Source organism: Mesoplodon bidens (genome assembly GCF_964165515.1).
Source record: "Mesoplodon bidens genome assembly, chromosome: 3".
NCBI classification, from domain to species: domain Eukaryota; kingdom Metazoa; phylum Chordata; class Mammalia; order Artiodactyla; family Ziphiidae; genus Mesoplodon; species Mesoplodon bidens.
The window spans coordinates 168,846,275-168,918,363 of NC_138178.1; the positions used below are offsets into that span (position 1 = coordinate 168,846,275).

Sequence of the window (72,089 nt, forward strand, 5' to 3'; positions counted from 1 at the left end):
AATTATAGGGGTTCCAGAAGAAGAAGAGAAAAAGAAAGGGACTGAGAAAATATTTGAAGAGATTATAGTTGAAAACTTCCCTAATATGGGAAAGGAAATAGTTAATCAAGTCCAGGAGGCACAGAGAGTCCCATACAGAATAAATCCAAGGAGAAATACGCCAAGACACATATTAATCAAACTGTCAAAAATTAAACACAAAGAAATCATATTAAAAGCAGCAAGGCAAAAACAACAAATAACACACAAGGGAATCCCCATCAGGATAACAGCTGATCTCTCAGCAGAAACTCTACAAGCCAGAAGGGAGTGGCAGGACATAATTAAAGTGATGAAGGAGAGAAACCTGCAACCAAGATTACTCTACCCAGCAAGGATCTCATTCAGATTTGATGGAGAAATTAAAACGTTTACAGACAAGCAAAAGCTGAGAGAGTTCAGCACCACCAAACCAGCTTTACAACAAATGCTAAAGGAACTTCTCTAGGCAAGAAACACAACAGAAGGAAAAGACCTACAATAACGAACCCAAAACAATTAAGAAAATGGGAATAGGAACATACATATCGATAATTACCTTAAATGTAAATGGACTAAATGCTCCCACCAAAAGACACAGATTGGCTGAATGGATACAAAAACAAGACCCATATATATGCTGTCTACAAGAGACCCACTTCAGACCTAGAGACACATACAGACTGAAAGTAAGGGGATGGAAAAAGATATTCCATGCAAATGGAAACCAAAAGAAAGCTGGAGTAGCAATTCTCATATCAGACAAAATAGACTTTAAAATAAAGACTACTAGAAGAGACAAAGAAGGACACTACATAATGATCAAGGGATCGATCCAAGAAGAAGATATAACAATTGTAAATATTTATGCACCAAATATAGGAGCACCTCAATACATAAGGCAAATACTAACAGCCATAAAAGGAGAAATCGACAGTAACACAATCATAGTAGGGGACTTTAACACCCCACTTTCACCAATGGACAGATCTTCCAAAATGAAAATAAATAAAGAAACACAAGCTTTAAATGATACATTAAACAAGATGGACTTAATTGATATTTATAGGACATTCCATCCAAAAACAACAGAATACACATTTTTCTCAAGTGCTCATGGAACATTCTCCAGGATAGATCATATCTTGGGTCACAAATCAAGCCTTGGTAAATTTAAGAAAATTGAAATTGTATCAAGTGTCTTTTCTGACCACAATGCTATGAGACTAGATATCAATTACAGGAAAAGATCTGTAAAAAATACAAACACATGGAGGCTAAACAATACACTACTTAATAACGAAGTGATCACTGAAGAAATCAAAGAGGAAATTAAAAAATACCTAGAAACAAATGACAATGGAGACACGACGACCCAAAACCTATGGGATGCAGCAAAAGCAGTTCTAAGAGGGAAGTTTATAGCAATACAATCCCACCTTAAGAAACAGGAAACATCTCGAATAAACAACCTAACCTTGCACCTAAAGCAATTAGAGAAAGAAGAACAAAAACACCCCAAAGTTAGCAGAAGGAAAGAAATCATAAAAATCAGATCAGAAATAAATGAAAAAGAAATGAAGGAAACGATAGCAAAGATCAATAAAACTAAAAGCTGGTTCTTTGAGAAGATAAACAAAATTGATCAACCATTAGCCAGACTCATCAAGAAAAGAAGGGAGAAGACTCAAATCAATAGAATTAGAAATGAAAAAGGAGAAGTAACAACTGACACTGCAGAAATACAAAAGATCATGAGAGATTACTACAAGCAACTCTATGCCCATAAAATGGACAACCTGGAAGAGATGGACAAATTCTTAGAAATGCACAACCTGCCAAGACTGACTCAGGAAGAAATAGAAAATATGAATAGACCAATCACAAGCACTGAAATTGAAACTGTGATTAAAAATCTTCCATCAAACAAAAGCCCAGGACCAGATGGCTTCACAGGCGAATTCTATCAAACATTTAGAGAAGAGCTAACACCCATCCTTCTCAAACTCTTCCAAACAATATCAGAGGAAGGAACACTCCCAAACTCATTCTACGAGGCCACCATCACCTTGATACCAAAACCAGGCAAGGATGTCACAAAGAAAGAAAACTACAGGCCAATATCACTGATGAACATAGATGCAAAAATCCTCAACAAAATACTAGCAAACAGAATCCAACAGCACATTAAAAGGATCATACACCATGATCAAGTGGGGTTTATTCCAGGAATGCAAGGATTCTTCAATATACGCAAATCAATCAATGTGATACACCATATTAACAAGTTGAAGGAGAAAAACCATATGATCATCTCAATAGATGCAGAGAAAGCTTTCGACAAAATTCAACACCCATTTATGATAAAAACCCTGCAGAAAGTAGGCATAGAGGGAACTTTCCTCAACATCATAAAGGCCATATATGACAAACCCACAGCCAACATTTTCCTCAATGGTGAAAAACTGAAACCATTTCCACTAAGATCAGGAACAAGACAAGGCTGCCCACTCTCACCACTCTTATTCAACATAGTTTTGGAAGTTTTAGCCACAGCAATCAGAGAAGAAAAGGAAATAAAAGGAATCCAAATTGGGAAAGAAGAAGTAAAGCTGTCACTGTTTGCAGATGACATGATACTATACATAGAGAATCCTAAAGATGCTACCGAAAAACTACTAGAACTAATCAATGAATTTGGTAAAGTAGCAGGATACAAAATTAATGTACAGAAATCTCTGGCATTCCTGTACACTAATGATGAAAAATCTGAAAATGAAATCAAGAAAACACTCCCATTTACCATTGCAACAAAAAGAATAAAATATCTAGGAATAAACCTACCTAAGGAGACAAAAGACCTGTATGCAGAAAATTATAAGACACTGATGAAAGAAATTAAAGATGATACAAATAGATGGAGAGATATACCATGCTCCTGGATTGGAAGAATCAATATTGTGAAAATGACTCTACTACCCAAAGCAATCTACAGATTCAATGCAATCCCTATCAAACTACCACTGGCATTTTTCACAGAACTAGAACAAAAAATTTCAAAATTTGTTTGGAAAAACAAAAGACCCCGAATAGCCAAAGCAATCTTGAGAACGAAAAATGGAGCTGGAGGAATCAGGCTCCCTGACTTCAGACTATACTACAAAGCTACAGTAATCAAGACAGTGTGGTACTGGCATAAAAACAGAAAGATAGATCAGTGGATCAGGATAGAAAGCCCAGAGATAAACCCACGCACATATGGCCAACTTATCTTTGATAAAGGAGGCAGGAATGTTCAGTGGAGAAAGGACAGCCTCTTCAATAAGTGGTGCTGGGAAAACTGGACAGCGACATGTAAAAGTTTGAGATTAGATCATTCCCTAACACCATACACAAAAATAAGCTCAAAATGGATTAAAGACTTAAATGTAAGGCCAGAAACTATCAAACTCTTAGAGGAAAACATAGGTAGAACACTCTATGACATAAATCACAGCAAGATCCTTTTGGACCCACCTCCTAGAGAAATGGAAATAAAAACAAAGATAAACAAATGGGACCTAATGAAACTTCAAAGCTTTTGCACAGCAAAGGAAACCATAAACAAGACCAAAAGACAACCCTCAGAATGGGAGAAAATATTTGCAAATGAAGCAACTGACAAAGGATTAATCTCCAAAATTTATAAACAGCTCATGCAGCTCAATAGCAAAAAAACAAACAACCCAATCCAAAAATGGGCAGAAGACTTAAATAGGCATTTCTCCAAAGAAGATATACAGACTGCCAACAAACACATGAAAGAATGCTCAACATCATTAATCATTAGAGAAATGCAAATCAAAACTACAATGAGATATCATCTCACACCAGTCAGAATGGCCATCATCAAGAAATCTAGAAACAATAAATGCTGGAGAGGCTGTGGAAAAAAGGGAACCCTCTTGCACTGCTGGTGGGAATGTGAATTGGTACAGCCACTATGGAGAACAGTATGGAGGTTCCTTAAAAAACTAAAAATAGAACTACCATATGACCCAGCAATCCCACTACTAGGCATATACCCTGAGAAAACCATAATTCCAAAAGAGACATGTACCAAAATGTTCATTGCAGCTCTATTCACAATAGCCCGGAGCTGGAAACAACCTAAGTGTCCATCATCGGATGAATGGATAAAGAAGATGTGGCACATATATACAATGGAATATTACTCAGCCATAAAAAGAAACGAAACTGAGCTATTTGTAATGAGGTGGATGGACCTAGAGTCTGTCATACAGAGTGAAGTAAGTCAGAAAGAGAAAGACAAATACCGTATGCTAACACATATATACGGAATTTAAAAAAAAAAAAAAAAGTCATGAAGGACCTAGGGGCAAAACGGGAATAAAGACACAGACCTACTTGAGAATGGACTTGAGGATATGGGGAGGGGGAAGGGTAAGCTGTGACAAAGCGAAAGAGAGGCATGGACATATATACACTACCAAACGTAAGGTAGATAGATAGTGAGAAGCAGCCACAGAGCACAGGGAGATCAGCTCGGTGCTTTGTGACCGCCTGGAGGGGTGGGATGGGGAGGGTGGGAGGGAGGGAGATGCATGAGGGAAGGGATGTGGGAACAGATGTATATGTATGACTGATTCACTTTGTTATAAAGCAGAAACTAATTAAAAAAAAAAAAAAGAAAAAAAAAAAAAATTTTCCTACTAATTATAATAAAGAAAAACTGGAAACTGTCTAACTCCAAAAAAAAAAAAAAAATAAATAAATAAAATGAAAAAAAAAAAAAAAAAAAAAAAAAAAAAAAAGAAAGCAAGGTCTGTACCTGACAAAGCCAACTTCAATCAGCAGAGCTTCTCCAGGAAACCGAGGCAGGTGAAAGTGCAGGCTCTGGAGTTACATGGTTCAGACCTCATCTGTGTGTCTTAGGCAAGTTACTTCACCTCTCTGTGCCTCCATTTCTGCTTCTGTAAAATGGGGGTGCTCCCCCTCGGAGGGTTGTCATGAGGATTCAGGGAGATGTTGCGTTTAGAGACACAGGCACCTGGAAGGTCTGTCGTCAGCTTCAGAAAAAAAGGACACTCAGGGCCTTCTCAACCCCAGTCTCCCTTCTCCTGCTCAGTTCCTTGTGACCTTGGGTCAGCCACTACCTCACTCTCCCCTCTGTCAGATGTCCATCTGAGGGCGACCTGGGGCTCCAAGCCCCCTCCTCCCTTTCAGCTTTAATCTTGTAATAGGCACCCTGGAGGGAGGGTCTAGATCAATTCCCCCCACACCTGTCCCAGCCGGTCTGCGGTCAAGCCAAAAAGGTGAGCCTGTGGGAGGGCCCTTGCCTGCGGGTCCCAAGAGCCCTGGGGACGAGGTTGACCTTCAGCCCTCTTGTGAGAGGTGACGTGGCTTAGCGCACTGGCTCTTAGTGTGTGGGTCATGGCTCACCACTTACACCCATGTGGCCCTGTGTGGGCCTCAGTCTCCTCATCTGTGAAATGGCCATAGCCATCTTCCAGGGCTGTGTGAGGATGCAGTGAACTCCCATTGGCTGCAGGCCCTGTGGGTGCTCAGCCACCCAGGGGACCCCCCCCCCGGGCTGTTCCTACTCCTCTGGGCCTGGCTGAGACCCAGAAATCCCAGCGGCGGCTCTGTCTCCATCCCCCAGCAACACTCGGTAGGTGCCCAGTGAACACTCACACACAGAATCTTCCTAAAGCACACGTCGAACTTGACAGCTTTCTAAACGCTTTGCATCTGACAAAGCACAGAGACGCCTATCATCTGTGTCTCTTCACTAAGTCCTGAGATGTCTTGTTTTTTTGACCATGCCACATGGCCTGTAGGATCTTAGTTCCCTGACCAGGGATTGAACCCATGCCCCCTGCAGTGGAAGCGTGGAATCTTAACCACTGGAAGATTCCAGGGAAGTCTCCATATAAGTCCTCTTTCTTAATGATGATTTTTCTGACTATAAATACTGAAAGCACAGCAATGTATAAGAAGAAGAAAGATTACCCACAATCCTTCTCCCCAGAAGCAACTACCTTTATTAATATGTTGGCACGTTTTTTCCTACTCCCTTTGCTATTTTTAAAAAAACTTTTTATTGGAGTATAACATCCAAAAACTATGTACAGGGCATGCCTTAGTCCCTTTGGACGGCTATCACAGAACACCATAGACTGGGCATCTTATAAATGACAGAACTTTATTTCTCGAAGTTTTAGAGGCTGGAGGTCCGAGCTGAGGATGCCAGAGTGGCCAGGTTCTGCTGAGAGCCCTCTTCTGAGCTGTAGATGGACATCTCCTCGCTGTGTGCTCACAGGGCAGAAAGAAAGAGAAGGCCTTCAGGGGTCCCTTTTATAAGGGCACAATCCCATTCGTGAGGCTTCAACCTCATGGCCTAATCACCTCCCCAAGGCCCCGCCTCCCAATACCCTCTCCTTAATTTCAACATATGAACAGGGGGGCACACAAAAGTTTAGCCCATGACAGTGCATAAACTGAAACGTACAGCTTGCTAAATATTTCCATGAATGTAGCCACCAGCTAGATCAAGCTGCAGAGTAATCCGTCTCCCCAGCAGTCTCCTTGCCCCACCCACGCCTGGCCTGAGAGAGCGGTCATTCTAACCTCTATCACCATAAATGAGTGTTGCTTGTTTTAGGATTTTATGTGCATGAGATTGTTTGTACCTCCCTTGTTTCACCCAATATAATGACTGGGAGGCCTTTGTGCTGCTGCCTGTGTCTGGGTTTGTGCTTTTTCATGCACCATCATTAATGTGTCCATTCTGTTGACCGACTCTTGGGCTGTTTCTAGTCTGGGGCTATTATGAATACAGCTGCTATGAACATTCTTGCCCTTTGGTGGATTTCATACAATTAATACATTGTCATCATCATCGTGTATATTATACATTGTACATTACATAGCATATCATATAAATAATACATGCATTAAATAATATTAATACATTAATGGAAACTAATATAATTTTATCACAGTAGGTGAAATCTTAACTGTGGGGTCCATATTGTCACCTAACCTTACAATGCAAGTATTTCCCCACATCATTAAGACCCCTCCATAGTCGCTGTGCTTCAAGGCTATATAAAAAAAAACCTGATTTTTTTTTTTTCTATTTTATAGATGAGAAAACCGAGGCTCAGAGAGCGTGGCAGTGAAATCACACCTCAAACACTGGCCCCTGGGCTCTTTGCCTTCATTATATAGAGTTTCACTGTGAGGAAGAAAACAGCATAAAATATAAACACGCAACCAACCAACCCACCAACTACGGAAAAGAACAGTTCACACGCAATAGAGAAATTAAACGTTTAAGGAAGATGGAAGGCGTTTTGCGGGCTGGCTTTTACAAACGTGAAGCAGAAAGAACTGAGAGCGCCTGCGTCCCACCCCGTCCTCCCGCCCGGGGCGTCGAGGGCGCCTCCGCAACAGGATTTAAGGGGGCGCTGGCGCTCGCCGCGCCAACCACTAGGCGGCGCCAGAGCAACGCCGATGCCGAGTCGCTCAAGCCGGGCTGGGATGGCAGGAGGGGGCCAGGGAACCAACCCAAGGCACCAACCCAGGGCCTCTGACCAAGATTTCTGGGAAAAGACCAGGTAGGAGGAGAAGGCTCTGGCCGAGGATTAGAAGCTTTTTAAAGGATACCCTGCCTCCGCATGCCGAAATGTCCTGAGTTTTTCTTAAGCTTCCCTGACCTCATTTATCGGCCAGGAAGGATGGGATGAGGCAGTGGGGGGCGTGATCAGACTCAGCGCAGGGAAACGGGGCGCTTCCTGCTGTCCCTCCCCACCCTTTCACAGAAACCCTCACCCGCTCGGGCCGCAGATGTAGAACTTTCCAGCCAGGCAGTACCCAGAGCCCAGCCTCTCAGCTTTGCTGCCGAGTTCAGAGAAGGCCATCGCGAACTCGGGGCCGCACAGCCATCACGGGGCTGTGGTCTTCGTCGGGCTTCTCCGCATCTTGCTGACGCCCCGCTGGGGGGCGGCGGGAGCAGACAGAGAGGCACCCAGTCCTGGAGGTCTCCCTCTGCACCACCCCACCTCCTCCTGTGAAAACACTTCAGAATAATTGGAGTCTCCTGCAGTATACGAGAAGGAACTTTTCTAGTTGCTCTTCCAGACACACGTATGCTTTGTGTTGCAAGAAGACACTCAAAAAAGCTTTAAGACAAAAGCCACGTGGATGTCAGATGTGCTTGTGGGGCATCTCCCCAAAGCCAGCTGTGAAATCATCCATTCGGAGAGAACTCGGAGACGCTTGGTCCTACAGTTCATTCTGTGCACTGGGGACCCAAGAGGTGTAACTGCCCAGGGCCACATGGCAGACGTGAGGTCACTGACAACTGACACTCCCATGGGGTGGGGCTCGGGTGTCTCCTCAGTCCAGGGTCTGTGCTGTGAGGGCTGCAGGAATGACTTGAACCATCCTTCACCTGTGAGAAGCCCGAGACAAAAGGATGGGAAATAGAGGAGGGAATGCAATGGAGCAGAAGCAAGACCCCCTTCCCCACGTCAGAGGAGGCCACATTTCAGAAGGGGGGGGGCCACCATTCTGGTACCCCTTCCACCTTGTGTCAAGTCCCTTCTCACATGGCAACAGTGAACTGAGAGCTGACACACACACCTGCACGCATGGAACACTGATTATCCAATACTTATTGCCATCGGCATCACTGTTATTAACTCTCGTAGCACTGGTCCCCCGCTAGGCGTGATAACTCTGCAGAAGTGTATGTTGTCCTCTCCACGCTACAGGAGAGAAAAGATTTGGGGAGGCAGTGTGCCCAGCCCCCACAGCTAAGAGCCGAGGAGGCTGGGGTCACAGCCAACGCCAGTGCTGGGGCTTCCTGAGCCAGGGGGACCCTGACTGTTCAAACTGGAAGGAAATGTAGCGATCGCCTTTCGAGGAAGCTTCTGGATGGTTGGCAAGGGCAATAGTGCATACATGTGTACAAATATAGTGGAAATCCTATAAATCATAATTCTGCTTTTAACATCCAATCGCTTCTCATGAAAATATTGGTAAAACCTCTGGCAGATAAAGAGAAATGCCTCCATTTGAGTTTGAACCAAATTCCCTCTCTGTCTTCTTGTTTTGATTCTGCAGCCACTTTTCTCTGGTCCCTGCTGTCCACATCCTTCTCCGCTATATAATGAGTGGGCACATCTCAAGTGGCTGGAAATTCTCAGTCTCTCCTGGCTGGCCTTCTCTCAGTGGCTCCCCACACTGGGCCTGTCTGTCTGGCTTTCCACTGGGCTGCATGATCCTTAAGGGCAGGACTGACATTCACTTCCTATCCCTAGCATCAGTCCCAGGCTTGGCACGAGAGAGAGGGTTCAGGCCTCTGGCTCAAGGAGCCCTCAAACTTCAGTTGCTGTTGAGTGGCAGAGGTCTCGGAAATAGAGAAGGCCTCATCTAAGTTATGATGTCAAGCTTAGACAATAAACTCCTTACTTTTTTCTAGAATCTCCAATACCACTAATTGCTAGACATTCATGGTTACCCCTAGACTCTGAGCTGTGGGTCTCCTAATTGAAAAGACTATGTCACCGCAAATAAACACACCTCAAACTATACATCAAAATAAAGTCCAAATGGAACAAATATTTATATGCAAAACAAAAACAAAAAAACAAAACGCTAAACTCTAAATATGTTAGAAGAAAGCACAGCATTTTACATATACTTCCAGAATGGGGAAGTCCTTTCTCTAAGCATGACACACAACTCAAACACCACAAAAGACTGTTGAATTCTCATAAATGAAATTTTTGAAACTGCAAGGGGAAAAAATCAAATAAACAAAATCGAAAGGAAAGCAACAAACGGGGGAAATATCTGCAACTCATATCACAGATGAAGAGACACTCTCCTTGATATTTAAAGACCTCCTACAAATCAATGAGACCAGAAGTCCAATAGAAAAAGATCGACCCAGGACATGAACTGTCTGGGTTCAAATCCCAGGTCTGGGACTTCCCTGGTGGCGCAGTGGTTAAGAATCCGCCTGCCAATGCAGGGGACACGGGTTTGAGCCCCGGTCCAGGAAGATCCCACATGCCGCAGAGCAGCTAAGCCCGTGCACCACAACTACTGAGCCACGCTCTAGAGCTCACACATCACAACTACTGAAGCCCAAGCACCTAGAGCCCGTGCTCCGCAACAAGAGAAGCCACCTCAACAAGAAGCATGCGCACCACAACGAAGAGTAGCCCCTGCTCGCCACAACTAGAGAAAGCCCACGCAGCAACAAAGACCCACTGCAGCCAAAAGAAAAAAGAAAAGAAAAATCCCAGCTCTGCCGTTTACTAGCTGTGTGTCCTTGGGCAAGTTACTCGACCTCTCTGGACCTTGGTTGTCTTGTCTGTATAAGGATCCTGTCCTTGTGCAGGTTATTGTGAAGATTAAAATACATGACTGTTCCCCAGAATTACTTCTGTTTACTTCTCTGCCTCCTCTAAGACTGGGAGCTCCCTGGGGCAGGGTCTGGGCCCAGCACAGACTCTCCTGTCCAGCAGCCATGTTTAGTGAATCGAGCCCATCTGCCTTGAACTTGCCAAGAATGACAAGGCGAGTCAGCATAAAGGATCCAATCCTGGGTCTTTTGGCCTAAGACTCAGATAACCCTGCTAAGGTCCCCACTGTGCATCCAGGTTAAAAGGAAGAAGAAAAACATGCTAAGGACCTCGAATGGCAAATGCAGCCCTCCACCAAACAAAGGTTATAGCTCCATGGGCCCTGGATGGAACTTAAAATTCGTAGACTGTTAATTAGCATGTGAAACAGGAAGTTTCTAAGTAGCGCTGCAGCGAGGCAATTCAGCAGGCTTACAGCCAGAGCTTAAAAGCCCGGTTTAAAAGAGGGAGGGGGAAAAGGGAGGGCAAAAGCCCAAGACATCCCTGCTCCATTTTACATCATGGCAACCCACATGCTCATTTCTGCCAGGACCTCCTGGGGAAACACAGCCGCCTGTCCTCCTGGTGGGCTTTGAAAGGACATGGGCGGCAGCAACCCAGGGCTGGGAGAGAGTACAGGAGGGTGGTGAGAGTGTGTGTGTGTGTGTGTGTGTGTGTGTGCGCACATGTATGTGTGTGACCACCTTCACAGGTCACTAAATGCTGTTCTTGTGTGCTTTTAAAGCCACTGCATCCTTGATAAACCAGGATTCAGTGTCAACTGTCATGGTGACATGACATGGTGAGATCAGGAGATGATGGTGGCCTTGATTCAGTGAAATGAATGCCTTCAGATCGAAGCGAACATTTCTGGGGACCTTGAATCCCAAATTTGCAACTCAGTGACTTCCTTCCCTCCCTGGGCCTCAGTTTCCCCCTCGACAGGGAGGCCTAGGCTCCGTAGCCTTCCAAGGGTCTGCACCCACACAGGTGGGACGTGCCCCATCCCCATGTGGCTCACTGCTCTGCAAGGCTGACCCTAGTCCAGAAGGCAGCATTTCCCATGCGTCATGATTATGAGTTGACCATGTTCACACCAGCCACTGCTCTCTTGGTGCTCCTGGCACTGCCACAGGCTGCTCGTGGACCAGGCCAGCCCGCTGCCCAGTGCCCACGTCGGTTTAACTGCCCTCAGTGTCTGTGACAGGGCATCAGGCATCTGAGCTCACTCTGCTTGGAAAGTCATCATGGAAACATCCGCCTGCTCTCAGTGATGTGTACGTGCAGGGCACGTATCCTGTACTTCAGCCTTTGAAATAGGATTATGCCACCAAGGGTCTAAGAAGCAAACTTTTGCTGAGTCTAAGAGATTCTAAAGGAACCTGTCCCCTGGTGAGGAAGCCGTTCCTCGTCTCTTGCAGCCCCTCGAGGCCTAGCCAATGGGCGCTGCCTCCAGGAAGCCTTCCCTTACTTTACCAGCTTTATTCAATGCTTGCAAGCTCCTTCTGACCAGCACGGGCCGGTCCTCCACACCACACCAGGTGCTTCAGAGAGCCAGGTGACCTGTGAAGTTTCCCCCTCCAACCACTGGCTCCGTTGCCCTGTGGCTTCTCCTGGACTTGCTATCTACTCTCTCTCACCTTTGTCTCTCCCCCCACTCACACCACCACCCCTTGAATACGCCTAGCTTAGTACTTAAGAGCCAGACTGCCTGGGTTCAAATCCTGCCTCTGATGCTTCTGGCTGTGTGACTTTGGACAACTTAACCTCTCTGTGCCTCAGTTTCCTCACTTTTATAAAGCTCTTAGAACAGTGTCTGACCTGAGTAAGCACTTTGTAACAGCATTGTTTTAAGTGAATAAGGCATTAGTAGATTAGGGCATACGTCATGCCCCTAGGAGTCACAGGCTCACGTGCCTAGAGACATCAGACAACATCAGACATCAAGTGAGTGAGAGGGCTGGGTGTGGACTGTGGCAAACATGGGAGCTCCACCACCACCAGAGGGAGGGTGGCAGCTGCTCAGCACTGAGCTCACTGCTCTGTGGGAAGGAGACACCGGATCTTTCCATTCTCAAGAGAAGCTGGAAGTTCTGAGTGTTTGTTTTTATGTAAAATCTCTTAACTTTCGAATATTGGCAGCTAATTTAGACAAAGTTCAATGCATTGAAAATTCCTGTCCACACAGAGACTGACACAAGGATGTTTATAGCAGCTTTATTCATAATTGCCAAAACCTGGAAGCAACAAGGATGTCCTTCAGTAGGAGATGGGTAAAGAAACTGAGGGACATCCAGACGGTGGAATATTTTTGAGTGCTAAAAAGCAACGAGCTATCAAGTCACGAAAAGACATGGAGGAACCTTAAATGCCTACGACTAAATGAAAGAGACCAACCTAAAAGGCTCCATATGTAGAACACCAGCTATATGCATTCTGAAAAAGGCAAAACTATGCAGACAGTAAAAGGATCAGTGGTTTCCAGAGATGCAGGGAAGGGAGAGGGCTAAACAGGCAGAGCACAGAGGACTTTTAGGGCAGTGAACCTACTCTGTATGATACCATAACAAGGGATACATGTCATTATACATTTGTGCAAACCCATAGAAAGTACAACATCAAGGGTGAACCCTAATGTAAACTATTGACTTTGAGTGGTAATGACATGTCCTTATAGGTTCGTTGGTTACAACACATGTACCATCAAGTGAGGGATGTTGATACTGGAGGAGGCTGTGGGGGTGGGGGGGAAGGAGGTATATGGGAAATCTCTGTACCTTCTGCTCAATTTAGCTGTGAACCTAAAACTGCTCTAAAAATAAAGTCTATTTTTTAAAAAAAAGTCAACATATTGCTGGCCAAGCAAAACACATATACAGGCTGGCTAAGGAAGACCTGTCTGTTATCTTAGGCATGCACAGTTTTTGTTCAACAACTAGATTGTAAACTCCGTGAAGGCAGAGCCCTGCTGTTCTTGTTCACTGCTGTATCCCCCGGGGTGGGGAGGGGTGGCTAGCACAAGGCTGGGCAAGAGTGAATGAAGGAAAGAATGAATGAATTGCATGTTCTTAACAAGCAAGATGATGGAAACCAATATTTACTGAGTGTCAACTATGCAGCAAGAACCACACCAGGCACTTAATGAGCTTTGTCACATGAATGTCACTTTAACACTCTCGTATTATCAGCTCTGCTTTGCAGGTGTAAAACAGAGGTTCGGGATATTGTTTGCCCAGTATCACAGGCAGAGCCTGGAAGCGTTCCCAGGGCTTCCAGAATCCAGTGGTGAAAGCTCCCACTCCAGCCTGCCCTGGTATGGGTGGAGGTTGGATGGATAGATAGATGGCTAGAGGGTGGATGGATGGGTGGATGGAGGGACAGATGAATGGCTGTTTGAATGGATGATGGATGGATGGATGATGGGTAGATAGATGGATGATGAATGGATCTGAAGAACCCTTTCCCTCATGAAAATTCCAGCGTAATCTTTCTTCCCTTTCCCTCTTCCCATCACTGCAGAGACTCCAGATATTTCCATTAAGCAGTTAAATGAGATGCCCAAACAGGGTTAGTTTCACAATTAGCAACAAAACCAGTTTAAACTGGGTGTGTGTGTGCTGGGGGTGGGGGGTGGGGTGGGAGGAGTTACCTTTCTTTCCCCTTCACACCTTGATCAGGTATAAACAATGTAATAAGGTTCATCACAGAGCCATCCCCAAGTCCTGCTGCAGAATCCACATTTCCTAAAGCCCCCCCAGTGAAATCAGGAAAAGCCACCTCCCCGTGATAATGGGACCCTACTGGGGGAAGGGGCTGAGATGCACATGGCTCCCCAAACATTTCCCAGCACCCACTCCCTTCCTAGCTGTGTGATCTGGGGCAAGGAGCTGATCCTAGCTGAGCCTCCGTTTCCTTGACTGCACAGAAGGGTATGATTACGCATGTACAGTACCTAGCACAGAGTAGGTGCTCATTAAATTTTGGTTTCCTCTGCCCCCATGCTCAGCCCTTTCCCCAAGGGTTCATCCAGGTCCAGGCTAAGAAACTGGGGGACTGGACCATTTCCTTTGATAAGCTGAACATTCATGCACTTTCCTTGCACAAGGCGAGTAAGTACCAGCCTTGGGTCCCGGTACTTCTGACCTCCAGGCAGGAATGGTGGGGAGCTAGAGTACCCCTTTCGGGCTGAGGCAAGCGATGTGTTTAAGGCTCTTTATGCCTCCCCAGGTGCCCAATTCACTGTGAGCGCAGGCCGTAACTTCAGACCCTCGGGATCAATGTTCCTTCCCCACTTAGGTGCCTGAACCAAGAGCTTGGTTAGCGTCAAGTGAAAGGGGCATTTTATTTGTCCCCAGGCTTCCCTGCCAAGGCCTGCCTCTGCTTTTTATGTGTCCCAGGAAAACCCCAAGGTCTTCTCCGGTTAATACAGTAATTATAGCTCCCAAGTCAGTGGAAAGACAAAGCCTTTCCCAGAGTCTCCAAAATGAAAATCTGAAACCTGGGCCATAAAAACCAGACCTGAGGACAGCAAACTGGAATCTGGGAAGCAGTGGGGCATCATGGAAAAAGCTGGAGGCCTGGACCTGGGAGAGTCTCGACTCTGCCTCCCCCTCTTGGAGTGACCCTGGGTGAAGCACGCTCACTCTGTGGTCTCAGCTTCCTCATCTGTGTGATGGGGTCAGCACCCAGAAGGATCGGGTGCCGGAGACCCTGGGGGCAACCATGCTCACATGTGCATTCATTCAACACGTGTTCATTAGTAGTCTGCTGTGAGCTAAATGGTCAGAATAATTTATCTCATTAATTCTTTTCTTAATTAGTATTTATTTATTTATTTTTGGCTACATTGGGTCTTCGTTGCTGCGTGTGGGCTTTCTTTAGTTGCGGCGAGCGGGGGCTTCTCTTCGTTGCTGTGCACGGGCTTCTCTTGTTACGGAGCATGGGCTCTAGGCGCTTGGGCTTCAGTAGTTGTGGCACACGGGCTCAGTAGTTGTGGCCTGCGGGCTCTAGAGAGCAGGCTCAGCAGTTGTGGCGCACGGGCTTAGTTGCTCTGCGGCATGTGGGTTCTTCCTGGACCAGGGCTCGAACCTGTGCCCCCTGCCTTGGCAGGAGGATTCTTAACCACTGCGCCACCAGGGAAGCCCTATCTCATTAAGTCTTACACAGATCTCCTGAGGAAGGTAGTCTTATCTCCATTCAAAGAAATGAGGCTCAAAGAGTGTGGGCGACTTAACCAAGGCCAACGAGAAACAGCAGGGGTCAAACCCACGTCTCTTTGGTACTAAACCCTGGGTTGCTGCCACTAAGCTATGGAGGCCCCACTGGATGCTCAGGTCAGAGCTGGAGTGACCTCAGGTGTGTCCAGGGGAGAAAACTAAGGCTCAGAGAGACTGGCTAGCCCCGGGCCGAACCTATGTGTTTGTGGATCACTCCAGAGTTGAAGCTAGGCGTTGCCACAGATGAGTCTCTGGTCTCATGTAAAGCTCCACTTTGCAAAAGAAATGCCCAAGGTACGCAGCTACCTCTGTCCGTCCAGAGCAGAGTTACCCCGAGGTGGGAAAGTGCCAGCCATGGGGGACCCGACACCACCTTGAAGAACAGAGCATCACACAGTGGGAAAGTTATTCCCTTTACAATTCGTTTCCAGTCTTGCTGATGTTGTCTAGGACAAGAAAGGCTCAGCTTGGTGCTGATGTTTTTAACGCCTCCCCAACACCTATTCATCTCTGTTTTCCAACTGGGAGAATACACATTTTTCTCAAGTGCTCATGGAACATTCTCCAGGATAGATCATATCTTGGGTCACAAATCAAGCCTCGGTAATTTTAAGAAAATTGAAATTGTATCAAGTATCTTCTCCGACCACAATGCTATGAGACTAGACATGAATTACAGGAAAAGATGTGTAAAAAATACAAACACATGGAGGCTAAACAATACACTACTCAATAACGAAGTGATCACTGAAGAAATCAAAGAGGAAATTAAAAAATACCTAGAAACAAATGACAATGGAGACACGACGACCCAAAACCTATGGGACGCAGCAAAAGCAGTTCTAAGGGGGAAGTTTATAGCAATACAATCCCACCTTAAGAAACAGGAAGCATTTCGAGTAAACAACCTGACCCTGCACCTAAAGCAATTAGAGAAAGAAGAACAAAAATACCCCAAAGCTAGCAGAAGGAAAGAAATCATAAAGATCAGATCAGAAATAAATGAAAAAGAAAGGAAGGAAACGATAGCAAAGATCAACCAAACTAAAAGCTGGTTCTTTGAGAAGATAAACAAAATTGACAAACCATTAGCCAGACTCATCAAGAAAAAAAGGGAGAAGACTCAAATCAATAGAATTAGAAATGAAAAAGGAGAAGTAACAACGGACACTGCAGAAATACAAAAGATCATGAGAGATTACTATAAGCAACTCTATTCCAATAAAATGGACAACCTGGAAGAAATGGACACATTCTTAGAAATGCACAACCTGCCAAGACTGACTCAGGAAGAAATAGAAAATATGAATAGACCAATCACAAGCACTGAAATTGAAACTGTGATTAAAAATCTTCCAACAAACAAAAGCCCAGGACCAGATGGCTTCACAGGTGAATTCTATCAAACATTTAGAGAAGAGCTAACACCTATCCTTCTCAAACTCTTCCAAAATATAGCAGAGGGAGGAACACTCCCAAACTCATTCTACGAGGCCGACATCACCTTGATACCAAAACCAGGCAAGGATGTCACAAAGAAAGAAAACTACAGGCCAATATCACTGATGAACATAGATGCAAAAATCCTCAACAAAATACTAGCAAACAGAATCCAACAGCACATTAAAAGGATCATACACCATGATCAAGTGGGGTTTATCCCAGGAATGCAAGGATTCTTCAATATACGCAAATCAATCAATGTAATTCACCATATTAACAAGTTGAAGGAGAAAAACCATATGATCATCTCAATAGATGCAGAGAAAGCTTTCGACAAAATTCAACACCCATTTATGATAAAAACCCTGCAGAAAGTAGGTATAGAGGGATCTTTCCTCAACATAATAAAGGCCATATATGACAAACCCACAGCCAACATTGTCCTCAATGGTGAAAAACTGAAACCATTTCCACTAAGATCAGGAACAAGACAAGGCTGCCCACTCTCACCACTCTTATTCAACATAGTTTTGGAAGTTTTAGCCAGAGCAATCAGAGAAGAAAAGGAAATAAAAGGAATCCAAATTGGAAAAGAAGAAGTAAAGCTGTCACTGTTTGCAGATGACATGATACTATACATAGAGAATCCTAAAGATGCTACCGAAAAACTACTAGAGCTAATCAATGAATTTGGTAAAGTAGCAGGATATAAAATTAATGTACAGAAATCTCTGGCATTCCTGTACACTAATGATGAAAAATCTGAAAATGAAATCAAGAAAACACTCCCATTTACCATCGCAACAAAAAGAATAAAATATCTAGGAATAAACCTACCTAAGGAGACAAAAGACCTGTATGCAGAAAACTATAAGACACTGATGAAAGAAATTAAAGATGATACAAATAGATGGAGAGATATACCATGCTCCTGGATTGGAAGAATCAATATTGTGAAAATGACTCTACTACCCAAAGCAATCTACAGATTCAATGCAATCCCTATCAAACTACCAATGGCATTTTTCACAGAACTAGAACAAAAAATTTCAAAATTTGTTTGGAAAAACAAAAGGCCCCGAATAGCTAAAGCAATCTTGAGAACGAAAAACGGAGCTGGAGGAATCAGGCTCCCTGACTTCAGACTATACTACAAAGCTACAGTAATTAAGACAATCTGGTACTGGCATAAAAACAGAAAGATAGATCAGTGGATCAGGATAGAAAGCCCAGAGATAAACCCACGCACATATGGCCAACTTATCTTTGATAAAGGAGCCAGGAATGTACAGTGGAGAAAGGACAGCCTCTTCAATAAGTGGTGCTGGGAAAACTGGACAGGGACATGTAAAAGTTTGAGATTAGATCATTCCCTAACACCATACACAAAAATAAGCTCAAAATGGATTAAAGACTTAAATGTAAGGCCAGAAACTATCAAACTCTTAGAGGAAAACATAGGTAGAACACTCTATGACATAAATCACAGCAAGATCCTTTTGGACCCACCTCTTAGAGAAATGGAAATAAAAACAAAGATAAACAAATGGGACCTAATGAAACTTCAAAGCTTTTGCACAGCAAAGGAAACCATAAAGAAGACCAAAAGACAACCCTCAGAATGGGAGAAAATATTTGCAAATGAAGCAACTGACAAAGGATTAATCTCCAAAATTTATAAACAGCTCATGCAGCTCAATAGCAAAAAAACAGACAACCCAATCCAAAAATGGGCAGAAGACTTAAATAGGCATTTCTCCAAAGAAGATATACAGACTGCCAACAAACACATGAAAGAATGCTCAACATCATTAATCATTAGAGAAATGCAAATCAAAACTACAATGAGATATCATCTCACACCAGTCAGAATGGCCATCATCAAGAAATCTAGAAACAATAAATGCTGGAGAGGGTGTGGAGAAAAGGGAACACTCTTGCACTGCTGGTGGGAATGTGAATTGGTACAGCCACTATGGAGAACGGTATGGAGGTTCCTTAAAAAACTACAAATAGAACTACCATATGACCCAGCAATCCCACTACTGGGCATATACCCTGAGAAAACCATAATTCCAAAAGAGACATGTACCAAAATGTTCATTGCAGCTCTATTCACAATAGCCCGGAGCTGGAAACAACCTAAGTGTCCATCATCGGATGAATGGATAAAGAAGATGTGGCACATATATACAATGGAATATTACTCAGCCATAAAAAGAAACGAAACTGAGCTATTTGTAATGAGGTGGATAGACCTAGAGTCTGTCATACAGAGTGAAGTTAGTCAGAAAGAGAAAGACAAATACCGTATGCTAACACATATATACGGAATTTAAAAAAAAAAATGTCATGAAGAACCTAGGGGCAAAACGGGAATAAAGACACAGACCTACTTGAGAATGGACTTGAGGATATGGGGAGGGGGAAGGGTAAGCTGTGACAAAGCGAAAGAGAGGCATGGACATATATACACTACCAAACGTAAGGTAGATAGATAGTGGGAAGCAGCCGCAGAGCACAGGGAGATCAGCTCGGTGCTTTGTGACCGCCTGGAGGGGTGGGATGGGGAGGGTGGGAGGGAGGGAGATGCATGAGGGAAGGGATGTGGGAACAGATGTATATGTATGACTGATTCACTTTGTTATAAAGCAGAAACTAATTTAAAAAATAAATAAATAAACTTAAAAAAAAAAAAAAAAAGAAAGCGTATATGGGGGTCACATCCTTCAGCAGACAAAAGACAAAAGCATACAGCTAGGATGCTAAACCTTGCTCTTCTTTTTTTTTACTTTTAAGATAACTTTCTGTTTATTTCAGGGGGTACGGTTTTCTGTTTCTATATATAGTTTCCTCTGTAAGGAAATTTATTCAAGTAAAAAGGGGATCGAGGGCTTCCCTAGTGGCGCAATGGTTAAGAATCCGCCTGCCAATGCAGGGGACATGGGTGGTTTGAGCCCTGGTCCGGGAAGATCTCACATTGCTGAGGAGCAACTAAGCCCGTGCGCCACAACTACTGAGCCTGCTGAAGTCCACATGCCTAGAGCCTGTGCTCCGCAACAAGAGAAGCCACCGCAATGAGAAGCCCGCGCACTGCAACAAAGAGTAGCCCCCGCTCACCGCAACTAGAGAAAGCCCACACGCAGCAACGAAGACCCAATGCAGCCAAAAATAAATAAATTTTTTAAAAAAGAAAGAAGATTGAGCTAAGAAAAAATATTAATTAACTGTGGATTTAAAATTTCAGTTTTTCCTACTGTATAGCACAAAGAACTATATTCAGTCTCCTATGATCAACCATAATGGAAAAGAATATAAAAAAAGACTGTATTATATATATATATATATATATATATATATGTGTGTGTGTGTGTAACTGAATCACTTTGCTGTACAGCAGAAATGAACACAACATTGTAAATCAACCATACTTCAATTAAAAAATAAAATAAAATTTTAATTTCATTTTATTTAAATTTACTTTTAAATTGTTAAACAATAGATCAGGCACTTTGCAGCTGTGGCTCCCGCAGGGATCATGGTAAGCAAGTCCCGTTCAGCTCCACAGCTCTTGTTCAGACTGCACTTGATCCAGACGAGGATAACACACAAAGCTGGGGCCATGACTGCATGTCCTGCTGTCGCCACACAGGATGCTGGGTAGTGCTGAGCCCGGTGACTGGCACTCCCCACTTTACCCCATTCCTAGCACGTACACAGTCAAAGCAAGACTCCAGTGTCTCTTGACTCTGAGGCTGGACAGTAAGGGGACTCCATTCTCCAGTCCTCTCTGCCCTAGCCGAGGACCTTGGGGCAGGGACCCCATGCTGACTTCTCTGTCCATCAAGAAGAACATGGAATCCCTCTGACCCCTGTGCTATGTGGTGACAGTGCTGACTTCCCCTTGTATGATGGGTACCCAAACTCTAGGAGACTGACTTTCTGGGTCTGGGTCTGGTCTCTCCTCCAGCCAAGGTTACCATGTATTTATTCAATAAACAGTAACAGAATGCTTCTTACGTGTCCTGGGGTTCTTCAGAAGTATTAACTCAATTAATCCTCATCATGCCTAGGGGGAGGTACTGTGGGTCTACCCATTTTACAGATGAGGAGACTGAGGAAGGGTGATCCACGTGGGACAACTAGAAGCAGCAGATCAGGATTTGATTTGCTGTCAGTGTAAGTCCCACTCCAGCCAGAGTGTACTCCTCTGTTGATGGCGGAATGATGCCTCCCCGCCAGAAGCACACTGAAAACAAACGTATCAAAACCAGCACTGGGATGGGAGTCAAGCCTCCGAACTTCTTGCCCTGGCTCCCCCACTGCCTGCTGTGTGATCTTAGCCTAGTCCCTGCCCTCTCTGGGCCCCAGTCTTCTCATCAGTAAACAGACAGATGTTATCCCAGATCAGGGGTCAGAGAACTACAGCCTTCAGGCCAAATACGGACAGTTTTGTAAAGTCTTACTGGAACAGAGCCTCACCCATTCACTCACATATCGTCCATGCCTGCCTTAGCCCTGTAGCTGCAGAGTTGAGCAGTTGTCATAGACCCAAAACATTTACCATCTGACCCTTTAAAGTTTCCCACCCATGTCCTAGCAGATCCGGGCAGAGACTATCTTGTTTGATGCTATTTTCCCGGAGCCTAGAGCAGGAAATCTAGTAGGCTTCCCCTAGATGCTCGTTGAATGAATGACTGACTGAATCTCTGAGCACCCTGCCTGCTTTGATGGCTGATCATGCCCGGTGGATTGGGGTCACCTCAAGGCCTGTGACCCACATGTCTCCTTCGGCTGTCATTAAGCAGATTGCCCAGTGACTGGAGGTCATGGAGATGTGCCATTCAGGTCTCTCTTCAAGAAGGAATTTGCACTTCAGCTGCAAGAACAGAGGTTAATTGACAACCTTCAGCTGTGGGTACCATCCAGCTCCACCAGGCATTTCCGGGCCAGTCCCCAGCCCAAAACTGGCCACTCGTGCCCAGCACGGGACACCTTAACGTGCAGTATTTGTTCTGGAGCTCCGCACTGGGCTGGCCAAGACTGTCAGCCGTTCACAGGGGTCTGAGTCTCCCCCTGCCATGCCTGCTTCCTCTCCCTGCGTCTTTTGTTTTTTTAAAATATTTATTTATTTATGGCTGTGTTGGATCTTCGTTTCTGTGCATGGGCTTTCTCGAGTTGTGGCAAGCGGGAGCCACTCATCATCGTGGTGCGCGGGCCTCTATCGCGGCCTCTCTTGTTGCGGAGCACAGGCTCCAGACGCGCAGGCTCAGTAATTGTGGCTCATGGGCCCAGTTGCTCCGCGGCATGTGGGATCTTCCCAGACCAGGGCTCGAACCCGTGTCCCCTGCATTGGCAGGCAGATTCTCAACCACTGCGCCACCAGGGAAGCCCTCCCTGCGTCTTTTTTACAGACATTATCTGCATAAGCCTCTATCACTCCTAACGCCCCCACAGCAACTGCTTTCTGCAGGACCTGAACTGCCACGGGGACCAATTCCTCAGCAAGTGTTTATCAAGCACCTACTATAAAAGGATCACTGGGCTAGGAGCTGGGGGTGGGGACCTATTTGTCTCAAGATGAACAGATCTGGTCACCAGGCTTGAGAGCTTGTCTGGATGGTAGAACAGTCAGCGCCCCTCCCACATTCCAAGCACTGAATCCTATGGATTCCAATATTCACAGACTTGAAGCATGTTCCAGCTGAGCTTGGTGAGTATTTGGTATTTGTAGAGGAAGAAACTCGTCTCAGAGAGGTGCTGGGGACTGAGGGGGCCCATGTCCACTGCCCTCCTGAATTTGGAAGCAGCAAGAAGTAGGCGCAAGAATCATGGAAACGTAAATTGCAACATCAGGTTTATTGGAAGAACTGATTGAAGAGTGAGGCTTAGATCTGTGGCCAAATCCGAGTCCCTAAGACTTCCTGCATGGAGTTAAATTCAACCACACAACCGCAGGCCTCTTTCCTCCCCAAAGGAGGGGCTGGGTTGAGCCCTTTTTTCCCCATCCCAAAGTCACCGTCAGCTAAGTTACTCCTCCTCTTAAAGAAAAAACTGAGTCAGGGGATGGCGGATGGCCAGACTATTTACCTCTCACTGGTTAATCCTGCAGCGGGGAGGGCAAAAACTCCCCCCCTCTGTGGACACTTGAGGAGAGCAGAATTAACAGAAGAGACTTGTCTCAGATCACACATGGGCTGTTGGTGGCAGAGTTGGAACTGGAAGGGAAAGAAAAACTGACATTATCGACCACAGCATATCGAGAGGCCTGGCAGGAAACAGGCAGCTCACTCCACAGCTGGAATCTGGGGAGAAGGTCATAAAGGGACTAGTCATAGAATGTGGGCAAAGCGAGAAGACCAGCAAAAGAAGATGCATTACTGCTCTTTAAGACTGAAGCAGGACAGATGTGGAGAAAACTGTGCTCCTGGATCCGGGTGAGAGCTAGAGCCTGGCGGAGGGGCTGCCCGGTGGGAATAGTTCTAGAGGGACTCACCCTGGGTACCAGCCATGAAGCAAGGAGGGACTGGGGAACAAATACCCTGACCTCTCTCTGCTGCCACCCTCTGAGCTCCTACTGGTCCTCCCACTGGCTGATGCCACGGAGCAAGGGAACCTGGGAAATGAAGTCCACAGGGATGAGCTCCCCAGGCACAGAGCAAGAAGGAATGGATCTGGAGGGTGCTGGGGCCATGGGAGAGATGCAGGCCAGCAAAAAACGGCGAATGGAGAGGTCAAAAGCTGACTATGGCATGTGCTTTATGTACAGTATGTCATTTAATCCTCCCAGGATGTTTTGAGGTAGGAGACATCTGCCCCTTTTACAGATGAGAAAGCTGAGGCTCAGAGAGCTTTGGAAATGTGGACAAAGGATCACAGGAAAGAGTTGCTGGGGCCAATACTGGAACCTCCATCCCTAGAATCTTTCTTCTCTCCCACAGCAGACCCCATGAGGGGTAACCAAGCTTCCAAGGGCTCTGTCTGGGTCCCTGCCAGGCCGAGGAAAGGCTGGCTTTTCCTGACTGACTGTTCCAACGTTTTATAAATTCATCCTGCATTCATTCCAAGCACCTTTTTATTTGCCAATTCTGCAGTAAAGTGTGAGTCTCTGCTAATCAAGCCCCAAAGGCCGTTGACTCCGAGCGCTTTCAGCTTCATTACCCGAGTGCACCCCTCACTTGGTTTCTCCAGACATCCAGAAGCATCTGTTCAGCATGTGGCTCGTGAAGCCCTCCAACGCTCCCCTTCGGGAGCGCTCAGATGACTGTACCGACAGCTGAGAACAACAGGAGAGCGGGAAGGGTGTGAGAAGGGCCCCCAGCACGAAGGAAGAGGCTAGGAAATCCTCTGTCGTTGGGGGCAGTGAGGCGGGGGTGGAGGGACACTGCTCTTGGCTTCCGCACACAGTGGGTGCTTCATAAATTGTTCTGAAACGGGTGAGCACCTGCCCTGTGCCTGTAAGTACAGTGATTCCCGCACACAAGAACGAGTTCTGTTCCCAGAGCGCGTTCCTATTTGCTTGTAAGTCCAACAAAGTTAGCCTAGGTACCCAACTAACACAATCGGCTATACAGTACTGTACTGTAATAGGTTTATAAGACTCCTCACACAAATAATACATTAAAAACACAAAACAAATACAAAACAAACACAAAAATAAAGAAAACAGTTTTAATCTTACAGGACAGCACCTTGAATGGTGCAGTAGTACAGCACAACAGCTGGCACACAGGGGCTGGCATCGAGTGAACAGGCAAGGAGAGTTACTGACTGGAGGAGGGAGAGGAGGTTGGAGACGGTAGAGCTGAAGGGTCGTCAGCAATAGGAGACGGAGGGCAAGCTGCAATGTCACTCACGCCTGACGGTGATGGCACGCACGTTTGCATCTTTGAAAGTTCACAACTTGAAGGTTCATATGTAGGGGACTTACTGTACTGTATTTCCCTCCAGGGAAAATGTCCAACACAGAGCCGGGTATTCACACATGTATAGTAGGTGATGAATGCCACGGGCTCCAGGCCTCAGGCCCTGGGTTCTAATCCTTGCTTCCCTGCTCACTGGCTGTGTGACAGTGGACAAGGACTGGCCTTTCAGCCTCGTTTTCTAAATTTGCAAAATAAGAATAATAAACATGAACCAAATGACCAGTCCCTACTTCATGGGACTGGTGAAAGATATGAAATGATGTAAGAATTGAAAACTAGTTAACCCTCTAAATGGTGTACAAAAACCATCCAGTAAATACTTTTAAATGTAAAATACCTGTGGTTATTTTAATGAGCTGTGTGATCCTGGGCAAGTTACCTACCCTCTCTGTGCCTCAGTTCCTTCATCTATAAATGGGCATAAAATAGTGCCGACTTCATCAGGTTGTTGTGCAGATTACATACGACAGCCCATGTGAAACGCTAACACAGGCGCCGGGTGGACAGTGTAGATTCCCTAAATGCTAGCTCTCTTGTCAGCAACTATCATCCTCCTCAACAACAGCACCGGTCTCTCTTCCCCTGCCTAACTCCGACTCATCCTGCAAGGGTCACCTCCTCCAGGAAGGCCTCCTGGATCTTGCTCTGGGATCTCAAAGCAGCTGCATAGCTTTAACCTTCTCTCTATCACTGTTTTGGTTTTTGTTTTGTTTTTTTTGGCTGCATTGGGTCTTCACTGCTGCACGCAGGCTTTCTCTAGTTGCAGCAAGCGGGTCTCCTCTTTGTTGCAGCGTGCAGGCTTCTCATTGTGGTGGCTTCTCTTATTGTAGAGCACAGGCTCTAGAGATTGTGGGCTCCAGTAGTTGTGGCGCATGGGCTCAGTAGTTGTGGCTCGCAGGTTCTAGAGCGCAGGCTCAGTAGTTGTGATGCACGGGCTTAGTTGCTCTGGGGCATGTGAGATCTTCCTGGACTAGGGATCGAACCCATGTCCCCTGCATTGGCAGGCAGATTCTTAACCACTGCGCCACCAGAGATGTCCCTCTATCATTGTTTTGAAATGACGACCTCCCAGGCTGGGCTCTACCTACCGGCTTCTTCCCTGGGGCCAGGGCCCACTTCCTCTCTCCTCCAGCCTCCTAGCACTGAACCAGGGCCCACCCCTCAATAGGATTTCCACCAGTGTCAGCGAGATAAAAGGGATTAAACTGACTTAATAGATATTACCTGAAACTGAGTCTGAATATAGGTGGTAAGGGAAACAAAAGAGAAATTCAAGAAAGATATAATCTCTGCTTTCCAGGAGGTAAAATTCTGTGTGTGGAGAGAGAGGTGAGCCAAAACTTGACAAGATATTACTCTCCCCGTTTTGCAGATTATAAAAATTGAGGCTCAGAGAGGTTCGGTCACCTGCCCCAGATCACACAGCAAGAAGTGGCAGGGCCTAATCGGGAATGCGGGTTTGTGATGGCTTACCTGCAGCTAAGCCTTGTCACTTCTTTTTTCTATTTTTACCCTGTGTTTCCATCTCGAGCAACCCCAGATCAGATGTGTTTTACCAGCATTTCATTCTAACTATAGCCAAATTCCTGGGTCAGCCAATCCCCAGGGCCCCTGCCTAGGGCAGACCAAACTCAGAGAGGAAATTTTGCATTTAAAGTCAAGGATTTCACCACAGTCCACACTGTATGGAAAGGTGGAGAGTTCACACTGAATCAAGCATCCCACTTCCCAGTCCTCAGAGGGCTTTTGGTGTGCATGCGCACAGGAAGAAAAGAAGGAAATTAAAGAGGGCTGGGCCTTAAAGAATGTAGCCAGGGAAGACCTCTCCAGCTGAGACCTTCTTTTCCAGGACTAGACTTTAGAACTCCCTCCTCCCAACCCCCCAACTGGTGCTCACGCTCTGGGACCATCACACTCCCGCCAGGGCAGCCCTGCACCAGCCCCAAGGTGCACACCAAGCCTTGGGACTGTATGAAAGTCAGGGTCTAAGGCAGTGGGTCCAGGGGAGTTCTGCATTCTTCCAAGCTCCCAGGTAAGGCTGGTGCTGCTGGTATACAGAGCCCCCTGCCTAGAGGGGCAATGGGACACCCCCACGGGGCTCTTCTCCCCCAAGCCTTTCCTTCTAGTCAGGGCCTTCCCTCCCCCAGCCACCCCCCCTCCAGACCCTCCACTCCCACTTAGACCTGAGGGGAAGTAGGGGGCAAGAGGCACAAGGGCTTCCCTTCCAAGCCCCTCCACTCTTTGATATGGACGTTTTTAAAGTCTTATGTACATGTGATGCAAAGAAAGGTCCAAACCCCTGCAAAACACCTTTCCAGCCCACGTCCACCACAATTCCAGCCCCACTGCCCCCCCAGTCCTGCCACACAGAAATGCTGGGCCTTGTTGCTTCTCATAGCATATCATCATGGTTAATAGCCTGGATTGGAATCCTGGCTCTGCCCTCTACTGGTGGCGTGACCTTGGTCAAGTTACATGTCCTCACTTTTCCTCAGTTTTCTCATCTGTAAAATGGGCATAACGACAGTACATCTACTTCCCAGGACTGTGATGGGGGTCGAATGAGTGAATGTTGGGAAAACACTTGGAAGAATATATTGTCAGTGCCTAGATTAAGGTCTGTTAGATGATTACTTAATTACACCCCACCTCATGCTGCAGAAACCCACAGCCCACAGCCCGGTCACTGCTCTTGGCAGGAGGCATGTGCTTGTCCTTGTCTAAGTACCTTTCTACACAACAAACTTGACAGCTCGTATTACTATGCCCATTTCACAGATGAGTAACCTTAGGCTCAGAGATGTAAGTTACACAGCCGATAGTAAGTTAATTGGTTGTAAAAAAAAAAAAAAATGAAGGCATAGATCAATTTATCCCCAGTCCTGGACAAAGCACTGGACACATAACCAAACCCAATATTTGCTGGATGAATGAATGAATGAATGAATGATCCAAGAGCACACCAGCCGTTTGTGGTGGGACCAGGACCTGAACACAGATGGTGCAATTGCAATGAGAGAATCAGACAGCCTTGAGGCCAAGGGGCTGACAAGCAATAAGGTGACTGGCAATTAAAAGCTAAAATGCCTACAACTTCCGGTGCTTTAAATGACACCTGGAATATAACAGCCATCAACAAGTATTCTAGGAAAGAAAGAAGGAGGAAGGGAGGGAAAGAAGGAAGGAAAACACTGAATTAATTTTCATCAGAAGTTCCGCTGTTTCATTCCTTCAAAAAATAGCCATTAAGCACAGCTAAACGTTGGGCCCTGCTCTTGGTCCTGGGAGAACAAAAATGAAAATTCCTGCCCTTCTGTAGCTCACATTCTAGTGGGAAGAGAAGGACAAAAAATAAAGAAGGATTTTTGAAAAGTAAATTATGCTGCAATTTGGCCAGTGGTAAGTGTTATTGAGAAGTATAAAAGTAGGGAAGTTGTTTAGAAAGTGGGAGTTGGAGGTGGGAGGGATTTATTGCCCTTTCACAGCTATACAATCCTATAGTGTGGAACTTTACTTGGGTCCTTTTCAATTAAAAAAAAAAAAAAAAGAACACTAACTACCAGTCAGTGAGTGCCTACAGGTGCCAGGCAGTTTGCATCAGTATCTCTAGTAATCACCATAGCAACCATAGGAGCAGTACCAGCCTGTTTCACAGGTCGGGTTTAACTTCCAGAGGTCAGAGCATTAGTAAGTAACAGCATCAGTTATTTTCTCTCAGCTTTACATCACTCGTCTACATGTGTTCAGGGGTGCGGGGCTGGGGATGTGCAAATGTCATTCCTCAGATCCATCAGGCAGCCTGTCCCAGGGGACTCTGCCAAGCGGGGCACTAGCAGGAGACTGGGTGGCAGGAGGAAGCGAGAGGCACAGCCTCTTTCCTGTCTGCCTGTTGTTCCTAGTGCTATCACCCGGCAATAGCACCCTTCAACCCGACTCTGCACTCAGTTGCAGCCTCATTTCTTTCCCCGTCTCAGGGGTCTGATCCCCAACTCCACAAGCCCCTCCTCCAAGCTCCTCAACCCCAGTCCTCTTGTTCCTGCCCCCCACCCTCCCCACTGTGGGTGGCAGCTGCTTCCCGCATTGACCTCTGGCTCAGCTCAAGGGTCCTTTTTCTGCTCTTTCAGTCCTCCACCACCTGTGAAGCCCATTCCCATGTTAATCCCCTTCCCCGGAATGCCTACTGTGACTTGTTTTCCTGGATGCACCCCAACTGAAGTTGCAGGAGAGAGGCCCACAAAGATGGGCTTTGAATCAGTGTGGCTATGCCCTTGGTCTCGGACACAGTATGTGCCCTTGTCTTTGGAAGGCAGCACCCTAGTGTTGCTTGGCATGCAGGGTGACTATACTATTCATCAAGTCATCACTTGGGTGGCTTGGGATGAAGTGCCTTCAAAGCACTTACTGCTACTTGCAACGATCTTGCTCATGCATTTGTTCAGTCATCCATTGTCTGCAAGCTCCGTGGGTCCCAGGACAAGGACATTTCCCCAGTGCTGAGCACAGGACCTGGCACATAGTAGGTGCATGTTTCCAGATGGACTGAATGAACTCTGAAAGGCGCAGTGCCCTGGTGGGGAATTTGAACCTGCCTTTACCCTGACTCCAGTTCCAAGGGATCATGGGACCTGCCAGACCAAGCTGGGATTTCCACATTTGGCCCTGGCTGGGGTCACCAAACTTGAAGAGGAAAATAGAAGCCGTGTGGGACAGCTGGAAGCATACAGGCTGGGAGTCAGACCCTCAGTTTCAAAGCCTGACTCAACCACCTAAAGTTACTGGGGAACCTAATAACTCCTCTAAGCTTCAGTTTTCTTCATCTGAAATGAAATAATAATAATATCTGCTTAACTGGGTGTTTATGAGGACAAAATATCATTGTGCTATTATCAGCCTATTAAGAGGGAAATCGAATCAAGACCACAGATTCCCGGAATTCTAGTCTTGGAAGATAAGCAGACATTTGCTCACAAAGACAATAATGAACTTAAAATTAACATTTACTCCTGCGGTCAGCAGGCTTTTCCAATGTGCTGACTGCCCTCCACACGCCAAGCCCAGGGTCTCAATCTCACCTCTGTCCCCAACCCCAGGTTCCTGAGCTATGACAAAGGTGACCTTAGGCAAAGCACTTCTTCCCTCTGAGTATCTGTTTCTGCATCTGTAAAGTAGATATGGGAGAATTAAATGAGATTAACATCTATTAAGTTCCTAGAGGGAAGGCAGACAGTAGATCTAGATAAATGGCGATCTGCTCCCTCCAGGGATTGCTTTCTTTCTGCTACCAAAATTTCCCAATGTTCTCTGGTGGGGTGAGGAGGATAGGGGGTATCTGGGAGAGACACCATTTCACTCATTCATTCATTGAATGAAGTGTACACTATGTGATAGGTGGGAAGGTAAAGCCTGTGGGAATCCTCATCACTGAAAACCACTACCCTCTCTTCCAGAACTAAAATGACTAAAGTCCCCGCCTTGAAGAAGAAGCTCCTGTCTGGGGAGATAGGTCTGAACAGGAAAGGCAATAAGGTGCAAGAAGTGCCAGAACAGAGGTCTCTCCTGGGCTGAGGACTGCCCACAGGAGGAGGTAACATTTTCCTGAGTCCACAAGGTTCCCAGGGGTTTGCAGAGCCTATGAGAGCATTCTAGATAAGGGAAAAACAAAATGAAGGCATGACAGATTCAGACAGAGGCCTATGTATAACTCAGCATCATGCAGGGTCTTAAATGTTGGGCTAACGTGGATGGGACTGTTCGATAGTTTAGAGAAGGGAGGAGAATAAAGGATGGTATGCTAGTGTGTGGGGATCAAGGATGGTACACTAGGAGTGGGGGATCAAGGATGGGTATGCTAGGGAGTGGGGCATCAAGGAAGGGTATGCTAGGGAGTGGGGGATCAAGGATGGGTATGCTAGGGAGTGGGGATCAAGGATGGTATGCTAGGGAGTGGGGGATCAAGGATGGGTATGCTAGGGAGTGGGGATCAAGGATGGGTATGTTAAGGAGTGGGGGGTCAAGGATGGGTATGCTAGAGAGTGGGGCATCAAGGATGGGTATGCTAGGGAGTGGGGCATCAAGGAAGGGTATGCTATGGAGTGCGGGATCAAGGATGGGTATGCTAGGGAGTGGGGATCAAGGATGGGTATCCTAAGGAGTGGGGGATCAGGGATGGGTATGCTAGGGAGTGGGGCATCAAGGATGGGTATGCTAGGGAGTGGGGGATCAAGGATGGGTATGCTAGGGAGTGGGGATCAAGGATGGGTATGCTAGGGAGTGGGGGAATCAAGGATGGGTATGCTAGGGAATGGGGCATCAAGGAAGGGTATGCTAGGGAGTGGGGGATCAAGGATGGGTATGCTAGGGAGTGGGGGATCAAGGATGGGTATGCTAGGGAGTGGGGGATCAAGGATGGGTATGCTAGGGAGTGGGGGATCAAGGAAGGGTATGCTAGGGAGTGGGGCATCAGGGATGAGTATGCTAGGGAGCGGGGGATCAGGGATGGGTATGCTAGGGAGTGGGGGATCAAGGATGGGTATGCTAAGGAGTGGGGGATCAAGGATGGGTGTGCTAGGGAGTGGGGGATCAAGGATGGGTGTGCTAGGGAGTGGGGGATCAAGGATGGGTATGCTAGGGAGTAGGGGATCAAGGATGGGTATGCTAGAGAGTGGGGCATCAAGGATGGGTATGCTAGGGAGTGGGGGATCAAGGATGGGTATGCTAGAGAGTGGAGGATCAAGGATGGGTATGCTAGGGAGTGGGGCATCAGGGATGAGTATGCTAGGGAGTGGGGGATCAGGGATGGATATGCTAGGGAGTGGGGGATCAAGGATGGGTATGTTAAGGAGTGGGGGATCAAGGATGGGTATGCTAGGGAGTGGGGGATCAGGGATGGGTATGCTAGGGAGTGGGGAATAAGAGTGTAGGGGAGTGGGATCGAGGTTGCACAGGTAGTTTTCTGTTAGATCCTGAAGACTTTGTCTGCCTGGCTCAGACCCGTCACTTTATCATGCTAGGCTACATCACTCTTCTATCTCCCGCTGACTGAACATCTGGAAGCCAATTTGCAAGTGCTACGGTGGGAAAAAAAATGAATTAACGGCAAGCTTTGCGCTCATCAGAGTTCTAATTTCCACTGGTTTTTGGTTTTCAGCTCTATAAATCCTAAATGTGCCTTTTATTTCATATTTCCATCCTTTGAGGCCATCTGTTTGGCATTTGCCTTGTGCGATTGGGAAGGTGGGCAGGGGTGCCGGGTAAGCTCCTTTTCAACTTCTTTTCATTGAAGTAAGAGGCCACGAATGTGCCCAAGGGCAGCAGGCAGCAGCCTGTCTCTCACCCAGCGCCCTAAGGCTGGTGCTCATCTTCCCATCCTTAGGTGCTTTATGAAGATGGCTCAATTCCAAGATGATGTATTAAAAATGCAATCCATAGGCCAATATAGGGCGACCTCACATGTTTCCAATTTATAGTTTCCAGTCTAGCATGTTGTAATACGGATTTTATATACATGTATAGTCAGGTTTTTTTTTTTCTTTTTTTCTTTCAATGAGACTTACTTTTGCCTGTATATTTCCATTGTAATTTATCCAAATATGGCTGAGCTGGACCTGTGGGCTTTCAGTAGGGGACAAATGGTCACATAAATTTCAAAGTTGCTCCTTGTGACTAAGGAGGTCAAGAGGCCCCGTGAACAGAGCTTCATGTACTAAAGCAGCTACTCTGTGCTGGCCACTGCTCTCATGCTTTTCCTGTGTTCTTTCAGAATTTTTTTAAACCAAACTGGAGTATTTTCTGTTCTGTTTATAAAATTAATGCAGGCTACATTTTTTTTTAAATCATACACTATAAAATGGATTCAGTAGATTGCAAACAGTCCCCATACACTTATCCCAAAGGGATAAACACTGTTAACAATTCGGTTGGTATGTGCTTCCAGATTTATCCATGTATATTAAGAAAATATATAAATCAATACAAAAATCAAACAATACCCTTCATAGTGTTCCATAATCTGCTGTGCATGCATGTGTGTGTGTGTGTGTGTGTGTGTGTGTGTGTGTGTGTTAACTTAGGTTTCACTCCTGGTCACTGAATGTACATCTACCTGATTTTCTTCAATGACTGTAGCATGTTTGGGGCAGGGGAGCCGGGTGCAGGGCACCTTCTTTGTTGAACCCGCGCTCTATCAAGGGCTGGGTATTTGTCAGTTTTCATTCCTACACCACACAGGGTGGTCCTGAACCTCCTCCTCCATACATCTTTGCCCTTTGTTCAAATTACTCCCCAGGATCAATTCCACAAGTGGAATTACTGGGTCAAAGAATATAAACGTTGTTGATTCTAATCCCCCAGTCAATATCATTGATCCAATTTCCACAGCCACTACCTGTGTAGGACGGGACCTCTTCCCCAGCCCCTGGCCTCACCACCTCATCTAAACCTTAGCTAACCCTGCAAGGGAGAGCTTCATTTCCCCCATGCCCGGAGGAAACTGAGGCTAAATCCTTACCGTCTGAGATTTGGCCACGCCCATAACCCACCCAGAACCATCTGACTGCAGGAAAAAAGCACGCAAGGACAGAACAAAACGTGCTCTGAGCTGTCCTGGTTCCCCGCCGGGGGACTCCACAGAAACCCTGCAGAAAACTGGCGGCCCAGGCAGCTGAGGCCAAGCGCGCACCCACGGGGCGCCTGCGCACTAACGGGAACAGGGCGCCCCCTCCAGGCGGAGGCAGCCCTGCGCCAGGAAGCAGGTTTGCCAGCCCAGCAAAGACTAGCCGCCCACCCTCACCTGGCCACATCTCCTCAGGGGAACCTGCGCCTGCCCTGCACCTCGCGTTCCGCATCTATCAGAGAGAAGAGTGATCCGTCCTGCTGCCTTTCGGGCCTGTCACCTGTCACCTCTCTTGAGGATAAATCCCATCAAGGACGTGGAAGCAGACGTTTCTGACTGGTTTTCATCCCAGACAAGGACTCTGGGCCTGAAGATTGCCTGCCCCCTGCCTGGCAGTCTCCCCGCCACCTCCCACTTCGGGAGACTGATCGCTTCCCCCAGCTGCCCCTGGGCCTGCGCGGCCCTCCTGCTCTGCATGAAAGCTCTTGAGTCCTTTTTATTGAGTTATAAAACCAGGATTGTTTTTGGATTGGGTTGGTAAAAAGGCCTGGAAAGTTGGTAATCTGAACTTCTCAGGTTTGTAGGCAGATCTTGTTGCCCGGAGAGATATTGAGGGCTGCATTTGCAAGTATTATTTTCTTGTTTTTAGATGGTTCCGGAGGCAATGGGCTCTGTTCCCTCTGTGGCCACAGCGATGCTGGCCAGGGCTGCCGGTGTACCCAGCGAGAGGGGGACTGGGCGAGTCACTGGCCCAGGAGGGAATGCAGAGGACATTTGTGGGCCGCGGGGGAAGAGGTTTGAGGAGGGACCTAAGCTGTGAACCCAAGGAAACTGTCCAAGGCCGCCTGGGACAGGGTCAGGTGGCCCTGAGTCTTACAGCCTACTGATTCTGCCACACTTCACGTGTGACCTTGCGCAAGGCACAGGCCGGCTCAGGAGCCCCAGTCTCCACATCTGTAAAATGGGAACCCCAAGGTCCTCCCCTCCTTCCTTACAGGATCAGGCAGGCTGGACTCCTGTCCTGCAGGATGACCACTATTCTGTGCCCACATCCCTCCAGCCACAGTCCCAGTCATAACAGAGGAGCTAAGAATAGCTCAGCAAATACTAGGACCAACTCCTACTTGGTGAACACCTCTGAGGCATCAGCCTCATCAGCTTCGAGATCCAGCAGTGTATGCATATTACCTCTAATGCTCACAGTGATGATAATTCAGAATAATGGTAACACCAAGAACGAATGTTTCCCAAATGCTCACTCTATGCCCAGCACCACCACCTCCTAGGTTGCTGCAGTGGCCAACAGGTGAAGATACGAAGAGCAGATACAACAGTGCCTGGTTCCCCCATCATCGACAGGGTCAATCAGTTTTCCCAAGGCCATGGACTTCAGTGGCCGAAGAGAGATTCGAACCTGTGCAGCCCCGCCGCTCAGGTGATGAGGAAGGACTCAGACCCCCACATCCTTGTCTTTCTGCCATGTTGTGTGGCTCCTGGAAGGGAAGAGGGTGTGGGGAGGAGGCTCTTCTGTTATTGAGAGAGAGGCTGAGGGAGTTCCCTGGCGGTCCAGTGGTTAGGGCTCAGAACTCCCACTGCCAGGGCCTGGGGGTCAGTCCCTGGTTGGGGAATTAAGATCCCACAAGCCGCGGGGCACAGCCAAAAAAACAAACAAAAAATCCCACAGCCCCAAAGAAGCAGGGGTGCTCCGGGTCATCCCAACTGCACCCAATTCCAGCGTTTCCAGGACTGCCTTTATGAGTACACTGAGAAAGGCAGGCACCACTCCTCCTAGGCAGAGTGCAAACTGGGGCTAATTTGAAAGTTCCAGAAGCACCCTCCCTCCCAGCCCCCAGTGCCAGTCTGAGAGCTCTCATTGTGCCAGGACCATTTAGCCCTGCAGCCAGCGGATCCCCTCGCCTGCAAAGGCCGGCGTCGGCCCAGGGACTGCATTCCATTTCACATCTCTGGCATGACGGCCCAGAAACTAAACAGCATCCCCAGGGCCAGACTCCTGCTAGACAGCAGCCCCGTTATAAAATAGGGTGCCTCTCTCTGACCTGGGCTCTGGATCCCATCAAAACGACATGTGTCTTTCCTTTCCTTCCTCGAGAAGGTGAAATACAAGCCTGTAATAACACCGTGCCCCTGTTCTCCTCTGGACAAAAGTCAAAACTCGAATCTGATAAATCTGAAATCAACGTTAATTTTCTAATTGGACTTCACGGGGTCTGGACATGGTGTCAGAGCCCGTGGTATTTCACGTCGTATGTTATTGTTGGTGCTGACAGAAGAAATGAATCTTTCAGGAGATTCAAGGAGAAATTAGTATTTCCCTGATTCCAGGGAACTAAATACCCACCTATTCTACTTAGTACAAAGGGGCCTATGTCCAGCCCTTAAAACTTCGCAGTGACCCCAGCGGCAGACATTGGGTTGCCCTTACACCCCTCCACGCTTATTCACAGACCAAGGACCTTCCCCTCATTCTACTCCACCTCCAAGACTCAGTTCAGGATGCCCATCTCTGAGAATCCTTCCTGACTACTGTAATCAATTACTCACTTCTTCCTTGGTAACCGAGGGTCTGACATGTCCCTACGTCTTCCCAGCCCGCTTACGGACCTCACCTGGTTCCTTTGTCACTCCCCAAGCAACTCCAGGGCAGGAAGAATACTATTCTTCCATTCTTCCTACAGTACCCAGAGCAAGCACACAGCTCCCAGGAGGTGCCCTCTGAATGCTTGTTGACGGAATAATTAGTATTTTTACAGTGTCTAGTACTTAGTCCTTACACAGTATAGTACAGTGTAAAGCAGTGATTCTCAACTGGCCAATTTTTGCATTACCTGCCCCCAAACCAGGACAATGTCTAGAGACATTTTTGGTTGTCACAGTGGGAAAGGGGAATGCTAATGGCATCTAGTGGCTACAGGCAGAGCTATACAGTAAGACTTTTGTGGGCCTGAGCCCCTTCCTCCATAAAAATACATTAAAAATTATATTTTAAAACTTAGTTGGTGTGAAGAGAAATATAATCCAGGCTGCATTCATTAGTATATATTCTTTATTATTATATTCATTTTTTTCTTCTGATTTTGAAATTAAATTAAAATTAAAACATTTTTGTAAGCCCCTAAAATTACCATGAGTCTTAAGCACTGGCTCTACTGCGACTACTGGACAAGTAGGACCTGGGTGGAGGCGGGGGGGCCTGCTAAACATCTTACAATGCGCAGAACAACCCCAAACAGCAAAAAGTCATCCGGGCCCAAATGTCAATAGTCTTGAGGTTGAGAAACCTCTTATAAAGGAAAACTCCAGAATGTCGAAGCCTGGAAACTTAATGTCTGAGCTTCCACAGCAACTGTAATACAACACTGGAAGAACATAACTTTTGGTAATTAGCAAGGCTTTGGGGTAGAGAAGTGGATGAACACAGCACATACTTTCATGAAAGCATTCATGAATAATCCAAATACTTTTTTTCTTTCGTTCTCCAAATGGTGGATAAAGCACGGAACATAGATCTTATTCCTAGTCAGCTATGCAGCCAATGGGCAACACTTCATTACTCAGACAAATTGGGGAAATCCCATGATGCCCCCTGTCTCATGCTCAGCTTCTCAGTATCAGGACCCAGAGCTCACTGCTCAGCAGAGCAACTCAGAGGCACCAGTACTGCACACTTCACCTGCCTTCCAAGGCGTCCAGGGCAGACATACCCCAAATCCATTACAGGGCTGACTGTTCCAAGAGAGGCGTCGCGTAACACAGAGTTTTGACTTGGGGGTCTGTGTTAGGGTTCTCCCAAGAAGCAGAACCACCAGGATATATGTGTGTGCGTGCATGTGTGTGTGTGTGTGTGTGTGTGTATAAATATGTGTGTAGGGACTTTCCTGGTGGCACAGTGGTTAAGAATCTGCCTGCCCATGCAGGGGACACAGGTTCAAGCCCTGGTCCGGGAAGATCCCACATGCCACGGAGCAACTAAGCCCGTGCGCCACAACTACTAAACCTGCGCTCTAGAGCCTGTGAGCCACAACTACTGAAGCCTGCGAGCCTACAGCCCGTGCTCCACAACAAGAGAAGCCACCACAATGAGAAGCCTGTGCACCGCCATGAAGAGTAGCCCCCGCTCACCACAACTAGAGAAAGCCTCATGCAGCAACAAAGACCCAACACAGCCAAACATAAATAAATAAAATAAATTTATTTTAAAAAATGTGTGTATATATATGTATATTTGTGTGTGTGTGTTTTATATAGACATACATAGAAAGAGACTTATTTTGAGGAATTGCCTCATGCAAAATCTGCAGGGTAGGTTGACAGGTGGAGACACAGAGAAGATTTGCAGTTTGAATCCAAAGGCTGTCTGCTGGCAGAATTACTTCTTTGCTTGAGGGAGATCAGTGTGTTCTGTTCAGGCCTTCAACTGATTAGTCAGGGCCCACCCACATTACGGAGGACAACCTGCTTTACTCAAAGTCCACCAACTTACATCTTAATCTCATACCCAAAACAAAACAAAAAAATACCTTCACAGCCAAGTATCTGAGTACTGTGGCCCAGTCAAGTTGACACATAAAATTAACCATCACAAGGTCTAAATTTTTTTTTTAATTTTCAGTTTCTTCTTTCTCTCTCTGAAAGACCAATGAACAAACATGCTGGGAGGGAAGATACACAAGGTTTCACATCAAAAGGAGGCAATTAGTATTCACTGAATGCTTTTTGTGCACCAGGCACTTTGCAAAGATGATCCCACGTCACACTCAGCCCCTGTGAGGGTGATATTGATGTCCTCACCTGACAGTTATGTCACTTACTCAGGGTCCCGCAGCTAATCCTTGGCAGAGCCAGGATTCAAACCCAGGTCTCTTTTGAACCCAAAGCTGAGCTTTATCGACCCCCTGAAAGACACCAAGGAAAGGACAGAGGCTGCCCAGATAGAGGGACGAGCACAAGATCAGAGCAATGGGAACCCTTCAAGCTCTGCTTCTTCTCCTCCCCAACACTCTCACGCCAGTCTCCCTCTGCTCTCTTACACACTCACACACTCACACATACACACTAGGAATATTTAGAAAATGCACATAAGGTGCCTAGTAGTGCATGTATATTTCATGCATATTAGAACAATGGTAGTTGTTATAATAATAACCATAAATGATGTATATGTGATAGTGAAATAGTCATATGTCAAAGGTGAGGGAGGAGGGGCACAGGACATAAGAGGGTAGGGAGAGGCAATTTAAAAGTAATGAGACTGTGAAGGTGAACCCATGTGATACCACAGAGCCGCAAAGTAAATTATTAACACATTCCTTCATTCAGAGAATGCTTTGCAAGCCACCAGTTGACCCTCCTAACAACCTGCTGAAGTGGCCAGGGCAGAGACCCTATGCCCATTTCATAGGTGAGACATCTGTGGCTTAGAAAGGTTAAGGGCCTTGCCCAAGGGCACACAGCATCCTGCTTTAGGAATGGGAGTCAGGCCTCCTACCATCGCCCTGTCCACGGAGAGTAGATGCCTTCGGGAAGGGAGAGTCTGGAGGGTCTTTAAAGAGTTCAGCAATCTACTTTCTCTCTCAGGTCAGAATGGGACCCAAACTCCTTCCCCACAGAAGGTGTCACAAGAATCAACAATAGGGCTTCCCTGGTGGCGCAGTGGTTGAGAGTCCACCTGCCGATGCAGGGGACGCGGGTTCATGCCCTGGTCCAGGAAGATCCCACATGCCACGGAGCGGCTGGGCCCGTGAGCCATGGCCACTGAGCCTGCGCGTCCGGAGCCTGTGCTCCGCAACGGGAGAGGCCACAACAGTGAGAGGCCCATGTACCCCCCCCAAGAAAAAAGAATCAACAATAATCTATGTGGTGATCCCATCCTGGTCCTTGGCACAAAGTGTATAATAAATAAATAGCAGGAGAATACATAAATATGTACCAGCTGCTATTACTACCATGGTCATCATAGCTTCCATATTCAATGGTCCTCACTGCAGCTCACAAAATTCAGAGGCCTTCGATGGAGAGAGGGGATAAAAAAAAATATCAGTGCAAGTACATCTTACAGTCCTTTGTTCTGTCCCCTTCCTCCAAATGTCTCCCAGGACAAAGATTTCCATGGCAGCTACATAGCTATTCCCTCTTTTTCACCTCAAATGTTCCTATTTATGGTCTGCAATTGTTGGCAGGGATGTGAAGTAGGGACTTTTTTCATTTTCGCCCACAAGGCCCATGGCCATTACATCATTCTGAATTTCCTGGGCTTGTTCATGACAATACACCCACCCTCACTGTGCAGACATGGGGCTTGATTCTAACTACTGCACAGTATTCTACAGTGTTTGTCCACTGCATTTTATGTACCCATTCCTGGGGGGATGGACAAACACCTAGAATACCTCTGAATGTTTCAACAATCCTATGATGAATATCTTATAAATATCACGCTCTGGAGATGTGTGTAAGAGCTGCTTTGAGAAATAATATCCAGGGAAGACTGGCTGGGTCATGGGGTGCACATATACACCCCAATTACACTAAGGCCAGCAAGGGGACTGTCAAAGATAGCTGCATCCATCTAAACATTCCCACCAGCCCTGCACGAGGTTTTCTGTATCCCTGCATCCCCGCCAATATTTTGCAGTATCCTGCTTTCTATGTTATTGTTTTTGCCAACCTGATAGGTATAAGTGCTATCTCCTTGTTGTTTTAATTTGCATTTCTCTGTTTGCCGCTGAGTTTGAACTTCTCTTCATTGGCTTCTTAGTCTTTGGGGTTTCCTCTCCTGTGAGCCGCCTGCTCATCTTTTGCCCAATTTTCCCTCGCAGTTCTTGTTTTTTCCTGTTTCACAGAAATTTCTCAGATATTTTCAGTATTAGTTCCTTGTCCATTTCTGATGTTGCAAACATCTCTCAGTTTGTTATCCATCTAAGAACTTACTCCAGAGTGTCCTTCACTGAACAGAAATCTTTAATTGTATTATGATCAAATCTGTCCCTTTTTTTTTTTTGGACTTATACTCTGTGCTTTTGGGATACACACACGCCGCAATGCACTCTTATATTATCTTCTATTGATATTCTAGCCTTACCTTTCAAATTTAAGTCTCACTCCATCTGGAACTTGCCTTTGTAAGTGGTATTAGAGAATCTAGGGTTTTATTTACCTCCATTCAGTGGGTCAGTTTTCCCAACTCCAACCACTAGACTGTCCTTTTCTTCCCCCATTGATTTGTGGGAGCATCTTTCTCATATCTTGAGTTTCCATATGCACACACAGGTCAGTCTCTGAGCTCTTTATTCTGTTCACTGGCCCAATGGAATGTTCTTTTTCTATACTTTTTTCATTACTACATCCTCTGCTTTTCTTCTTCAAAGTTGCCTCAATTATTCATGGACATTTATTCTTGAAAAAAATTTTTTAGAATAAGTTTATGGAGTTCCCAAAAAAATCCAACTGCAATTTTGATTGGGCCTACATTGAAACAATAGCTTAACTTGGGACAATTGACATTTTTATAACGTTAAGTAATGCTATTAAAGAGTATGACTGTCTGAAAGGATTAATCTCCAAAATATACAAGGAGCTCAATATCAAAAAAAAAAACAAGCCAATCCAAAAATGGGCAGAAGACCTAACTAGACTTTTCTCCAAAGAAGATATAGATTGACAACGAACACATGAAAGAAGGCTCAACATTAATAATCATTAGAGAAATGCAAATCAAAACTACAATGAGGTATCACCTCACACCAGTCAGAATGGCCATCATCAAAAATCTACAAACAGTAAATGCTGGAGAGGGTGTGGAGAAAAGGGAACCCTCTTGCACTGTTGGTGGGAATGTAAATTGATACAGCCACTATGGAGAACAGGATGGAGGTTCCTCAGAAAACTAAAAATAGAATTACCATATCACCCAGCAATCCCACTACTGGGCATATACCCTGAGAAAACCATAATTCAAAAAGAGTCATGTACCACAATATTCATTGCAGCTCTATTTACAATAGCCAGGACATGGAAGCAACCTAAGTGTCCATCGACAGATGAATGGATAAAGAAGATGTGGCACATATATACAATGGAATATTACTCAGCCATAAAAAGAAACAAAATTCAGTTATTTGTAGTGAGGTGGATGGACCTAGAGTCTGTTATACAGAATGAAGTAAGTCAGAAAAACAAAAACAAATACCATATGCTAACACATATATATGGAATCTAAAAAAAAAAAAGTTCTGAAGAACATAGGGGCAGGACAGAAATAAAGATGCAGACGTAGAGAATGGACTTGAGGACACAGGAAGGGGGAGGGTAAGCTGGGATGAAGTGAGAGAGTGGCATGGACATATATACACTACCAAATGTAAAATAGACAGCTAGTGGGAAGCAGCTGCATAGCACAGGGAGATCAGCTCGGTGCTTTGTGACCACCTAGAGGGGTGGGATAGGGAGGGAGGGAGGGAGGGAGACGCAAGAGGGAAGAGATATGGGAACATACGTATATGTATAACTGATTCACTTTGTTATAAAGCAGAAACTCACACACCATTGTAAAGCAATTATACTCCAATAAAGATGTTAAAGAATAAAATAAAATAAAAAATAAAATAAATAAAGAGTATGACTGTCTCTCTACTTTTCAGATATTATTTTTGTTCTTTAATATCAAATGTTTAAACTTTCTCCATAGAGGTTTTGTGTATTCTTTTGTTAATTCCTAGTTTTTACTGCTATTGTGAATAGTATCTTGGTTTTTATTATATTATATATGCATTATTATACATAATTATTGTATTATATTGTTTATATACATTATTATATTTTATAGTTGGTTACTAATGATATACAGAAATGCTACAGATTTTTAAAAAGTTGATCGTGTATCTGTATTCCATGCTTGACCCTCTTTTTAGTTTTTTTTTTAATAAATTTATTTATTTATTTTTGGCTGTGCTGGGCCTTCCTTGCTGTGTGCGGGCTTTCTCTAGTTGCGGCGAGCGGGAGCTACTCTTTGTTGTGGTGTGCATGCTTCTCATTGCAGTGGCTTCTCTTGTTGTGGAGCATGGACTCTAGATATGTGGGCTCAGTAGTTGTGGCACATGGGCTTAGTTGCTCTGCGGCATGTGTAATCTTCCCGGACCAGGGCTCGAACCTGTTTCCCCTGCATTGGCAGGTGGATTCTTAACTACTGTGCCACCAAAGAAGTCCTCTCTTTTTAGTTTTGATTCTACGTCTCTATTAAGAAGATCATGTCTTCTGAAGAAAAAAAGTATTATCTTCTTTGTACACTTATTTTTCTTTTCTCTTGCTTTAAATTTTTTTTTAATTACTTTATTTACTTATTTTTGGCTGCGTCAGGTCTTAGTTGCGGCACGCAGGATCTTCCATTGCAGCACAAGGGCTCCAGAGTGCGTGGGCTCTGTAGCTGTGGCACGTGGGCTATCTGCTTGCAGCGCGGACTCAGTAGTTGCTACTCACGCTTAGGCTTAGTTGCCCCGCGACATGTGGGATCTTAGTTCCCGACCAGGGATCGAACCCGCATCCCCTGCATTGGAAGGCGAATTCTTAACCACTGGACCACCAGGGAAGTCCCTGTTTTTTCTTCTAATATTGGCAGGACCTCCTGCGTTAAAGAGGAGTGGTGATAGAGAGGCATTGCTGTGTTTTTCAAAATCATAAAGAAAATATATAGTTACTTTGTTAAAATAAAGGTTGCTATAGAACTTAGATACATGACTTTTACCAACTTAACAAAACTTCCATTTTATTGGTAAGTGGTTTAAAAACAATATTTATCACTTCATGATATATTTTCCTGCCTCTATCTGAATTTTTTCAAGTAGATTTGATTTTTTTCAAACAGATTCTCTGATATAATACTGATATTATTGGGATAAGCTCTATTTGATTATGATGTACTATTTATTTTAAAGGCTCTTGGATTCCTTTAGGTAATATTTTATTTAGGTTATTTGTATCTCATCCATTACATAAATTGACCTGCAATCTATTTTCTTATATTTTTTTCTGAGTGATTAGTCTTATATATTTTTTCTAGTTTTGGAACCAATATTATCCTGGCTTCATAAAATAAGCCAAGCAGTTTTCATTCTTATTTTTTCCACAATATCCTTCTAGAGATCTGGATGATTCATTCTTTATAAACTTTGTTAAAACTCACCTATAAAAACATCTGAGACTGAAGCATTCTGGGAGGAAGGTCTTTGCCTAACATTTCAAATTCTCTAATACTTTTTAGTGTATTCAAGTTTTCTTTTAAAATTTTTCTTGTGCCAAAACTTAGCATTTTATATTTTTTCAAGATGTATGTCCATGTCATCTAAATTTTCAAATTTATTAGTAATGGATATTTATAGCAATCTTTTCTTCCTTTATGTGTGTAATTGTATCTGTTGCTATTTATCCTTTATTATTTATATTTTGTTTATTTGCATCACCATCATCAGCCTTACAAATGATGTTTCTCCTGTTAATCTTATTAATATATTAAAACACCAACTTTTGGTGTCATTACTCTTCTCTACTTTTGTTATTGTAGTTATTCTCTAACTGATTTCCACCCTTATCTTTATTATTGTCTTCTCTCTTATCAAACACATCTTTTTCTAATCTCTTGATTTGAATGTTTAGCATGTTTGCTTCACATTGAAATTCTTAATACAGTAAAAAGTCCAGTGCACTATGACATAGATGTAGATCACATCCTACAGGACTAGGCCATGTGACCTGGGTGACTCATTTAACTTTTCTGAGTGTCTGTATCCTAAACTGTGAAATGGGGTTGATGACCCTCTCTCCCAGGCTCCTGTGAGAACTTTATGAAATAATGTGTGGGAGGCACCTGGAGGATCCACAGATCTTAGTTCCCTTCCCCTCCCTTGTTCCAAAACTAATTAGAAAACTGCTAATCATAGATTCATGAAAATCTCAAAACTTTCAAGATGTGGTTCCCAGCTGGGGACAGTCTTGCTTCCCAGGCAATATTTGACAATATCTGGAGACAATTTTGGTCATCACAACTGGGGGAGGAAAGGGGTGCTACTGGCATCTAGGGAAGATCCCTGGGTAGAGGACAGGCATACTATTTACTAAACTTCCGACAAGTCATTGGATCATCCTTCACAACAAAGAACTATCTGGCCCCAAATATCAAGAGTGCCAAAGTTGAGAAACTCCCCTTTGAAGGAAATTCCAGTAGCATCTGGTTCTGTCTCCTTCTGAATATAAGAATCTTTTCCCCAGTACCTCCTCTGCTTGGGTACACCCAGGGACAGGAGGCTCACTACATAAGAAGACAGGTAACAAGAGTGGAAGGAACACAGACACTGGAGTCAGGCACTCTTGTACACTGGTCTGCCCTTTATTCTGACTTACCATCTGTAAACCTCAGTTTCCTCATCTGTAAAGTCGACAAATATGTAGCTATGATGACCATATGAGATATAACCCAGCACAGGGCCCAGAATGTAGCAGGTGGTCAATAAAAGTTATCTTTTGCAGTTATCCCTTATTGCATCCAAGTGACTTTACAATTCTGCACTTTGGTGATACAGCTTCTTCTATCGGAAGGCCCCTAAACTGTTGGCAGAAAGTGATCAATAATGGTCATTCCCTCTCTCTGGGTCTCAGCTTCTGCATCTGTAAAATAGATGGTGCCACTAAATCAAATCTTACAAACTGCTTGCCCTCAGCCAAAGTCAATTTACAGATATGTTTGGTGTTTGGCCTGCATTTTTTTTTTTTTTTGCCTCTTGGAAGTCAAATCTATTTCTCATTTATAAAAATGGGATAGTCTACCTTAAAATCTGCAGATCTAGCATCTCTTGAAGAATAAAAGGTTTAGCAATACTGGACCTATTTCACTCATGGCAACAATCTGGGGAAAGTGAGCAGTGTTGCTCCCATACAGAGGACATGTGTTCTCCATTCCCCACAATCCCCACCAGTCCCTATTGTCCTGTTTTCACTCACTTGTATCACTTCCGGCTCCTGTAGACATTTGACTTTATAATTCTTAAGATATATGGGCTCTCTAGCTCCTTTCATCTCTTCTGGGCTATGAACCCTGGAAACCATGGAGGAAATTTCCTTGATAAATTACCAGAGGAGAACTAACTACTGATGATTTGCTACAGGCTTTACTGAAAACAGAAGCTCTCCTAGACTCTGATTCCATTTTCCAACAAGGGAAAGAATGTCTCTGTTGAAAAAAAATCCATGGCCAACTTGTTCAAGTTAATGGAAAGGGTCCTTTGATTTGCAAAGCCCATGAAGACAGTGGCAGATCCAGAGCTGAAGAGTAAGGGAGCTGGGATGCCTCACAGGGACCTGGTGGTCTCCAAGTGCTCCAGGGCACAACCATGTTAGGTAATAGTACAAATCTATCCCTGCTGGGGGGCCCCCACTTTTTTCACCAGGCACAAGCAGACCTTCAGGAAGTAGGTGGTCTGGAGGGGTGATGCGGTGGTGCCATGCAGACACAAAAACTAAAAAAAAAAAAAAAAAAAAAATCCCCTTTGGCCCATCCTAGAGATGAAATTGGTCCCTTCCCAACTAATCTCTGTAGGACTTCTACATTTGCCAACAAAATTCTGTCCCCAGAGTGTCTTTGCGAACAAACTATGCAGCGTGTTGGAGAACCCACAATTTAGGTAGAGCTGGCACATAACCACACAAGCAACCTTGGACAAGTCACCCAATGTCACCGATCCTTAGTTTCCACATCAGAAAAATGGGATAACGATAACACCTCTTTCCCAGGGCAGCTGCACATGAATTAATGGGCATCTATTCCCCTTTGTTCTCTGGACGACAAGACTGAAGCTTGGGCAGGAGCATTGATTTGCAGCACGACGCTGCTTTGGGAGGTTCTTATGGCTGGCTAAGATGCAAACCCATTAATCAAATCCAAGGGAAAACTTATTAGAAACAGATCTCCGGTACAAACCAGAGGGTATTATTTAACCAGGAAAAAAAATAATAAACATAGTAAGATGTAGTGCTAGGCCTAGTTGTAGTAAAACAAATACACATTCAAAGTGATGGGTCAGTCTTGTTAGTACAGGTGAGAAAGCATGTCTCGCGGTAGACTCCCCATATATGTCTGCTGAACTGTTGAGCTGAACGCAATTTGTCAGGTGTCTGGAGACCATTAAAATGTCCCTGATCTTTGTTCTTTTCTGACAACTCTCCTGGGAAGTTTTCTAAGGACCCAATCTTGAAGGGGGGAAAAAATGAAAAGAAATAATGTATTGAATTCACTGTGTACATGGGAAAGTGCTTTACAAAGGTTTTCTAGAATTATAAGAAGTAATGGGTTGGACAATGAGGTCTAAGGGTCGAGATCCACTGGAGTGGTCAATGGAGCTGTGGTAACTGAAGATAATCTCCAGGCCCAGCCATCAGGACACATAAAGAAATGAGAAATCCTCACTCAATGGTATTTGGGAGAGACTGGGTAGCAAACGGAAAAACATTCACATTATAATGTTAAGCACAAAAAGCAATGTTACAGGGGCTTCCCTGGTGGCACAGTGGTTGAGAATCGCCTGCCAGTGCAGGGGACACGGGTTCGAGCCCTGGTCCGGCAACATCCCACATGCCGCGGAGCAACTAAGCCTGTGCACCACAACTACTGAGCCCGTGTTCTGCAACTACTGAAGCCTGCACGCCTAGAGCTGTGCTCCACAATGAGAGGAGCCACCGCGATGAGAAGCCCATGCACTGCAACAAAGGGTAGCCCCCGCTCGCTGCAACTAGAGAGAGACCGCTCGCAGCAACGAAGACCCAACACAGCTGAAAATAAATAAATAAAATAAATAAATTTATTTTTTAAAAAAAGCAATGTTACAGAGGTGATGATGGATCAGAAGGAGAATGAAAATGGCTGTGTCAGAATTGTAAGATTAGGGTAGACTTTAAATTTTTTTTCCCGCAATTTTTATGATACACGCACATCAGGGAGAAATACTGTGTTCTGCACACCAGTTGAAACTCAGACCTGGAGTCTGTCCAGCTGTGGACCTCCTGATCTTTTTGCAGTTGAAGCCACCCACTAAGCACCTACTACGTGTTAATGGGCACTGTGCCAGGCACATTCTGCTGTGCCAATGGGGATCTCCAATCCCTGGTGAACAGGTCTCAAAGGGAGGAATCAGCATCACAGACTCTGGAGAAGGGAAACCGAGAGAGAAGGGAACTTGCCCCAGGGTCATGTGGCTAAAAAGGGCCGAGTTGGGACTGAAGCCCAGCATGACATGTGCACAAAGTCTGGCCTCCTTCCAGCACCCAGTGTCCCCCAAAGAACTGGGACATGGAAGAGGGCATTAAACAGCCTTGAATGACACTGCAAAGGTCCTTCCTGTTCAACCCCTTACAGGACTTCTGATGACCTCTAGAGGAAAGAGGATCCTGTTAACAGAGAGAACGTAGTCCTGGGGATGAGAACCCTCCCCAGGTGAGCTAGAATTGAGCAGCGTTGCAGAGTTTTCACTGGTCATGTCCATCTCTGCATGGGAAGCCATACTTGTTTTCCATTGACTGTAGTGACGTAAAGAGCCCTTTCCATTTCCTCTTCCCTTACTATGAATTTCAGAATGTGCCTCTCTAAATGTATATTTCAGGATTCTTACTTCTGGGACCTTGGGTTTAACTACACCTCCCGTCACAGTGTTTTCTATTACAAAACACCTAAAATCCCCACCATCATAGGGCAAGTAGGATCCAAACATTCAATCGCAAAAGGTGCATTGCATTATTATGAGGTTAGTGAAAATTGATATATTATAGGTGGTCTATATACAGTCACAAAAATCACAAAAGTATAGACAGTGAGAATTATCCTATACCCTAAACTGAGAACGTCTCATATGATACCGAGATGGTCACTTCCTAGCCCTGCACACCGCCACATCACCCCCTCCCCAGCATAAGGTGAGAACTTCAGGATCCTCCCACCACCAGCCTCGTGTACTGGAGCCCTTCATTGGTCAAGTTATACCCGGTCCACTTAACTACACATTATCACAGGTGTTCGCGTCCATCACTACAATGAAAGCCATCCAGCCTTTTCGCTGGTTCAGAGCTTCAACCATCTCACTGAACAAAGTTAGGCACTTTTACTCCTCAGAATTGCAGAAATGGGTCCATGCATCCCTGTCCTTCCACCTTTGGTTCGTTTTTACAAAGTCTCCTTTCAAAGTACCAAAAATGGCATCACCTGCCAATGTTGAAGAGATAACAATATCTTTCTTTGCAAGCCTTCTGTGAGTTCAGCCCCGTCTCCTACCTTCATGAACAAATACGGAAGGGGCTGTTTTGAGGGGGCTGATATTCGGAGCACAGCCTCCCTCAAGTCCAGAGGCTGGACAATGCTGGGATCACAACCAACAGCTTCCAACGTCCACCACACAATGCCACCGTAGCCCACTCAGTTTCCAAAGCTGTGCACATTCTTGGCTGCAAAATCACTTCTGGGACAAAGGAATGTTTCTGAATTCAAAACAATTCCACCTCAAACGTGTTCTCCACTATTAACAAACAGTTCAGGAAGAAATGAAGGAAGCTGAATCCCTCTGGGGACACACTCGGGTTTGCCCCGATGGGATCTTAGCAGCATCTGAGAGTCCTGTGATTTGACAAGGCCATCTACAAACTCCCAGGGCTGTTGATGAAGTTGGCTGTTCACCTGCAAGAATACTTGAGGACAAGTTAAGTCAGGGTGATGTTCCCCAAGCAGCCTTCCAGGCCAGAGGCAGCTGTGGTTTCCATTATACCCTGCCTCTCCCCATGTTTGGGAAATCCTAGTGGACTTTCAGAAAGTGGAATCAGGGAGATATGTTTGACAACTCTTTTTTTTTTTAATGTGGTGGATGGGGCCTGTGTCTTTTCCACAGCTGGCTTCTAGCACTGCCCCACCCTCCATTACTGCAAGTTCACCTGCTTTGTAACGATCTGATACCCTTGCCTGTCCCTGAGTCTGGGGCAGCTGTGCAAGGCAGTGGGTGGGAGAAGGATGTAACATGGCCCTATGGAGATATGAGAGACCCACTGCCTAGGCCCAGCTGGCTTGGCCTCTCCCCATTTCTCCCTTCTGAACCCGCTTTGGGCTCTGACAGGCCCTGGAGTTAATGACTACATCCATCCTTTGCCCCTGAAGGCCTTCCAGCTCCACAGCCAAAGCCCCCATGGAGCTGGGAGAGCCTGCAGCCCTGGCTGATCAGGCCCAGGCAGTTTTTGTTTTTTTTTAAATTATTATTTATTTATTTATTTATTTATTTATTTTATCTATCAGATAGAGAATTTTAATTAAATTGGCAGAGTTAAGACTGAAAAGATAAAGTGAACATTGTAAGTGTATCTTCAGCCCTTGCCTTAACAGACAAATGAACACAACTGAAACACAGGTGACTCTTGCTGGTCTATGAGACAGTGAAGGGAGCTTCTCAAGATTTAAATATATTAATATAACCACTTGTAGAAACCTAAATATAAAACCAATCTCCTATAGGGTTTGAGAAGGCATTCACCATATCCCTGAAAAGTTTAACCTTCCTTATTCAAGTTTAATCATCTCTTTAGAAGGGGAAAACAGTGATAGTACGTGTTGAACCAGAATTACTAGCAAAATTCAAAAAGCTGACCATATTCATTTAGCCACAAGCCAATCTTATTTTAATCAGGACAGAAATATTACATCATCCATTCATGATCTGAATTCTACTGTAGGAGATCAATTTCAATATGGTACACATGAAAAGTCATGAGACATCTGTTTCATAATAAATAAGGCAGTGGCCAACCATTGCTCATTAGTAGCTTTTTTGAGATAAGCTATCAGGTCTGCCCTTTCTCCCTTCTTCTTAACACCAGCGAAGATCATTTTTGTTCCAGGGATGTACTTCTTGGGATTCTCCAAATACTCCATCAGCGTCTCCTGTCCCAAGGTGATGCCTTCGTTCTGTTGGCATCTGTGTAAGAGAATCTGACAGCCTGACCTGTCTTTTGCCCAAACAGACCATGGAGATTTGGCCCAGTCTTGTGCTTGCCTCCCTTTTCCACAGTAGGGCACTGGGCACACTTCTGAACAAGAATCTTCTTGCCCTTCTCAACATTACCCATTTTTATTTATTTTATTTATTTTTTTTTGCGGTACGTGGGCCTCTCACTGTCGTGGCCTCTCCCGTTGCGGAGCACAGGCTCCGGACGTGCAGGCTCAGCGGGCATGCCTCATGGGCCCAGCCGCTCTGTGGCACGTGGAATCTTCCTGGACCGGGGCACGAACCCATGTCCCCTGTGTCAGCAGGCCGACTCTCAACCACTGAGCCACCAGGGAAGCACGACATTACCCCTTTTTAAATCGTACTTTCTCCGTGCACGACTAAGAGGTTCCCGCTCGCAAGCCGAACGTCCGGCTCTCTAATCTCATATTCAAATAAATGCATTTAAGTTTTAAAACACAGAACGATTTGAAGAAGTATCAAGTAAACCATCATACAGACGTTAGGCTGACTGATGTGCAGCGTACGGCTGGTCCACATTTTGGCCATGCTGACTTAGATCAGCCTTCGAGTGTTTTGAACAAATTGTTCCTCTAAGGCCTGGGTTCAGGATGCTCTTTGGGGTTCCTTCCAAGCCACCAGCCTCCCTAGGAACTGGAACTCCTGTGCTTTACTGGAGCGATGTGATTCAAAGTCTTTCGCTTAGGCTAATCTATCCTGCTTTAAATCCTACAGTGCTATGGAAACTCAATGACAGAAGAGACAGCTGGTCGGTGACAAGAAAATACCATTAGAAGGCGAGAAGCAGCCAAACCCTCGGTAAGCGGATTAACTCACTTAGCTTCTGGAAGGTAAACTTTCTGGAGATGGCATCCAAGTCAGGAGATGGGCTCCTGAATGCCGATGAAATGTGGGTTTGGAGCTCTGATGTAGATCCAGAGGGGCCAGGCATGGAATGCACAGCAGTCAATTTTAGCCTATAAATTCCAAGCTGCAGCACATTTGAAGTTGTGAGGAAGGGGAAAAGCAACAGGAATGAAAGCAAATATCTGGGAGGGGATTTTCTTTTTTTTTTTCTTGGCTGCACCATGTGGCTTGCAGGATCTTAGTTCCCCAATTGAACCCGGGCCCTCGGCAGTGAAAGCACCTAGTGCTAACCACTGGACTGTCAGGGAATTCCCTGGGAGGGGATTTTCTTTGGGCTCACTTCCCCTTGCATTCAAACCTATTAACCTTAGTCTGTTAGGCACACTTTCTTTAGGAATAATCTCACTAAATGCTGCAGAAAAGTTAGAAGGAGTTTGTTGGGCTTGATAGGTAGAGAAATAGACACAAAATTCACTAGCGTCAGTGGAAACTTCAGTGTTAAGTCTCCAGGTCAAATACTAGAGTTGGAATCCTGGCCTAGAGATTTTTTTTTTTTTAAATCTCTACGGTTTATGCTCCTCATCAGAGATGAATGTTTTTCTTACTAGTCTTATTCTGAACAGCTACAAACTGGGATTCAACCCTGCCAGGCTGTGTGTGTGTGCACCTGACCTAGAGACTACCCTTTAAGTAATATGTGTGTGTTGTGTGTATTATTTTTAAAGAAATAGCTTGGCTGCTATGCTTCAAATATCCAAGGGTATTTGGAAAAGATAGTCTAAGACAGACTATTGATCCATTCCTCCAGTTTCCTAAGTGTTCAGTGTATATCAAGTTTATAGAGTATAAGACCAGCTCGGTGCTTTGTGACCACCTAGAGGGGTGGGATAGGGAGGGTGGGAGGGAGGGAGATGCAAGAGGGAAGAGATATGGGAACATATGTATATGCATAACTGATTCACTTTGTTATAAAGCAGAAACTCACACACCATTGTAAAGCAATTATACTCCAATAAAGATGTAAAAAAAAAAAAAAAGAACTTAACTTCTTACAGAAATGTCTTTACTAAATTGCACTGAAATGATAAGGTCTTTTGCTTTTACATTGGAATGTTATGGCATCTTTAGGAAAATCCTATGCTGCTTAATATTCTCACAAGTAAGGATCCTCATGAGAAAATATTTGTGACATTTGAATCAAAGATAACTTTATCTCTCTTAAGAGGCTGGTATATTTCCTTTAATCAGACAAGTGTTATATAACTCATCATATTTCTATTTTTGCTTTGGCTGCCAGGAAATTCAAAGTTAAATTATCTGTTCAAGACCAGTAACTCTATTGGCCTAAATTTGGGGTATGATCATTTTTCCACTTACTTTAATATTTGCTTAATAATCCTCAATAATAATTTTAACAGTCCTACTTTATCTGAGTCTGGTATATATTACATCTGTTACATATCAGATATATATAATATACATTATATCAGGTCTCTTTTTGCTTGCATTTGACAGATATCCAACTCAATTAAGTTAAGCAATAAAAAGTGGGGAGGGGATTCTTATTGGCTCATATATCTGAAAAGTTGAAAAGTCCAGGGTAGATCCAATCATAAAACTTTAGAATAGGGACAAGTCAAAGGGACACAGGAACCAACCTGAAAGTGCTCCCAGTGACCAAAGCTGGAACAATATGAACAACAAAATAAATAACACGGCACTGAATGATAACCCAAAGTATAAAAGAAATATACGTGAGTCCATCCTATTAACAATAGAAACAAATGATGGAATAAATAGGAACAAGAAACAAATCTTCCTTACAAAAGAATTTCAAATAATATATGTAGAAGCTCCCTCTCTAGGATGTAGAGGTTAATTCCTTTGAGGGTGGACTAGATTTAGTGACTGGCTTCCAAAGAGGAGGGTATAAAAGAAGGAAAATAGTACCTTTACAGTGGAGAAGCCTGGCAAACACAAAGGTCAACATCACCAGTGACGAGTCATGTTGATATGATATGAACCCTCTGATATGATGTGATGAGAAACGTACTTGACATCCACGGTAGTCTTTCCAAGACTCCAAAATCCCAGTCTAAGCATGAGAAAAACATCAGACAAGCCCAAGTTGGAAAACATTCTACAGGATACCTGGCCAGGACTCCTCGAGACTGTCAATCAACGTCATGAAAAACAAGGAAAGACTGAGAAACTATCACAGACCAAAGGTGACTAAGAGGGCATAATGACTAAATGCAACGTGGTATCCTGTATTGGAAAGAGGACATTAATGGAAAAACTGGTGAAATCCACATAAAGTCTGGAGTCTAGTTTACAGTAATGTGCCAATGTTGGCTTCTTACTTGTGACAATTGTACCATTGTAAGTTATAATGTAAGATGTTAACAATGGGGGAACCAAAACTCTCTGTACTAGTTAGTGTCTCAGTCTGTTCAGGCTGCTATAACAGAATACCATAGTCTGGGTGGCTTATATCCAACAGAAATTTATCTCTCAGAGCTCTGGAGGCTGGAAGTCCAAGATCAGGGTGCCAGCATGATTGGGTTCCGGTGAGAGTCCTCTTCCTGGTTTGCAGATGGCCGTTTTCTTGTTGTATCCTCACAACAAAGAGAAAGAAAGGGATCCTGTGTTCCCTCCTCTTTCATAACGGCACTAAGCCCTTCCATGAGGGCTCCCTCCTCATGGCCTATTCACCTCCCAAAGGCCCCACCTCCAGAAACCATCACATCGAGGGTTAGGATTCCAACTTTCATGAATATGGAGGGGGGACACAAACATTCAGTCTGTAGTTATCTTTGTACCTTCTCTGGGAATTTAAAATTATTCTTAAAAACAGTTAAAAAGTAGCAAAGGGACAAACAGAAAATAAATAATAAATAAAATAAATCCAATCCCATCAATAATCATATAAATGTTAATGGTCTAAACACTCCAATTAAAAAGTAGAATGAGGGCTTCCCCGGTGGCGCAGTGGTTGAGAGTCCGTCTGCCGATGCGGGGCACGCGGGTTCATGCCCCGGTCCGGGAAGATCCCACATGCCGCAAAGCGGCTGGGCCCGTGAGCCATGGCCGCTGGGCCTGCACATGCGGAGCCTGTGCTTTGCAACGGGAGAGGCCACAGCAGTGAGAGGCCCGTGTACAGCAAAAAAAAAAAAAAAAAAGTAGAATGGTCAGAATGGATAAAAGAGACCCAACTTCAGCTTGTCTAAAAGCGATGCACTTTAATTTTAAAGGCACACAGATTGAAAGTGAATGGAAAAGTGATGGAAAATAATTTGTCATGTAAAAAGTAAGACTTAGAAGGATGGAGTGACTATATTAATAACAGGCTAAATACACTTCAAGTTATAGAGTATTCATAGAGATAAATTACGTATAACACACACGCATAACCCTGATTGATGGTTTAAGAGAGATCATCTTCATCAAATGGTGTTAGAGCTGTGTTTGGCCCAGTCTTACATTTGCCTTTTTCTCTTCATGTGGCTCCCTGTCACTTCCTCACCCCACCCCACCCCACTAAACCAATCCTAGCAACCTAGTATTGACCTTTTCCATATTTCCCTATGCTTGTAAAATTATTTCTAAGCACGTAAGACCACACACACATGTATATATACATATACAAAATATTTTTGTCATTGTTTTAGGAAAACATAAGTTCAAAGCATACACTCTGCTGCAGCTTCTCTTTTAATACCTCACGCAAATTGCTCCAGGTCCCCAGATAGCGTGCTCATTCACTATTTTTAATGAACTATTGAGAATGACCCATTACTATGAATTATCCACAATTTATTCAACATTGAACATATATCCTTACATTATTAGTATAAGGATTCTCAGGAGTGGGATTCTGGGTCCACGGGGCATGTGTGTGTAATTTTAATACATTTTGCCAAGTTACTCCCTGAGAGGTTGTCGTCACTGCGTGTCCACACCATGGGCGTGTGTACCCTCTTCCCTGCACAGGAAGAAGATGCCAGCTGTTCCACATGAATTCTGCACCCCCAGCCCCCATAGAGGGTGTGGAGCAGGTGGCACTGGGCTCACACCCGTCATGACGGGCCTCCTGGCTCACTCTGGGGAGACAGCAGCATCCACGCCCACAGCTCCCCCAGCTGCTGCTCGACTTGTCTGTCGGGGTCCCAAACCCTGGGTCACTTTATGTGAAGGCACCTGTTCGTGTCCACCTGGGCCAGGTGCTTCTCTGGGGAAGTACCAGCTCGTCTGGCAGCTCACCTCAAAGCATCAAGGTCGTGGGCTTTGAGGAAATAAAAGACCAACTGGAGATCCAACGAGACACAGCCTCCTGGGGGTTCCAGCGTATCCTCCTGGCTTCCAAATTGACCTTGTTCTCCCCACTGCAAGGTCATCTTCCTTTTCTGTTGCCAACCCTGCTGGCCGCAGACCCACAGCAGACTTGGGGACAACACACTGACATAGACAATTTAACTGGTTCCCAAGATGTGTAAGGTCAAATGCCTATAATAAATCGCCTATGGCACTCACAGCTATTCTGCTTCTCTGAGGGAACCCTAATATTGTACATCACAATTATTCTCGATCCAGCTCTATGATAAAGCAAGCTTTGAGCCTTCAGGGTATATACTAAGACCAGCTGTTCCTATGGCCATCGCTTAGACAATGTCTGCTTAACTATAGATTGGAATTCACTGATGCAGTTTTACAGCAAGTCAATTCTGCAGACATGTATTGAGCACCTACTGTGCGCTCTCTGTGAGGTCTGCCCTCACACTAGTAATAATCCTCTTTTAGAATGACAAAGAAAAAAGAAAATCTTGAGATAAGGTAAAAAACAAGAAGTTTATGCTTGTAGTTGTAGCAACTTCATATTAGATTAATCCTCCAAGTGTTTTTAACGACACTAGACCTTTCATTGGGTGATAAAAATGACCCATGGGTGCCAGCAGTAATACATAACTTTTTTGTGTGTGTGTGATGATTTCCTAAGAGGCTAAGATCTAACTGATTGCCCAATTCTGAGTTTCTTTAAAAAAAAAAAAAGCATCTAGCATGCTAACATGGATCAGCATCTTTAAAATTTCAACAGTAGTTTAATTTATACCTAACATTTGGATTGGGAACTGCTTGAGAAGCATTCTTGTCACCTTTTTTAAAAATTAAAAAGTAAGACAGCAACCCCCTTGCCTATTCCATGAAGGTCTTAAAACATGCCTGTAGGGCTTCGCTGGTGGTGCAGTGGTTGAGAGTCCGCCTGCCGATGAAGGGGACACGGGTTTGTGCCCCGGTCTGGGAGGATCCCACATGCCGCGGAGCGGCTGGACCCGTGAGCCATGGCCGTTGAGCCTGCGCGGCCGGAGCCTGTGCTCCGCAACGGGAGAGGCCACAACAGTGAGAGACCCGCGCACTGCAAAAAAACAAAAACAAACAAACAAAAAAGAAGACATGCCTGTAAATTCTCTGATGCTCCTCCCATTAAAAGGCATGTCTGATTGGCCTCCCCTTGACTATGCGCTGGCCTCTTTGACTCTCTTAGAAGAGACCGAGCTTGGCTTTGGAGGCTCATTCATAAGAGCAACACAGACTCTACCTGGCTCTGTCTCTATCAGGCATATGCTTTGGAGCCCTGAGTCCCCAGAAGGACTCCAACCACCCAGAAGTCACTATGCAGGAGAAGCCACGTAGCGAGTCCTTCTGATGAGTCCAACCCCAGCCCCCCTCCCATCACAACTGTGTCATGTGAAAACCGCCCAGCTGAGCCTACTCAACCTCCACAAGCCTCGAGGTAATGACATGTTATTTTAAACCACTAAGTTTCAGTGTGGTTTGTTATATGGCAATAAATAACTGGAACATTCTGGGTAGAGAAATAAGTAGCAACGTCACCCTGCTCTCAGGACTCACAGTTTATAGGGAGACAGAATCACAGTTTCAATACCACATCAGGGCCCTATGGGGTGTATTCAAGGCTCAGAGGGCAACAGAGGCAACACTGACTTCCAGATTTGAATACTGAGGGATCTCACGTCTTGTGGGGTTTTTTAAGCTCTTTTATTTAGCAACAGCTCTGTGTTCATAAATGTTAGCAGACTAAAGCACTCCTGAAGCACAGTGAATCCACTGGGCTCCTGCGTCATCTGCAACAACCGGCTGGATGGTTATCAGCTTAGGATGGCACTTAAGGACCGACTTTCCTTACTATCCGATCCACATGGCACTGTGCATTCTGAAAATGTGAACGTGGATTTCATTTGCCACAGAAACTCTTCCAAATACTGCAAACTTTCCTCATGGGAAGCTTAGAAGACAAATATTTCCTACCTCCCAATTTGGCCTGTAGGAAGGAGACAGAAGAAATGCTATGGAGGATGGGCTCTAGGCCGAGCAATTTACATCATCTCATTTGATCACAGGTCAGTCCTGCCAGGCAGAGCCTGTTACAGTCATCGCCCAGAGACAGGAAGCAAGTCTCAAGGAGAAAACCATCTGCCCACGGTCAGCAAAAAGCACGGCTGGGATGTGAAAACAGATGTCCCTGCCCCAAACCTCCTTCTGTTATGGGTTAAACTGTGTCTCCCCAAGGGCTTTCCTGGCGGTCCAGTGGTTAAGACTCCACGCTCCCAATGCAGGGGGCATGGGTTCAATCCCTGGCTGGGGAACTAAGATCCCGCAGGCCGCACCGTGCGACCAAAACCAAAACAAAACAAAGAACAAAGAGCAAACTGTATTCCCCCCAAATGATATGTTGAGGTCTTAACCCCCAGGACCTCAGAATAGCAGGAAAAACATCATTGCAGATGTAATTAGTGAGGATGAAATCACAATGGAATAGGACAGACCTCTAATCCAATAGGACCGGTGTCCTTATAAGAAAAGGAGAAGAGACACAGAGAGAAACACACAGGAGCGGAGGCCATGTGGTGATGGAGACAGAGATGGGAGGAATGCAGCTACAAGCCAAGGAATGCCGAGGATTGCCGGCCACCACCAGAAGCCAGGAGAGGCAAGGAAGGATCCCCCGCTTAGAGCCACTGGAAAGAGCATGGCCCTGCCGGCACCTAGATTTTGGACTTCCAGCCTCCAGATTTATACAAGAGAATACATTTCTGTTGTTTAAGCCACTCAATTTGTGGTACTTTCTTACAGGGGCCCCAGGAAACTAATACACACCATGGTCCCCTAGAGTGCTGACCTCCAAAGGGGCTCACACGGGCCTGATTCTGATGATTTATCACGATCTTGACAATCTGAAGTAGCAGGGGCATGTTCTAGAGAAACTTGTAAAGGACTCGTTCTGTGCTCACATCAGGCCCAACAACCACAGATGCCACGTGGCCAGACTGAAAATGGTCTGGGATGGCCTGGGTGTCCCCATGTCAGGAAACTTTTCTAAGGAGCTGGGATTTTTTTGTTCCAGTGTGAACTATATCACAGGATTCTTATTTATCCAAAGAATTTTCCATGTAAATAAAGACATTTGCAAATTGATTTAGATAATCAGGTGTGACTGCTGGATAAACAGAGGGAAAAACTCTGTCACTGAGATCCGGGCACTGGAACAACCAGGACCCTGTGCACAGGCTTGCAACAGAGGCAGCGGCAGAGGCAGAACCGTGGTCCAGGAGAGAAGACGGAACCAGAAAGGGAAAGAAACCCGAAAATATGAAAAACGTCCTGGGGTATAATCCCCAAAGAGGCAGCTGGACTCAAAGGTCACCCAGGAGACGTGAGTTTAAATTATGGGCTCCCCAAACCCAAATGTGGGGGATTTCTACCTTCTGGCCTGCCCCTACGCCTTCCACCCCCCTCTCACCCCATCTCCATGCACAAACAGACACACACACACACATACACATGCACAGAAATATACCAGAGTCACACACACGCACACACGGAAACATACACAGTCACACGCACATACACCCTCGGGCACGGGGTTTTTAGAGACTATGTTGCATGTATTCACCACTCAGTCCCTCGGCTAAGTGCTCTCAGCGGTAGTATTATCTCATTTTCTTCTCACAGCAACCCTTTAAGGCAGTTGTTGCTAATCCCATTTTGCAGACAGGAATATGGAGCCCCAGAGATATTAAATGTCTGGTACAAGTTTCCACAGTCGGCAAGCAGCCCAGCAGGGATGCTAATCCCTCCCCTGAGTCCAGATACGGGTCCCCACCTTTCCCACCAAAATACACAAACCCACGTTGATTCCATCCACACTGTTTCAGGTGCTAAGAATAAAGCAATGAACAGGGCTTCCCTAGTGGCACAGTGGTTGCGAGTCCGCCTGCCGATGCAGGGGACACGGGTTTGTGCCCCGGTCCGGGAGGATCCCACATGGCACGGAGCGGCTGGGCCTGTGAGCCATGGCCGCTGAGCCTGCGCATCCGGAGCCTGTGCTCCGCAATGGGAGAGGCCACGACAGTGAGAGGCCCGCGTACCACAAAAAAAAAAAAAAAAAAAAAGCAATGAACAAACCAGACCAAGGCCTTGGGCGGTGAGGGAAATGGAGAAATGTTGGTCAAAGGTACAAACTTCCAGTTATAAGATGAATAAATTCTGCGTATGTGATGTGCTACAGCTAACAACACTGCATCACATACCTGCTGACTATAGCTAACACTGAATTGCATATTTCAAAGTTTCTGTGAGAGTAGATCTCAAATATCCTCACCACAAAACCGTAAGGGTAATTAAGTGTCGGGATGGAGGTGTTAGCTAATGCTATGGGGCAATCATTTTGCTATACATAAATGTATAAAATCAACACACCGTAGACCTTAAACTTACACAGTGTTATAGGTCAATTATATCTCATTAAAGATGGGGGGAAAAAACAATACGTATTGTATGATTCCATCTATATGAAATGTCCAAAAAAGTCTAAAGAGATAGAAAGTAGATTACTGTTTGCTTAAGGCTGGGAGTGGAAATGGGGAATGACTGCAGATGGGCACAAGAATTCTTTTGGGGATGATGGAAATGTTCTAAAATTAGATCGTGGCGATGGTGGCACCAATCTGTAAATATGCTAAAAATAGTAAGTATATAATTAAGTACATAATTCATATACTTAAAATGGGTGTATTTTATAAGATGTAAACTATACCTCAATAAAGCCGTTAATAACAACAACAAAACCGAAACAGACTGGACCCCACCCTCGGGGAACTCACGTTGCTCACCATCCAGGAGGGCCTATTCCTTTCCATGTGGGTCGTCTGCTTCCTCCAGGACGGAACGTGAATGTGCACGGGCACCCCTGGGGGTCTAGCACCTGAATCTGTGGGCCTCAGGTCGGGGTGCATTTCTATCAAGCTCCCAGGTGAGTCCAATGCTGCTGGCCCATGGACCACATCTTGAGGAGCAAGGCTGCACTACATCTTGGAGAGGAGAGAAAAGGGTATATTTCATGCCCCATATCAGTTGTTGACTCTTTTTTGGCAGAGCAGCCCTGGCTACCTGACTGGTGAGTCTGGGAAGGGGACTGGGTAACAGGATGGGCGGTTCCCCATGGGACCACCTGCTTCACTCCTCTGACTCAGCCCCATGTGCCCTGTGACCCCCAACCCGGGAAATGCTTCCTTCCGGGGTGCAGTCTTAGGGAGCCAACAGCCCATAGATGGAGGCCACATTCTCAATATCAGCCTCATCTGTATGTCAATTTTCCACCTGCTTTATTTCTGTAATTTCTTTTTTTTAAAATTTTTTTATTTTTTTACTTTTGTGGTATGCGGGCCTCTCACTGTTGTGGCCTCTCCTGTTGCGGAGCACAGGCTCCAGATGCACAGGCTCAGTGGCCATGGCTCACGGGCCCAGCCGCTCCGCGGCATGTGGGATCTTCCCGGACCGGAGCACGAACCCGTGTCCCCTGCATCGGCAGGCGGACTCGCAACCACTGCACCACCAGGGAAGCCCTATCTCTGTAATTTCTTAATTAGTTCCAATCAGGAACAGGGAAGAGTTACTAGGCTGAATCATGTGAAATTGCCAACTGAACAGGTCAGTAGGTTATTGACAATTTGGTACAGTTCAAGCTAATGTTTATTGGGCACCCTCATATTCTAACACCACATACCAGTGGTTTTCAGACTCAGGTCATATCAAAATCACCTGGGAATTTGGAAAAACCACAAAGGCCCAGGGCTCATCTTACTTCAGCTCACTTGAGCCTCTGTGTGCTTCATCAGCCCTGTAGACGAGGCTACATACACCAAAGTTTGAGATGCCCCGTGACACGGCAAGCATGATGCTGAGTTCTCTGCTTATTTCATTGAATCTCTGGGACGACCCATCATGCCTGTGCCTGAGTCTGCTCCTATGGACTCTCACGAGCAAATTGTTAAATTTTTGGAAATTTTGTGAGTTGTCTGTTAAACATAGTTGTTATTAAAAATTAAAGTATATGAACTTACAATTAAGTAAATTATATTAAAAGCATAGGTAATACGTACTCAAAACTCATCACTTCCTAATTATTTTACTACATTTTACTATCACCTATGCTTTGGGAGCTACTGACAAACATTGTATCAGTATGTTGGAAATGATATATCATGGTGTGTGGCTGTAGTCTCTTCCCAGCTCTGCCTTCCCTGGCTTCATGCTGGTGGTTTGAAATCATCCATGATGAGAGTGTTTATACCGTGGAAGCTGGCAAACACTACAAATCGGGCGTTACTTCCCCAGATCAGACCCTCGACGTCCCCATTTCACAGATGAGGAAACTGAGGTTTGGAGATTAAATGACTTTCCCATGATCTCAGGGCCCCAGTCTGAACTCAGACACTGACTCAGGAGCCCAAGTTTTTAACCAATGGGCATATTGTGCTTTTTCTTTGTATCTTTCCTAGGCTTGTGGCATGAATCTCCACCCACCTTCCTGGAAAGCACATCCCCCTCCCCAACAACTGGCCGCTCTCAGGACCCCACCCCCTCTTCCCCAGCAGCCTAAAAAGGAGGCCAAAATAATGCTCCACCAGCAGGGCCCATGGCCTCTGAGAGGTCAGGTATGTCAGCAGAGTCAGGAGTGGCTTTGTTGCCCAAGCCCAGACTCCTGTAGGGTCTCCCCACCAGTGGATGTCCGTACAGTTTAAGTGGGATAAATTAAATTGGGTGGGTGCTCTTGGTGAAAAAAGTCATAAAGAGATGGCAGAGTCTGGAGGTGAGAGGAAGGCCAGCGGAGTTTTGCCTCACAGGTCGGGGAGGTTGAGAAGATGCATGTTGAGAGAGGAGAAGGGGGGAGACGGGAGGGGTGTTGCTTTCAGCCCAACCCCACCCAGCAGTGGTCCCTTGGCCCCTCGAAGGAACCTGGAAGGAGAGAGGAAGGCAAGCCCACAGTGGGGGGACAGGCAGTGTGAGAGGTCCAGGCTGGTTTCCCCTCACCCTTCTCTCTCATTTTCTCTCCAAAATGTTGGGTCCCTAATGATTCTACCTCCAAGTGCCACTCCCACTCAGTCCCCAGAGGAGGAAATACTTGAGACAAAGACTCCCTTGGATGAGTCTCGTTTTGTTTTAAAAAAGAGAATGGGGACTTCCCTGGTGGCGCAGTGGTTAAGAATCTGCCTGCCAATGCAGGCGACACGGGTTCCAGCACTGGTCTGGAAGATGCCACATGCCGCAGAGCAACTAAGCCCCTGCACCACAACTACTGAGCCCGCATGCCACAACTACTGAAGCCCACATGCCTAGAGCCCGTGCTCTGCAACAAGAGAAGCCACCGCAATGAGAAGCCTGTGCACCACAACGAAGAGTAGCCCCCGTGCTGCAACTAGAGAAAGTCCATGCATAGTAATGAAGACCCAACACGGTCAAAATAAATAAATAAATAAATAAATAAATAAAAAGAAAAACAGTGAATGTAGGGAAAAAAAGGAAAAAGGAGAGAAAACTGAGGTCACAACCCGTTTATGACATAGTGTTGACAGCAGGATTCAGGGTGTTTTATTGTCTTTTTTTTTGGCACTGGCTTTCCCTTTGTTCTCTGGCAATAATACTGTACATTTTTTATAATGATGAGGAAACAAGTTATCTTTTAGGAGGAAGGGGAAGAAAACAGCAGAAGAAATCATCACAGCAATTATACAATTATGTAATTATGGGGCAAAAAGTACTTTCACATTAAATAATACATTGCTTTCTCCCAATAGCCCTGCAAGGAAGAAGCACAGACGTTGTTAATTCAATGTTTAAAATGGGGGAAGATGCTTATTCACCATAATTAAGATATGGAATCAACCTAAGTGTGTGTCAATGGATAAAGAAAATGTGGTATATATATATTAATACAATGGAATATTATTCACCCTTAAAAAAGGAGATTATGCCATTTAGGACAAACTTGATAAGCCTGAAGGACATTATGCTTAGTGAAATGGGACAGACACAGACAAATAGTGCATGATTTCACTTAGAAGTGGAATCTGAAAAAGTCAAACTCATAGAAGTAGAGAGTAGAATGGTGGCTGCCAGGCACTGAGGGTAGGAGGGGGATGGGGAGATGTTAGCCGTAGGGTACAAAGTTTCAGTTATGCAGGATGAATAAGTTCCGGAGATTTAATGTACAGCATGGTGACTATAGTGAATAATACTGTATTGTGCACTGGAAATTTGCTAAGAGAGTAGATCACATATGTTCTCGCCACACCAAAAAAAAAAAAAAAGTTAACAATGTGAGGTGATGGATGTATGAATTCGCTCGATTGTAGTAATTATTTTACAACATATTTGTATATCAAAATATTACATTGTACACATTAAATATAGTTACAATTTTTATTTGCCGATAAAGCTGGAAAAAATAGGGAAGCTGAGGGCTGGGGGCTGTTGACGTTTCCAAGGTCAAAGAGAGAGTCCAAAGCAGAGTCAGGATCTGTGGCTTGAAGTCTCTCAGCTCTAAATCCAGTACTCCTACCACTGCGTTGGGGGCACTCTCTGTACAAGTGACATCTATGGGATGTCTGTCCATCCAAAACAACCTCCCCTTACCTCCCCAGATCCAGAGAGGGGATGCTCTTGACCATGTAGAATGAAGCATTTCTGTGCCCTGACCATGGATTTTTTGTGGGGAAGGGGGAGCACATCCAACTCATTTAGGGCTGATCAGAGTTCCTTCCCTTAGAATCTGGAGTTGAGGCATGGAGAAATAGAGAGAGTGATGAGAGACAGAGAAAGAAGGAATGAGACCTTGTTCATGTGGCTGGTAATCATGGTTTGCCCTATGACATGGGGAACAGAGAACGTAGGTCTGCAGGCACATAAAAATAAAGCAGAGACACAAAAAGGAATGGAGATGAGAGATGAAGGGAGAATCTGAGTGACCTTCTAAGGCCTTCATCAAGCTTAGCTCTGTGCTCACTTTGGCGGCACATATACTAAAAGTGGAACAATACAGAGAAGATTAGCATGACCCCTGCACAAGGATGATATGCAAATTTGTGAAGCATTCCATATTAAAAAAAAAAAAAGCTTACCTGTGTTCCTGCCCTACATCCTTATAATAAGTGCCGTCTTTTGTTGTTTTTTTTTAAATTAAGGTAGGTTGAGTTGATATCTGTTTCTTGCAGCCAAAAGATTGCAAACTAACAATTCATTACTGCATGGATGTACCTTCCTCACACTGACTTTGAAACTTTTTCATTTTCTAGGAGGTCTATCTTCACTTTAAGTATTTACCATTATTTGTCATGGAACAACCAATAGCAAATATATTATTTGTCAGTGGAATCCAGAAGCAATCCCTTTAAAGAAGAAAACAAGGATGCCTGCCACCAATACCATTACATTCACTATTTTCTGGAGGACTTGGTGCATGCAATAAGGTAAGGAAAAGAAATAAGAGAAACGAATATAGGAAAAGAACAGGCAAAATTATTATAGTTTCAGATAATATGATTATCCACCTAGTAAATCCACTGAATATCATGCTGAACCAGTAAGAGTTTGATAAAGTGGTTGGATATGATATAAAAAAACAAAAATCAATTATTTCTCTGTATGCCAAAGAAAAACGATTGTAATGTGTAACGGAAAAAAGATCTCACTAACACAATGAGAACTGTAAAATACCTAGGAATAAACCTAATGAGCATTGTGCAATTTATATGCAAAACACCATAAAACTTTACCAAAAAATGAAAAAGAAGAACTAGCTAAATACAAGGTATACCCTGAGGTCAACTGCATTACTGGCCCCAATTCTTCATCTCTGTCTGAATCCATTCCTTACCTTGGCCTCTTGTGGGCAGAGTATATTCCTCCATCCCTTGATTCTATGCTAAACCATGTGACTTGCTTTGGCCAACAGCATGTAAGCAGAAGTAACAGTGTGCAATTTGGAGCCTAGGTCTTCAGAGACTTCTGCTTGCTTTCCTGCATCTCTCCCATTGCCATGAAAGAAGCTTATCCCAGACCTGATGCCCAAAAGGAATAAAAAGGGAGCCGACCTAAGCCCCAACTTCAGTGAGGAGCTAAGCCCAACCAGATGTATCTGTAACTTGAAGGGGAGCCACCCAGACAAGCCCAGCCCAGATCCACCATGTCCAGCCAACTTATGGACTTGTGACCAATAATAAATAGACATGTTTTAAGCCCACTGAGTTTCGGGATGCTTTGTTAGACAGCAAGAGGTAACTGATACACCCATATACCTGGATGGTGATACTCAATATTGTAAAGATGAATTCTCTGCAAATTAATCTATAAAGTTCAGTGTGATTCCAATCAAAATACCAACAGATATTTACTTCTCTGGGATTTAAAAATTAAATGGCAAAACAAAATTAGCTGCTAAATTTATGGAGGGAAAAAAACTAACGGAGGAGAACAAGATATTACCCCATCAGATATTAAGAGGTACCATAAAACTAGGCTAGTTACACAACATGGTAACAGACAAATGAACCAATGGAACACAACCAAGGGGGAAATGATAGATAGATAGAAAGATAGATAGATAGATAGATAGGGATAGGATGTCACAGAAAAATAGAGATAATGCTACATTACAAATCAGTGGTGGGAGGTGATTGATTATATAGTAAATAGCATTGAAACAACTATTACTTTGAAAAATGTAAAAGTAAACTCTTACATCACCCTAAAATAAATTCCAGATGGATTAAAGACTGACATGCAATCAATCAAACTATAAAAGTACTAGAAAAAAGTACAGACAACTAGTATCATAATCTTGGGGTAGAGCAGGCCCTTCTAAGCAAGACAGAATCCAGAAGCCTTTGAGAAATAGATTCACAAATTTTACTCCATAAAGAGTAAACGTTCTGTACAGCAAAAGACCACAGATAAAGTGGAAATACAAATGACAGCTTGAGAGAAAATATTTGGAACACACATAAAGGCCAGAGGTTGCCCTGACTGGCTTAAACCTCTGACAGTAAAGGGCCAAGTGTCCCATCAAAAAATGGGGAAGGGTATGAACAGGCAATTCATGTAAGAGAGAAGAAATGTCAACAAGCAGTAAAAAACATGCCAACCTCTCTATTAGAGAAAGACAGGCTGCGCCAGGCTGTCATCACCCCCACCTCTCAGCCTGGCCCAGCTAAGACTGACACCTGCAGGGGGGCAGTGTGACTAGCCAGCAACTCCTCCTGCAGGATCCTGTCCCCCAGGGGGAAGGGCAAATAGGAGCCTTGCACAGCGGTCTGTGAGTGTCAGCTGTGACAGTTAAAGGTCAGAGATGGCTTCCTAAGTAGCAATAAGGAGATAGGTCAAGAAATCAGGCACACTGGTTCCCACTGAGAGCAGGAGACTGATCTACATGACACATGGAGAAGTTCATGAGTTGTTCACAATGCATTGTTTAATGAAAACACACATACCCGTTCAGAGAGAGAGAGAGATGGCCTGGGACTTCCAAACTTTAAACAGTGGTTCTCCCTCAAGAAAAGCATTAAATGTTCCTTAAAAAACTAAAAATAGAACTACCATCTGATACAGCAATCCCACTCCTGGGCATATATCCAGAGAAAACGATAATGCAAAAAGATACACGCACCCCAATGTTCATTGCAGCACTGTTTACAATAGCCAAGAAGACATGGAAGCAACCTAAATGTCCATCAACAGAGGAATGGATAAAGAAGATGTGGTACATATATAAAATGGAATATTACTCAGCCATAAAAAAGAATGAAATAATGTTATTTGCAGCAACGTGGATGGACCTAGAGATTTTCATACTAAGTAAGTCAGACAGAGAAAGACAAATATCACATGATATCACTCATATGTGGAATCTAATTTTTTTAAAAATGATATAAATGAACTTATTTACAAAACAGAGACAGACTCACAGATTTCAAAAAAAAACTTACCAGAGGGGAAACATGACGGGGAGGGATAAATTAGGAACTTGGGATTAACATACACACACAACTATATAGAAAATAGATAACAAACAAGGACCCTGCACAGGGAACTCTATATAGTATAATAACCTATATGGGAAAGGAATCTGAAAAAGAATGAATATATGTATATGTATAACTGAATCACTGTGTTGTACATCTGAAACTAACACAGTATTTTAAACCAACTATACTCCAATAAAAAATTTTTTTAAAGCATTAAATAGGAAGGGAAGATTTTCACTCCTTACTTACACCATCCTCTATAGTTTAAAATTTTACACGGGCATGAATGGTTTATGGAATCCTAAAACAAGAAAGAAAAAAAAATAGAAATGAATGAATACTTGTGTTTTCCTATGGGACAGATTTGGATATAGAGATAGAGATAGGGATACAGGCACACCTGGTTTAACTGTGGCAACCCTGCATTGAGCAAGTCTATTGGTGCCATTTTTCCAACAGCATTTTCTCACTTCACAGCTCTGTGCCACATTTTGGCAGTTCTAGTAGTACTTCAAACATTTTCATTATTATTATATTTGTTATGGTGACTGTGGTCAGTGATCTTTCATGTTACTCTTGTCATTGTTTGCGGGCACCAAGAACTGTGCCCACAGAAGACGGTAAACTTGACCAATAAATGATGTGTGTGTTCTGACTGCTCCACCAACCAGCTACTCCCCCATCTCCCTCCTTCTCCTCGAGTCTCCCTATTCTCTGAGACACAACAGTCTTGAAATTAGGCCAATTAATAACCCTACAATGGTTACCCTTTAAGTGTTTAAGTGAAAGAAGAGTCGCATGTTTCTTACTTTAAGTCAAAAGCTAGAAATGATTAAGCTTTGTAAGGAAGGCATGTGGAAACTGAGACAGACATAATGCTATTGCACACTTAGCAGACTATAGTATAGTGTAAACATAGCTTTTATATGCACTGGGAAACCAAAAAATTCATGTGACTCCCTTTACTGTGATATTCAGTCTATTGTGGTGGTCTGGAACGAAACCCAAGATATCTCTCTGTAAGCCTGCATAGATAGATATAGATATACAGATAGAGATATGATAGAGAGAGAGAGATGAAATAGATATGGATACAGATTTTCACTCCCTCACCACTTTCTGTTATAAATTCACTGTCTTTAAAAGCTAGGAGCCCTTCCCAAGTGACCCACAGAACTGTGTGTGTCCTAAGCCGTGAAGAGAGCCATCACCAATTTAAGGCACAATCAACCTCATTAGCCTGATCCGGTGACATCTTTGTCTCAGGGAGACACTGGGAGCGTCATTCCAAGGGGAAGAAAAGCTGGGGATCAGCCCCTGTTAATGCGCACTGTCCCACTAAAGCCCCGCTAATCCGGCCCTGCGGCCCCCATCCCAGGACTCAGCCCCTCTCTTGTGGCCCCCGGGCTCCCTCACCACAGCCTCTTTCAATTCCACCTGCACATCCTTCGTGTGGTATGTGGTCCCCTTGGTAAAGGCTTCAGTCGTGAGTGTTTAAAACCTTTATTAACCCTTAAGTCTTTCCTGACTCCATCTCTTTCCCTTCCCAGGTAGAATAACAATGAAGGGGATGACAGAGCAGCCAGCACGGGCTGGGCATGTGTCCTGCTCAGGCGCTGGGCTAAGGGCTCTATATATATGTATAGGCAGCATCCAGTTAGGTCCTGGGCACTCCCTGGAGCAGCCGGTATCAGTAGGCTTAGGGCACAGATACGAAAACCGAGGCAGGGCCAGGGCTCCCAGGGAAGGCTGCATGCCCCCTTGGCTCCCCAGGTCCCCTGCTGGGCCCTGCACCAACCGCTCACTCCACATTGGTCACGGTCTCCACGGAATTCATGCTTCAGAGTCTGTCTCCTGCCTTGGCTGGAGTTCTGCCCTGTTCATCTTTGTATCCCCAGCTCCTAGCAAAGGACAAAGAAAGTGAGGGCATGATGCAGGGTCCTGAGAACAAGGCTGAACGGGGGCAGGAGTGGGCAGCCCCGTGGGATGGAACAGCAGCAATGATGGTCAAGACAAGAAGTGGTCACTTTTCATCATGGACCTTCGTCCCAGTGTTGGCTAAAAATAGTGCTGTCCCCATGGGGACTCTGCGTTCACACAGCCCTCAGTGCAGTCTTAAGTGGACCTGGTGCAGGAATGTCAATCCAGGCTTCACCATGTGCTGCCTGAGTGCCTCTCACACCCAGAATCTTCCATCTGGCAGGCCTGTTCCCTGCCCTCATGAAAGGCAGGAGCAGGCTACTGACCCATGCACCCAACTCACAGCACCTTCCTGAACCTCTGGCCCCAGTGCACCCCACACCCAGTTTGCAGAGCTGTTCCAGTTGACTTGGCCCTGGACTGAAGACCCAAGTCTCGATCGTGGCTTCTCCTCCCCTCCTGACCTGAGGCTCAGGATCCCTTCTTGGCCCTGTCTGCTCAGCCCCCTCTCCTGGTGCTCTGGGCATGCCTGGGAGGCCCCTGTCCTGGACCCTGAGCTCAGCTGCCCCTGCCTCACAGATGCAGCCAGTTACAGTGAGATCCTGGACCTGCCCATTCTCCCCGAGCCTCCGTTCTTCATCTGGAACATTCCTCGCTCTATCTCATCCACTATCACCAGCATTAAATGGGAAAATGCCTCACTCATACATGCTGAGCAGTCCAGGGTGGATGGTTGTTTTTTTTTTTTCAAGAAGGACCATGTTCCAGGCTTCCCTCGTGGCGCAGTGGTTGAGAGTCCACCTGCCGATACAAGGGACACGGGTTCGTGCCCCGGTCCGGGAGGATCCCACATGCCATGGAGCGCTGGGTCCGTGAGCCATGGCCGCTGAGCCTGCGCGTCCGGAGCCTGTTCTCCGCAACGGGAGAGGCCACAGCGGTGAGAGGCCCGCGTACCGCAAAAAAAAAAAAAAAAAAAAAAAGCAAAAAAGAAAGAAAGACCATGTTCCTATAGCTTACATTTGACCTCCCAGATGTTCTATCGTGGGTCTAGAAACAGAATACTTAGATGCAATATTCCACAGGCAAAAGTATGAACTGTTATCAACATCATATTCTCCCACTTCACTTCCAATTCATTTGAAGAGTCCACTCAGCCCTCCCTCTCGGAGGGAAAAGGGGAAAAAAAGTTGCTTTTGTGCTTCCAAGATTGCTGTCCTTTGCCCTGGAAAGAACAAAGCCACGTGAGTTACTGACTCTGCTTTTATGCCAGAGGCAACCGTACCTCTGAGAGGTGAAAACGCTCGCCTGTGTCACCAGCCTCACAGGGCCTGGGAAGAAGAGCTAAGCAGCCTGGCTCTCCATCCCCAGACGAGGGTTATTCCCACCACTTGGTCCTGTTCTGCCTGCTAAAGCACTTTTAGTGCCTCTGTCGGCAGTCACGTAATTTGGACCAAATGCAGAACAACCCCTCAGGACGGCAAAGAAAGAGACGGCCTCAACCATTCAACTAAAGGGGATCGCAGTGACCGAAAATCGCTCATTTCCAGTGAGGAAGCAAACAAAAACAAAAGCAAACTGGAGCGCATTCTGTCATTCTGGCAACAAATGCTTCTGGGGATAACCGTGTGTGAGAGGCTGCTGCATTCTGGATCTCTTCATCTTTGCTCTGCAAACAAGCCACTCTTCACAAAAGGCGAAGGCATCTAGATTTCCAGTGGCAGTGATGAGAATGCCCCACGCACTGGGAAGAATGAGCATCCTTGAAGTCAACCCCACTTCACAGCAAAGAGACACACCCACTCTTCATAGCCAGTTCTTTGGCTGGCTGGTGGTCACCTCCATCCCATGAAGATGCTGGTCAATATCCAAATGACCCCTCTACTTGGAAGCCTTCAGCTCGGCTTGGCCTGGAAACCGTTGCTACGTGTGGGGAAGGTTTTTCCCTCAAGTACTGAACGTAATAGCAGGCAGTGAGAAGGCTGCGTGGGCCAGCGGATGTCCCCGTGGAGCTGACTTTTGGATTGCTGAAGACAGCAATTTATCTGGCCAGGCCTGCAACCTTCCAAAGAGAGATGAAGAAGCTGCTGGATGGGGAAAAGCAGATCTTTTTTGGAGTAAAAGGAAGGGTAACAGCGCCCGAGTTGGGTGTTCAAGGTTCCTCTCTGAACGAACAGAGGTAAGGAAAAGGGCTGGGGGAGAAACACAGCCCTTGGAGTCAGATAGATGTGGTTTCCTGGTGCCTGACACTTCCTAGCT

At 45.2% G+C, this 72,089-nt stretch overlaps 1 pseudogene across 1 annotated transcript; it reads right to left on the bottom strand.

The window, feature by feature from the left end:
* Nucleotides 1–7,967: 7,967 nt before the first annotated feature.
* Nucleotides 7,968–50,788, bottom strand: LOC308614119 (cytochrome c-like; annotated as a pseudogene). The gene is made up of 3 exons: nt 50,470–50,788; nt 22,787–22,892; nt 7,968–8,018 (listed from the first exon to the last, which is right to left on the bottom strand). The product of its transcript is annotated as a cytochrome c-like (transcript).
* Between the last annotated feature and the right edge of the window lie 21,301 nt (nt 50,789–72,089).